The sequence below is a fragment of the Aulonocara stuartgranti genome (assembly GCF_965226115.1).
Source record: "Aulonocara stuartgranti genome assembly, chromosome: 7".
Taxonomy (NCBI): Eukaryota; Metazoa; Chordata; class Actinopteri; order Cichliformes; family Cichlidae; genus Aulonocara; species Aulonocara stuartgranti.
The window spans coordinates 25324545-25395134 of NC_138945.1; the positions used below are offsets into that span (position 1 = coordinate 25324545).

General features: G+C 40.1%; 5 protein-coding genes across 6 annotated transcripts; 4 read left to right on the forward strand and 1 right to left on the reverse strand.

Annotated features, from left to right (window-relative positions):
- The first annotated feature begins 1463 nt into the window (after positions 1–1463).
- cabp1b (calcium binding protein 1b) lies at positions 1464–18273 on the forward strand. Of its 2 annotated transcripts, XM_082542258.1 has the most exons (8): positions 1464–2487; positions 11607–11774; positions 12655–12685; positions 12791–12934; positions 13572–13681; positions 13777–13851; positions 13965–14037; positions 16124–18273. In XM_082542258.1, exons 1-8 carry the CDS (start codon positions 1780–1782, stop codon positions 16147–16149), a joined length of 1335 nt encoding a protein of 444 aa, XP_082398384.1. In that variant the 5' UTR covers positions 1464–1779; the 3' UTR covers positions 16150–18273. The 2 variants fall into 2 exon arrangements, with proteins under 2 accessions (XP_082398384.1, XP_082398385.1); XM_082542259.1 differs by lacking the exon at positions 11607–11774.
- Positions 18274–20551: 2278 nt separating this feature from the next.
- On the forward strand, positions 20552–30169 carry gpat4 (glycerol-3-phosphate acyltransferase 4). The gene is made up of 13 exons (XM_082542256.1): positions 20552–20663; positions 22636–22878; positions 23920–23989; positions 24680–24968; positions 25045–25119; positions 25214–25303; positions 25496–25589; positions 25683–25798; positions 28029–28084; positions 28175–28260; positions 28343–28471; positions 28563–28642; positions 28878–30169. Exons 2-13 carry the CDS (start codon positions 22711–22713, stop codon positions 29026–29028), a joined length of 1404 nt encoding a protein of 467 aa, XP_082398382.1. The 5' UTR covers positions 20552–20663; positions 22636–22710; the 3' UTR covers positions 29029–30169.
- Positions 30170–30868: 699 nt separating this feature from the next.
- Positions 30869–47415, forward strand: LOC309711788 (uncharacterized protein). Its single transcript, XM_082542244.1, has 6 exons — positions 30869–31317; positions 40789–41216; positions 41293–43204; positions 45101–45973; positions 46289–46403; positions 46616–47415. Exons 1-6 carry the CDS (start codon positions 30977–30979, stop codon positions 46820–46822), a joined length of 3876 nt encoding a protein of 1291 aa, XP_082398370.1. The 5' UTR covers positions 30869–30976; the 3' UTR covers positions 46823–47415.
- Positions 47416–53062: 5647 nt separating this feature from the next.
- brf2 (BRF2 general transcription factor IIIB subunit) lies at positions 53063–57577 on the forward strand. Its single transcript, XM_082542257.1, has 5 exons — positions 53063–53344; positions 53428–53602; positions 54851–54910; positions 55013–55334; positions 56444–57577. The coding sequence occupies exons 2-5, from the start codon at positions 53455–53457 to the stop codon at positions 57276–57278; spliced, it is 1365 nt and encodes a 454-aa protein (XP_082398383.1). The 5' UTR covers positions 53063–53344; positions 53428–53454; the 3' UTR covers positions 57279–57577.
- Positions 57578–64872: 7295 nt separating this feature from the next.
- prlhr2b (prolactin releasing hormone receptor 2b) lies at positions 64873–68317 on the reverse strand (the record flags this gene model as incomplete). Its single annotated transcript, XM_082542261.1, has 2 exons — positions 64873–65506; positions 67869–68317. The coding sequence occupies 2 exons, from the start codon at positions 68315–68317 to the stop codon at positions 64873–64875; spliced, it is 1083 nt and encodes a 360-aa protein (XP_082398387.1).
- Positions 68318–70590: the final 2273 nt, after the last annotated feature.

Below are 70590 nucleotides of genomic sequence, written 5' to 3' on the forward strand. Positions count from 1 at the left end.
TTGTACAATAAATGGGCCATATTGCAGCCTGAGGCCTGAATGTCCCCTGCTGCAGCTCAGTGTCTACAGAAGGGGAGAGCAAAAAAGAGCAGGAGGGGGTAAGATGAAAGCAACATGATTCACACCTCTTCCAGAAATGCTCTGATAGAAATGTTTCTAAAAGCTAAGCTCATACTTCAGAGTGTCATCTCACTAGACTAAAGATGCTGCTGATTTTTACAGAACGATACAATAATGGCTCAGCACACGGTGACATCGACCCACGCTTGCTGAGATGCACAGTTGAAACGAAAAGGTATCAGAGGAGTTAAAGCGAGCCCATGTTGAAGTGTGTGTGTGTCGGGGGGATGGTTGCAGCAGAGTGAAGACACTTTGCTTCTCCCTAGAGCTGTGGAGACAGGGACACAGATGTTGTAGAACAAAAATTCCCCTGAGAGAGTAGGGCAAAATCTCAGCTTTGCTCTGTGAGCACAGTTCGTGAGAGCCCGAGTGTCTAATTGGCTGCGTATATTAACATCATTACTTTTGCCCTGCATCCCCAGACATCTGCTGTGAGAATTATGACCCTGGATGTGCAGATGGGGCAAGACTGACGCTCTTATGTGCTTTTAATTTTATTTATTTATTTAATTAATTATTTTTGTTTTCACCATTTTTTTCATTTGAACTTTGCTGTTACTATTTTGAGTAACCCACAGTCAGATTTTCCATTATGCTGTTGACACCATCACACCCAGATTATGCAAGCATATTGTTTGTTTGTTTGTTGTTAGCAAGCGATGAAAATTGATTCACTGCATATGCATATTTATCTCCCCTACACATGTGCAGCCTATAGATAATTCACATTATAAAACATACATAAAGTGTTAGTGAAAAAAAAGAGAAAATCCCAAGTTAACACCCTTTCGGTGTATTATTTTTTATAGCGAGATAGTAGAGATTTAACCAGTCTTTTCCTAAATCTGCAAATTGATTTGAAGGATTGGAGAAAAAATCATTTAAGAATCACTTAAAGTATTTCCCCCCCAAAGCTGTCATTTTATTTGACCTTTTGTGACATCATGTTTTACTGTTGCTTTGTGTTGTATATCTCAAGGGTGATCAGCGTTAATTCCAACTTAAAAGTCCTTCTAACTCGTGAAGTGTTTGATAAAAGTTCCAGATTTGCAGGACACAGGGGATCTACCTTGCCCGTCCTTGAAAACAATGACCACCGTCCACTCGCGTTAATGTCACTGAAGCCACTTGTTAGTCCTGACTGCTGTCTGGTCTAATACCATTTCTCTGTCGATGTTTGTGATTTTGATACATCATCCACTGTATGTAAAACATGAACGTGAGCAGAAACGTCCAAGCGACTGCTCGTTAAAAATAAAAATTAAAAAAAAAAAAGGGGGGGGGGCAAAATTAATCGAGCTGCTCATTACGTGTGAAATTATGTGTAGTTACGTGGAGCGGAGTGAACTTGCTGCCGCATGTGACACGCGGCAGCGCAACACAGTGCTGTCATCCAAACTTAGCGGAGCCCCCGTGACTGACCGGCTAGCTGATAGAGCTCAACTTCTACATTTTTCTGCTGCCACTCTCTCGCTCAGGTGCTCCAACTTCCTCTCTGCGCTCTGTCAAGTGTTGATCGAGCGCGTGGATGTGGATTAAAGAGCGGGGTCCCACCGTCTGAGGCTGAACACCTGCACGTGGCGGAGGACTGCCTTCTTTTCCTTTGCTTGACCTTCATCCTTCCTCAGCTTCACTTCGCCTGTCAAACGAGCGCAGACGATGAGCTCATCTCTTCCCAAAAGCGAGTCGACCACCTCTCTTCTTAGAACATCGGGGCCCCACCGCAGGTCTGCCCACGGGGATCGCGGTCCCCACGGTCACAGGAGCCAGCGCTCTCACCACAATCATCCCGCCGGAGCTGGAGGCAGCGAGGACGCGGTCTGGAGGGAAGACTGCGAGACCAGTGTGCGGAGACCTCTCTGCCAACCAAGACATGCCGACTCTCGACATTTAAGTGACCATCATCGGACGCCGAAAAGTCATACTCACCGGCAGCCGACCACCCTGGCTGATGATGAAGATGATGAAGAATACACTCAGGAGGATGTGGGGCACAGGATGAACAGGCATCAGAAACAGCACATCGGGTCCTCGAGATCCAAACAGTCTCATCATCATCATCATCATCACCACCACGACTCCACTCGAGGTGAGGTGCCTCCCGCTGTGCATCCGCAGGTCGGATCCAGACACGACAGGAGAACCTCACCAACCCCATCTTATCCAAAACACCAGGACGATGCAGCTTTCTTCTTCGAGTCCAGCGAGAGAGTCGTCACCGGGTCATCACCCAGCCTCAGCTCAGACCCACCTGCGACAAGCGCACCTGTCCGGCCAGCGGCCAGCCGCAAAACCAAAAGACTAAACGCAGCATCCTCTGAGTATGACTCCAGTCTTCATCCAATAGTGAAATCAGTTTTTGGGCAGGTAAGGAGGTTTGTGGGGAGGGGAGAACATTTAAACTTCGAAAGTGTTCGAAAGTTGATCAAAGTGGGAAAAATTGAATGTCATAATTAATTTATAGATTGACCTTCTTTAAGTTTTCTAAATCTTTTTAAGTTAAATTAAACAATGTCTTGTTTCGACATTAAGTCTGCAGAGTTTTGTTGTAGCATAATGCAAAGGGCAAAATATCAAGCTGTATTACTGCTCAGTAGCAGCATGAATAAAAAAAAAAAGCAGACTCATTAACCAGAAGAAACTGGAACACTCGTTTTTTTTTGTTTTTTTTTAAATTATTTGCACTAAAGAGAAAAACGTTGTTATTCCCCCACAAAGATCAAAATTGCGTCTATTTACAAAGTGATGCGGCTTGCTCACTTTGAGGTCCTTACTGGATTGCACTACTGGATCTTCATGTTCTGTGTGGACATCACATTCAGACCATCTCCATTCACAGATAAAAAAGAAAATGTTTTGAAAGTCCATCCATCCATCCATCCATCCATCCATCCATCCATTGTCTTTTTCTTATCCAATTCAGGGTCAAAGCAGATCTTTCAGTATAAAAGGACATAAATAAAACAATCCTAAATGAATAAAATAAATATTGCTCATTAGATATTCAGCTTTTTACTTGTGGGTTCCTGTTCGTTGCTGCAAAGGTTTGGTCCATTAACTGCAGCATACATGCTTTTCATAAGAGCTGCTGAAATTCAGCAGCAGGTTTCACAGGTGAGATGAAGGTGAGGCTGGACTGACAGGGTGTCACCCGTTCTGGGCAGATTAAAAATGAATGCATCTTTTCAGTCCGAATCTGGCTCCTGTTTGTTTTGGGTGTCCATTACTTTCACGCTCTCTGTAGTCTTTCATGCATCCCGATATGAATGCAGTCACTTTCATTGTTGCTGTCACCTGAGTGACAGCAGGGGGATCAGCTTACCCCCCTGTGTGGAAAATGTTTCAGTGATGAGAGCCCGTGTGTCTCACGCACACACACAACGGTAAGTGAAGCGTTTGTAGAGATATCATTCGTAACATTTGCCAATAACGTGGTGAGTGACAAATGCAGGCTGCATCACTTCACCACCTGTTCACTTCCAAATAAACTAGTTTTCTACAAAGGGTGCCAAATTCCTCCTGTTACTCAGACAGATCAGGAAGCTGCACATGAGATTTTTCAACCCCCTCCACCCCATCTTTTTTTTTCTCATTTCACTTAAAATCCTTCTTCATCATCTTTGGATGATAAAAAGCTAAAGAGGAGACAATTACCTCTCAGTGTGCTAATGTGTTCTAGAAATAACTCCTCAATCCAGGCCAGAGCTTCAATCAGTCTTAGGGGTTCCAGTGAGGCAAAATCCATCCAGCGGTGTGCTATATAAAGTCTCCAGAGCTGCTGATGTGCATAGAATAAGGAGATCTGATATTTTCTGCCTAGATCCCACATGGGAAAAATTCAGATTTTTGATTCAGGGGAACAGTGAGGAAGAATTACATTTGTGAAAGCTAGAAAAAGTATAAAAAGCTACAAATGTAATTTGAAAATGCAGGCTTACCAAACCAGCAAACCTACTGTAATTAATTCTGATTTTGGACGAAAATAATCAAATTCTCAAAGTGCTTTGTTTTGTGATATCGCCCGGAAGTTCAGTCATACCAAACACGGCCGTCAAAAGCTAAAATGAATTTGTGAGTGGACGCGAGCTAGTTGTGAGTCTGTGTGCATCAGTGTTTGTGTGAGGGAGCCAGCAAGCGAATGATGCATTTGTGAGGACAAAAAGTGAAGAAAGCTGAGAAGGCTTATGCAGGCATGCTTTCTTATTTATTTATTTCTTCTTTTGCACCTGCTCAGCGTCTTACCTAAGCTGTTTCATTTATTTGACAACACAATCGTCATAGTATGCCCTTTAGTACTTCTTAAATCGGGATGTGGCAGCTTGACACCGGGTCCAGCAATGAGGCATTAAACTCCCTGCAAACTCTTTCTTTTCATATTTTCTTATGTAACATCAAGATCTGCACACAATCCTAACAGAACACACTCGCTGCATGTAGAGAAGGCTAAAAATAGCCCAACAAGACCTGATTATGAGAGACTGGAGGAGGGCAGGGTGTTTTTTTTCCTCTTTTTATTACTTTTTGTTTTGTCTTGGCAAAAATATTCAGGCTTCTGCAAGTGCGCTTCCTGATTGAGAAAGACGGTGAATGTTTTTTCAAGCCGTCATCTTAAAATTCACATTTTAATACGTGAATCATGATGACTCACGATGACCACAGAGGCAAGTGTGGGGGTTAGAATAAGGACAAATGTGTTTTGCCGCTTGCATTTTGCCGATTGTTTGTTATAGGGAGATTGTGGCACTGTGATTCACTCAAATTTTCTATCCTTAGAGCATCCATGCACCGTAATTAGCTCCCATTATCCCAGCACATTCTGGCCTTTGAACCATTCGGGTTTAAAAGGACACCTTGATCGAGGACAGAGCACTTTTACGTCCCAGTAGAAAATTTGTTTCTATTTTAAAAGTCCAACTACAGCTCTCGGTTTTTGTGACCTTGTTCTGCACACTCTCGCAGGAAATGTGGAAATGTAGTAGAGAACTGTTATTGAAAGATGTGTGATGAGAAATTATTATGAAGAGAAATCTCTTATTTTTTTTCTAAAATAATAGTTGAAGGATGTGCATTGACCAGCAGAGGGAGCAAGTATCATTTGTACCAAGGTTTTTGAGCTGCCAGTGTGCGGGTGAGGGATAGAGGGGGTGGAGTGGGGGGAGAATGTCACATCAGGGAGCCAGGAGAAGCGAAAGGGCCAGAAAAGAAAGTGAAGGGAGCGGGGAGGAATCGCATAAATGAGGGGGACAAAGGATGTAAAATAGGAATAGTGAGCGCCTTTACTGGCAGACCTGATGATTGTTATACCAGCAAACGCTCATCACCTCTCACTTCCTCGCTCCCACCTGAAAAGACAATCTAAGGAAAAGGTCTTAAAACACAGATTAAGTCCACTTCCTGTTACTCGTCTTGTACTCGCACGCACTGATGTTTCCTTCTCTTCCTTTCCTTTTTCCTTTTTCCTTTTTTGACCTGGGTCATAGTGACGTTTGAGAGGGGATAAAAGGAGAGTGCCTACAGGGGGGGGGGGGGGGGAGCACAAATGAGTAATATGAGGAGAAAGATCAGGGTGAAAATAAGAAGAACATATCTAGAACATACAAAACTATTTTTAGACATATGGTAGGTATATTTATATCTCCAAGAAGGAGGTAAACCCCTTTTTTGAGATGAGGATTAGAGGCCCGTGCACACACATGCACATGCTACATTATGAAGTGTGTGTGTGTGTGAGTGCATGTGTGCCCATGTGATGATGCTAAATATTGATGCAGACCTGAGGCTGAAAGGGAAAATCAGTGTGAGAGACTGCGAGACAGACTAGAAGGGATAAATGATTCAGAGGGAGAGAAAAAAAAATCAGCAATAACTGACATGCAATAAAAAGACACATGAATATTTTTCCCCTGCTGACACACTGGATGTTTAACTCCTCTCACATAAAAGCAGATGTTTGAAAGAAAAATACTTAAATACTGACTATAATCTGACTCCAATGAATGAATCAGCTGCAGGATAAAAACTGTGACGTCTCAACCCAAACACAAGAAGATGACGCAAGTGCGCACTGCGTGTCTTTTCACCGCTCGGATGTCCTTTGATGACGAACTCACAAACAAACCACATGAATTCTGTGGTCACAGTCTCCTTGTTTGTGTAATATTAACTCGGTGGCTTTAGAGGACAACGGCTGGTGAACTCATGTGAGCTTATTATTGCATCAGTCCCCTCCCTCACCCTCCTACTTCTCTCAGCTCATTTAACACAGCTGATGGCCGAGGATGGATGAAACAGGATTATGTTTGACCTCAAATCTCAAATAAATCGCAAAGGAAACGATTAATATTCCTGTTTGATTTAGATTCCTGCCTTGTGTGCGTATGTAGACTCTTGAGAAATGGTCACCCCATAACCATCTGATACTAATATCAACGAAAGTAAATGACATGCTTCTTAGTGGGTAAAGTATCCGAGAGTGAGTATGATGGAAAAGGGAAAGGATACAGCAAAAAGAGAGAGAGAGGGATGGATCTCATGCCCGTGCACACTACGGTGTGACATTATAAGAGCTGACGGCTCCTGTGTCTGACGTCTGATGTGTTCTGAAGTTCACAATGAGCCTGTGGTGAGAGGCTGGATGAATCACCCAAGGAACAACGCAGAGGAGCCGCTCAGATATTGAATGGGAGATAGATGTGAAGCAACTTGGGCGTGAATGTGTTTATTAGAACATCAGTGAATAGACAAGGTCGGACAGGAGGGGGAAATATTGATGCACGTCAGTGCCGCAGCAACCGACTGTTAAGTTACCACTAGGTGGATGTTTATGACAGAAAGAAGAACTTTTCCTGCATAAAATGACGACTACCAAAATCCTAAAAGCTTCTCCTCAGTTTTCTTTTTAAACATTACCAACATAATTAGATTTTCTATCAAACAACAGCTTGGTTGTAAGAAATAATCATTCATTTTATCATATGCAAAAAACCCAAACTGGTCATAAATAATAAATGTTTAAGGCAGAACTTGTTTACATACCTTAAAATATGCCTCAGAGGGAAGGGCTTTTACTTAAGAGGGACATGTCAATAAGAACATGTCTGAATTCTCACTTAAAACTCCTGCAATAAACACGCTGTGCATTTTAAAGTCATGCAATATATGTACAGTATGTATCACCAAATCACAACAATAGTCCCTTTAAGGCACTTTATATTTTAAGGTAAAGATGCTACAAAAAATAGAGGACACACTAACAATTAGATGGCCCCCCTAAGCACTTGGTGACAGTGGGAAGGAATAACTCCCTTTTAAGAGGTAGACACCTCCGGCAGAACCAGGCTCAGGGAGGGGCGGCCATCTCCCGTGAGCTGTTAGGGGTGAGGGGAGGAAGACGGGACAAAAGAAACACTGTGGAAGAGAACCAGAGGTCAATAATAACTAACGAGTAAATGCAAAATGGTATGGAAACACATATAGTGAGACAAAATGAAATGAGTGAATTAACTTTAAGCTCATATTTTTGTTTGTTAAGTTTTTATTGCACCCTGGAATAAAAGGTACAGCATTTACTTTAAATGTGAAGCCTAGTAGGACAAAGTGTTGATCAGTCAATTAGCCCACATTTGCATTTGCATGCATTATCCTTTTCACTACTGTTTTTACAGAGGCTTCATTTTTAGAAAGCCACATTTTTGGTCATTGTGCCTGACAACAAATGTATGCTTGTGTGTGTGTGTGTGTGTGTGTGTGTGTGTGTGTGTGTGTGTGTGTGTGTGTGTGTGTGAGGCTGAGAGAGAGCATTTATTTTCCGTCTGTGTGTGTTTGCATTTGCACACACTGATTTGAATCCTCCAGCGCGGTGGTTCAGAATCCATGTGTCATTTCTTGCACATTTTAGCTTTGATCTGAATCCGAGCCCTTCAAGCTTAACGTGACTTTGTGATGCTTCTACGTCTTTGTGTGTATGTGTGTGGTCGACACATACGGGGAGAGGGAGAGAGAGCAGGGATGGATGCTGGGGGTAGAGTGGTGGGAATAGGGGGGAAGAGAGAGCGTGTGTTATATTTTTAGCTCCACAGCCCCACATCCAAGAGTGTCTAATCGAGCGTGTGTACGAGTGAGAGAGAGAGAGAGGGAGAGAGAGAGATGTCTGTGTGTGCATGTGCGTGTGTGCATGTTTGGATTAGTGTCTCCAGCATCTTGCTCAGGGGAAGGTAATATGCTTGTCCGAACGAGCTTCTTCTGTCACATTCGTATAGATGGTTTAGAACTGTGGGGTGAGCAGGACTTGGGGGAGCAATTGAGGGGGAAAAGAGCATGAGACAGACTGACGGACAGAGAGAGAAGAGAGAGAGAGGGAGAGAGATAACAGAGACAGAGAGAGAAGAGAGAAAGGGTAGAGGGAGGGAAGACACAGTAGGAGAGAGGATAGAATGAATAAGCAGTCTTTCTTTTCTACTTCTGGCATTTGCATCTCGAGCTGATTACATGCATGCTTCCTCTCTTTCGCGCATCTTTGTGTTTTTTCTGACCTGTCCGTCATTCTTGTTTACATATTTCCCTCCCTTTGTCTCAGTGTCCCTCCCCCTCGTTCCAGTGTCCTTGCCTCCAGGTCCTCCCTGCACACTCCTCTCCGTCCTATTCCCCTCGTACCTCCTATTATATCCCTGCTCTTCTCCCTGCCTTCTCCCAAATGTCTTCCTTTATTAGTCAATGACCCACTGAACCCTCTTTCGCTTTCTAATCACTCTTATTCCCATGCATGCCTGGAAACACTTGCAAACACACATGCATACACGTGCACTTACATGCAGGCTCACTAACACAGCCACAGTTAGAGAGAAAACATAAGACAGGAAGATTTTTTTTTTTTTTTGGTTTGTTTGTTTTTGCAATGGGCAACTCTGTAAAGTCGCTTAAAATTTTCACCAAGAAGGTAAGGTCCGCTTTGAGGTTTTTCATTCTCCTTGAATCTCCTCCTTCCTGGTGCATGTTTTTCTAATGGTTTGTCCCCAACCTGACCGATGGCTATTTGACTGGATCTGCACTGACTGAGCTGGCGTACTGTTAGATATTTTACATTCAGGCTGTGTGGAGAATAACAGCAGAATAATTTAAGATTAAAGCTCGTCTCTTATGTACTTTTAGCCAAGTCAGGAGCTTTTAGTTTTGATCTTTAAAACTCAGTCTGCATTTACACGTTGACATTTTTAAGGACTTCAGAAAGATTTCTCTTTCCTTATCAGTGCATGTATTCACATAGAGGTTCAAGGGGCTGGTCAGTCCTCTCGGTTGACCTGTCGACTGCATCTGTGAATTAGGATCACATCACTTAAGGTCAGTCAGGCTGCACACCACCTTATCAGCCAGGTGAAGATGCTACCTTGTTGAACAGCACCTGCAGGATGCGATCAGGCAGTGGAAATGTTGCAAACAGGTGTGCTGTTTTCACTGGCTCAGAGTCTTTGGGCTTATTAATACATCTAATTTTGGATTACATCTTTCACGTATCAGCGTATGCTTGAATAGACCGTCAGTGTAGCAGGGAGACAGACCCACGAATAGAATTTCCTTTATTGCGCCAGCTGCACATCCTTGAGGAAGAACAATATGACAAGCAACTGTTGATGCCATCTGTGCAAAAATTGGTTGGAGTGCTGAAGAAGTTCTTGCTTGACTTCAGCGTTTCTTTGACAACCTCTCAGATTTTTCTTTGGTCTTGTATGTGCGTGTGTGTGCGTGTGTACGTGTATTTTCTTTTTTAGTTATATAAAAGCTAGCGCATGTGTTCATAGTACTTTTCTGGCACGATATAGCCACAGACAGCCCCGCTCCATGCATCACTTGGTCAGATTACCCAGTGGGCATCCGCTCCTGTGGTGAAAACTGTAGGAATGCACGAACTGGCAGGACGACTGGCATGGTAACAGATGGAGTGTGAAGGTCATTTGTAGAGCGCATAATAGTGTGTGTTTGTGCATATTGCACAAGCATGCATATTAATTTTTCATTGCATATGCATGCAGATGTCTTGTGCTGACAGTATAAAGCATCTGAACGTTGTACAAATTCATGTCAGAAAGATTTAAAACAACAGCAAAATGGTCCGCTGGTAACTCGTTGTGATATAACGTCTACTTCTCTACCTTTTAGCTTTAAATTCCTGCATTGAGTTGGATGTTAAAGTGCAGTAATTCAAAACTAGATCAATGTGACATGTTTTATAAGAGAAATTAGTGCATTAAAATTAGTTAATCTCATCTTGACCAAAATGCACATTAGACTCTGTTTTTTAAATAGCAATCTGAGCTGTGTTGGTCTGCAGCTGGACCTTCTGGACCTTATTTGGCTTAGAAAAACTGTTTTAATTAACTTGTAGCCCTCTCGGTAATCACAATGACTGATGTGAGAGAACAACATTCGCCCCCTGGTTGATTGGCTAATTGGTGATTATAATTAAATGGCTGGCTGAACGTCAGCATCACCTTCAGGAAAACTGTTTTATAATGTGCACAACCCCCCCAAAAACAAAACAAAAAAACAGAAAACTAGCCACTTCTGGGTAATTTTAAGTAACAATCCCAGCAATAGTGCTGTAGCTGACTTGCATGGACTCACTATAACACTCTAAATGCCCTTATTTGACCTTGTGCTGAACTAAAAGAAAACCGTACTACTGCTTACAGATTTGCAATCTAAAAATAAATTGTGTCAGTCCAAAGCACAAGCACTCTTGTAGAAAAAAAATATTAAGAAATTCTTTGATTTTAGTAGAGCTTGGGTCTTATTTTGTTAGTTCTGGCCATTGCTTAGATAATATTGCACCCTCCATTTTCTGTGATAAGATCTGGGGAGCAATCATGCAACTGCTTTCTACTACTATTATTATTATTATTACAATTCATCCCTGTAGAGCAAAAAAACTGATATCAGAGTTAAGTGTGACCAGTGTGTGGAGTTGGACTTGTTGTTTCCCCACATCTCAGCAATTGTGGTGAGTGCAGTGTTATCGTAATCACTGGAAACAATGGCCAAAGCTACTCAAGTCAAACCACATTGTGTAATGAATCAAAATGATCACAATAACCTGTGAGGACCATTAAAAAATGATAGGCACTATTTACATTAGGCTATTGCTTTGTGACATGAAAAGAGGCCTGCATCCTGCTCTGCAGTGTTCTGCTGTGCAGGATGGTTTTTGCCGGATGGATTTATACGTAGATGGCATCAGTTGCTCTGTCACTATATTTTACACCCACTTATCTGTCACTGAGATCCTTTCCTCTGTCATGACTCACCTGACTCCACACTTTCCAATGACTGACAGACATATGTCTGTCATCTATGATCCTCCTCTGAACCCTCCCTCCTTCCCATCTCCATGTTGGCTCCTTGTTGAAACAATACCTCAACAAACTGAGTCACACTCTCTACCCCTGTCTTTGCCTCTTCATCCATATCCGGCTACCCACCGGATGCTTCTTCAGGACCAGAAGAAGAACTACAAAGCAGTGCAATCCTGTGAGGAGGGGGGATCTGGGGGGGCCTATCTTGAGCCACTAGTAGCCCTGGCCCAGAATGGAGCCAACATGCACAACATACTGGGGCCTGCATGCATCTTTCTACGCAAGGGCTTCGCTGAGAGCCGGCAGGCTGTACGTAAGTCCAGAAAATATCATGTGCATGCATGCCAAGAGAGATTATAGCACACAATGCAGTACATGCACAACAACCAAATCCCATGTGTGTAGCAATCACCTTCTACTGTAATGTCAGCACTTCCTGCATGTATTGAAGAGTGGTCGGGCTTAGAAGATGGGTTTTTTTTGTTGGATAATTTAAGTTGAATGCTGAAAGGGCATGTGAGCATCTGTTATGCATGAGGATGGATGCATTTTGTAGCTGGATGGAGGATTATTAGGACAGGTTATGGCAGCGGCAGAAATGCTACTCACATGGTGATTATTTCTCTTCATCTATTCCCAGCAGCTGACAACACGACTCAAGGTCTTGTTATTAAAGCCAGGAGCAATGCTGAAATCCTCAGTGCGGACGACTCTTCTGATGATGAGCTCTCATATGGGACTTCTTAAAGGATACAGTGGTCGAGACTAGTTATTCTAATTCAATGGACTGACACATATTATTTTGTATTAACATCTTCCTTTAGTCTCTGTATTTACCCTAAATACTAACAATTTTCACTCATTGCGCACACATTCGTTCTAAAGACACAGTAAATGGTTCTGATTCTTTTCTGCTGCAACAAAGGCCATACATTTTGTTTCTGGTATTTCACTTTGATCCCACTGCCTAATTATAAATAGAAGACTCAATGTTTTATTAACTGTGTGATCCCACTAATAATTTCTTTCTCTCTATAGCTGGAGTGAAAACTGAAAGCTCGTGGCACTCTGTGGCACTGTGGTTGCCAATTTACTTTTTTACAGTGTCATTTTGTATGCTGGGAATTGGCCTGATTTTTTAAGATATCAGCAGTGTTTGGGTACTAACTTGCAATATGATCCTCCACAGGATCGAGAGCTGAGGCCAGAAGAAATGGATGGTATGCTATGTTGTTAGTAAAAAATAAAGAGTGAATTTTACAGTATTCTGAAGTAGTTTTCAACACATCTTTGTCACATTTACACTTAATTTCATTTGGTCTCAGAGCTGCGCGAGGCCTTCAAGGAGTTTGACAAAGACAAAGATGGGTTCATTGGCTGTAAAGACCTGGGGAACTGCATGAGAACTATGGGATACATGCCAACAGAGATGGAGCTAATAGAACTGAGCCAGCAGATCAACATGAACTGTAAGTTAGAAGTGTGCCTGTGTGCTTGATTCATTGCCAAATATGCATAAAAATTGAAAGAGAGATTTCTCCCTAATATGCATTCACTTCTTTTATCCTGTAGCGCTGCTTATCCATCTAGATTGTTCTGATAAGAGCCGCCCAGTTTTGGAGAGATTGACTGTAGAGATATCAGTCTTCTCTTTTATGTAAAGGAACCAAATGCACTTACCTTATGGTGGATGCAAACTGAACGTGACACTCAGCTTGTGTGTTCTGGCTACAAGATTTGCACAGCCACAACCGGATTACCCAAACCTTTATTTGGAAGTTTAAAAGGTTGCCATTTGACATCCTAGTGTTCTTCACAAAAAGAATCAGGACATTTTAACTCATGAAATTCCCACTTCCTTGGTCTCTGGTCATCACTACATATTGCCATCTAATACCGCTATATTAAAGGTAAAATAAGCAGCTTTACGGCCAATCAGAACATTGAAGATTGATAAATAGTGCTAGCTGCCAGGATTTTGGGGTAAACTGACCCTTTAAAATTAGAGTTTACTCTTCACCATTACTATTCATATGATAATGTTGAAATGAAGAAAACAAAACTCTGCCAGTTTTTGCTCATAAAAGCTGACATTTTATCCGTCAGTGGGAGGACATGTTGACTTTGAAGACTTTGTTGAACTCATGGGGCCCAAACTTCTGGCTGAAACAGCAGACATGATAGGGGTGAAGGAGCTGAGGGATGCCTTCAAAGAGGTAAGGAAAGGCGGGATTTTTTTCAATGCTATATTTTCATTTAATACCAATAAATATTTTTTGTTTTTAGTAATGTGTTTATTTCCCATTTTCAGTTCGATACTAATGGTGACGGCGAGATTAGCACTGCAGAACTCAGAGAGGCCATGAAAAAACTTCTGGGACAGCAGGTACAGAGCTGCTCTCGTGCCTGTAGCTTTCCATCCATCACTGTCCAGCCTGTCTGCTTTTAAACCTTTGTGCCACAGAAGCTCACACTATCACACCAACCTGACTTTTCTAGGTTGGACACAGAGAACTGGAGGAAATACTGCGAGACATTGACATCAACGGAGATGGACGTGTAGACTTTGAAGGTAGAAAATACTGTGAAGTATGTCTGGGAACACAGTATAACCTTTTTTTCTGCTTTTGTCCTTCTCTCTCAACCTTCAGTCTATCTCTGAAACACACACGCACACAGCTATTTCACATATAAGCAAAATCCCACTATGTGTCTGCCTTATATACCAATACCATGCTGAGAGTGAGGTGAGGGGATGAAGCAGTAGGTCTGTCTCAGATAATCTCCTTGCCAAAGGTTTATGTCACCTCATAGATTACCCACAGAGAGAAAGATGTATACAGCAGGATGCCGGGGATGAAAATTTAAGGCTGTTTTGCTGTTCTCAGCAGTGTTACTAAACTTAGAGATACATAATTTCAGGTTTTTGGGTGAAGATCAGAAAATAACGTACAAGAAGATGTGAGGCAGGAGAGAACCATCAGGTTGCTAATGAGGCTGACGAGAGAATAAATATGAATACTCAGCACTTGGTTATGCGCTCGAGTGCCTCGGTAATTGTTTTAAAGCTAAAAATAGATATGGAAGCAAATATAATTGGGTAGAAAAAGAAATGAGGTTTAGAAATTGCTCTCATAGACAGTATGAATTGGGGTCTACTCAGATCTACTTGAAACCTCAAGTTCAGCTCTGTTTTAGGATCCTGTAGTATTAGTATGTATCCAGTACTTATTTAATATCGTGTGCATGCAAGTGGATCAGCGATTATGACTTTTATAAGCCCTGGTAACACCTGCAGACTGATTCAACCTGATGTGTAGTTTTGCTTTTTGATATCTTTATTAAACTTTAATTGATTTTTTTGTCTTTTACTGGGAACTTTATAGCTTTTTTTTAAGCTTTTAATATAGCACAGCAAACTGATATCAAGGGTAAATGTGACGTGTACTGGACACAAACACAAAGCTCAGAGAGGCAGAACTCTAATAAACAAGGACTTATTTTGGCTGTTGCAAAGTGCCAAACAAGTCGAAACGCAAGAAAAAATAAATACCATGTGATAACACACAACTCGGCAAAGGAAAGGGGACACAGGACTATTTATATACACAAGGCTAATCACGGAGCTGGGCAACAGCCACAGTAAAACACGGACACACAGAACGTGCATACCTGACTAATAACTCCACAAATAACAAAAAGCTGGAGGCTTATCACACTTTAAAATAAATGAAAAATCAAAACCTAAACCATAACTACACGTAAGAACCAAACGGAGATCAGGGAATAAATCTGGAGACATAACAAATACTGTCTGTTTAGTTGCTTAACGCTCCATCATCTCAGTGTTGTGGCTAGCATTTGGCGCTTTACCACTGAAAACAGCTGCCTGCTGCATCTGGAAACAATGCTACTGGAGATGTGAGAGTGGCTCACAGCAGTTTGTTATTCCATAAAGTTTAAAGGTATCACCTGTATACACCAGTTTTGACACCTCAGTATATATCAATAAAGACATATCTTGTAAAGAAGGTCATGAAATATACAAGAAACCACTCAGTTAAAAAAAAAGACCTTCAAGGGTTCCTCTCATTCAGCTTTTAGAGGAAGAAAAATCAAAGTGCTAGTCTGTGTAGCCAAAACAATGAGCTAAAAAGCACAGAAATGCTAAACATAGCTGTGTGAAATCCAGTGATCATTATCTTGTTTGAGCCCAAAATTTACCCAACTATCTTCAGACTAACATATTATTAGCCCCATGACATCATCAGTACAAAATAAAGGGCAAAAACCGAGTTTCTCTTACGTAAACTCATGAGCCGATGTGTCATTGACTATTTAACTTGCATATTTTCTTTGTTGACAGAGATAGATTGGCAGTAATAATACCCAAGTTAATGCATGGCCTAGAGATCAAGTCATGCTCATTTAGCAGCACACGATCTCTGGCGATATCATTAAGACATTTTTTTTGGAAGCAATATAAATATATTCAGCACTTTGAAGCAAATACAGGCTTTCTCATATTCTGCTGCTACTGAGCAAGGTCAGCTTGTGCTCCAGTATCTCCAACAACCATACCGTAGTTCTGCTCCGTTTTGGCCACCACAGGAGGTCCCTGCACTGTGTGAATAATCTCTCCTTTGTTTAATTTTCAGAATTTGTGCGGATGATGTCTCGGTGAGTTCCTGGCTGAGAGCTAAAACGACAGCCTGGATTCTCTGTTGGGTTTTGGAGGAAAAGAAGTGCAAGTAGCACAGAATACTGATGAAGCTTGAACTTCTGAATCTGTCAATGAAGAAGACAGCAAAAAAAACAAAACAAGAAAACATATCAAACCCTGCCCTGAAACTGCCACGCTGAAGCACAAATGCTGACGACTACAGTCGGGAGCAACACTGTTAAGAATAATATGCTGCTGCTGTTTCCAAGAGCATAAACAAAACCAATAGCTGCATTTCTGACTTTTGCAAAGTAGTTTTTACAAACGTATTTTCCTTTAACGACAACATTTCTAATGTTGATGTGCTTTTTTCTCCTGACTCAATGGGTGAAGCTGTTTTGCTCACCTACAAACTACATGCTATTACACTTTAATAATTGTAGCAATTAAGAAGAAGCAGCAGTATGCCAGCAAACACCCGAACTCATACAGCACATTCCTTTTTTTAATGCCGAGCGTATCTGAAGCACAAATACAAATGGCAACATAGAAACATGTTACGTGACCCCTGTCAAGCAGCGTGTTTGTGTTTTGTGCATACTGTTGTTTCTTTCCACCTTGTGCTGTACATGTGTTATGTCACTGGAGACTATCGTGACCCAGTATTTGTTCGGTATATGTTATGTAGCACCGATACAGTTCTCATGACTTTAATAACATTATACCTATTTTACTGTGATATATAGACTATACATATATATTTATGTGTGTGTCATTGCCACTGTGCATAAGACTGACGGACTCTTTCAACTGCAACTTGCTAATCTTGAAGATAGGCCTTACTTTTTATATATATGCTGTGTTTTGCTATTTCTGAATTACTTCCGCGAGTATATTCAGAATACACAAAACATGTTTTGACACTGAGAAATCATCCACGCCTGACTGTGCAAGCGTGGGATCAACAAAGAGGTAAATTATAGGTGGTAAAGAGATGGGGTTAGTGCTTTTATTATCATCAGCGAGCTTTGATAATTTTGAGTTTCTTTGTGAGTTTTGCTGAGTGAACAAAATATTTGTGAAGTTAAAAAAAATCTCACTTGGTGCAACATTTACACTTTTACCTTTAATACCTCAAAATCAGTCAAACGACCAACCTCACTCTCGAACTCCCTCCTGGCACACGCTTATTTTTAATACACTGCACGGACAAAGCTATTGGGCCACCTATACACTACACCTAAATCCCATTTCTTAATTCCCACTCTAACTCTGTTTGAAATGCTGACTATAAGTGATAGGTAAGTTCTCTGTCTAATTTTGCTACAGTGTTACAAAGTCAAATGATAAATTTAACTGAATCTAATTGAATTAAATGCACTTGATTGGCATATATTTAGATTATACAAAATATATTTTCTTTAATAATGACTTATTTGAATAAATTGACCTTTGATTTTATATAGTTCAGTTGCACTTTGCTCAAAATTATTGTTTCGTGTTTATGAGGGTGAAGAATCATTTTTTGTGTGTGATTGGTCGCGATCTCTATTCCACTTCAACCCAAAGGTGTTTGTCGGGGTTGAGGTCAGAGCTCTGCAAGTTCTCCCACACCAGCTATGTCTTTATGGACCTTGCTTCGAGTACATTGATGCTGGAACAAAAAAAGGGGGCCTTACCCAAACGGTCCCCACTACGTTGGAGAATTGTCTAATATGTCTAGTTAAGATGAAGCTATGGGCGGTCCAATATTTTTGTCCATGTAGTGTACCAGCTTCCTTACCGTCATTATTATTTCCAAGGAAGCAGTGGAAGCTTCTTTATGGTAAAATAAAAAGCCAAAGAAAGTTTACAAACATTATTTGTGAGTCTAATCCAGTTTGGTAAGTAGATGCAATATTTTTCAGAAATTTGATGCACTGAATTACCTTTTCAAAACGACTGCGTGAAATGCGCTTTAGTTGTTGGGACAGCTAAATTATTTGTAGACTGTTCATGAATGGATGTGAGGGTATATGCATGCTGTTTAAAAAAAGAAGAAGAAAGAGTTGTGATTTTACTTGTTTTAACTGTGTGAAACTATGCATGCTAATAAACTACTGCAATTTGTAGCAGAATCTAAAAGAAATAAAGATTTTTATTCCAAATTGAGATTAGGCCATGTGTGAATGTGTGTTTCTTCTTAACCTCAAACACTGTGATGGGGATGTTTCCTTTCTTTCTTTTGACTGGAGTCGTGTCACAGAATTCACATTTTTATTGGACAATAAGATTCTTGTTTAAAGAAACTTTGAAAATATTGAGACTTGACTCTCATCAGACCTACTGTAGTATTTGCACTCCATACTAGCATCTGCTCACATCTTCACATAACAAAAAAGAAACCCTTGTTGGATGCCTCATTATCTTTCACTTCCACCCACTGCTTCCGGACTCTAGAGAAACCAAAAAGGGACATTTCTCCTCTTATGTGGAGTTTATTCAGAAGCAGAGACTGGAGGATATGTGCAAAATAGCTCCTTTATACAAATAGTCAGAGTCAACAGATAAATGCTGAGGTGGAGATAGAGTGATACAATCTGTGAGGAGTGAGAGTGCACTACTTGGAAATCTGAAGTTGCATGTTCAGTCTAAAAATGGTGAGACAGAAATACTTAATACTATAAAAAAAACTTAGAAATGATTTGGAAATATGCTCAATGGACATTTTATTGGGTACACCTTGCTAGTACTAGCCTTGATCCCCAAATGCCTTCAGAACTTCTTTTTGACCCATTGAATGGTGCTGGAAACTTTCCTCAGAGATTTTGGTCCGTACTGACATGATAGCATCACACAATTGCTGCTCATCCATGATGAGAATCTCCTGTTCTACCATATCCCACAAATGTGCTCTGTGTGAACAGTGAACTCACCGTTATATTGAAGATACCAGAATGATATGATTTGAGCTTTGTGTCATGGTGCATTACCTTGCTGAGAAAAGAATCAGAAAATGGATACACTGTGATCGAAAGGGGATGGACATGTCCAGCAACAATACTCAGCTAGGCTATAGTGTGTAAACAATACACAGTTGGTACTAAGTGTGCCATGAAAATACCCCCAACACTATCATATAACATTTCCAGCTCGAACTGTTACTTCTTGCTTCAAGATTTGACATGCCGTGTGTTCAGATGCTCACATGCATACCTGGGTTTAAACAAGCGGTAATTTGATAGCGTTGCTTTTATATCAGCTCCCACCAGTTCTTCTTTTTCATTCTCTGTAAAACCTAGAGATGGTTTTATGGGAAAATCCCATCTGATCAACATTTTCTGAAATACTCAGACCAGCCTGCTTGGCACCAACAACCATACCATGTTCAAAGTCAGTAAAATCTGTTACCAAAACTCAGGTTCAAAAGTTAAAAAAGCATCACCAAACATTTCAGGAAAGTTTATAAATGAGCCGTGGAAGTATGGAATAAGGTAAGAAATGAAGATAAGATGGAAAACAAGGTGCTAGTAGTTTAAAATCTGCTCAAAACTGACTTCATATAGTAGAAACAAACACACTGTAAGCTGTGTTTCTCTTTCCTATGTTTTGTTTTATACACACTTTCATACAAAATAAAATGGAAACACACAAAATGGTGTTTTGACATTTCAAGTGGCCTGTAGCTGAACTTGTGTTTTGCTTTCCTTACACCTTCAGTAATTTTGGAAAATTAAACTTATGCTCAGTACATGAGCCCAAAGTTTCTCCATGCCTCCAGTGCTCCAATGCAGTTTGCACATCTGTCCAGCTTCATCCTTGTCTTTGCAGTTGGCTATATAATACAGGGCATTTTAAAATTAATGAGTTGCAAATACTTGGCAAATCTACACTATTTGCTTTTTTAACTTCAGAAATATCACAATAAAAACACCCAGGACACAACACCAAATGATCAGATAGCTTTGATATTTCTAATATAGATGGAAAATAATAAACTGCAAATATCAGTGATAACTGATGCAGGTGTAACAATGCAGCCAGTCGTATACATGTTATTTTAAATGGGTGGTTTAGAAGCGCAAGGGTGCTCTATATTACATTTTGCTCATTGGTGCAGATTAACTTCATTTGTTTCATTTATTTATTTAAAAGGGACAATGTAATTTAACATAGTCAGAATATAAAGCATAAAACTGATGTAAATAACAGTAGCTCCTCATAACATTGTCATCTGTTTTGGTTTTCCAGGTGGGAATACAAAGCTGTAAGAACCTGACTTCATGTCATCTACAGTGTTTTCTGGCATACTTACTGTAATCAGATTAATACCACGTTCAATCCACAGTGCAGTGACAGCAGCCCTCATTGGCCACCTGTTGCCTTGTTAACTCTATACAGCTCTGTCTGCCTGTGATCTGCAGCCACAGCATGCTGCTGAGAGGCTGCACAGGCAGCACAGTGTCAGAAATCCCTGTTCTTCAGTCCGGACTGTCCAGATGGAACACCACCTGCCATCTCAATCCTTGTTGACGCGGCGGTAAATCCAATGGCCGGTAAGAACTACCTTTAGTAGTTTTAGACTTCAATGGCTAAAAAGTTCATTATTTAAATTAAGGGGCGATGATTATAAAACATAAAGTAAACTTGTTAAAACTCATAACAGATAGGTTTGAAAAAATTGAAAGAAAGAAGTAACACTGCTAAGTCTGCTAAAGTAACATTAAATGACTGTTCCTGTTTGTATCTTCGCGAATGACCACCTAAAATATCCCTGGCTATTATTCATCAAGCACATTTGTGTGTTTTGATACAACATTTATCATTTATATTATGTATAAGAACATCATATCCTTTTTTTCCTGTGAAAGATCAGACTCTTCTCCCCTGCTACCTTTTCAACACAACTTTTGTTAATAAAATATAAAAGCATTTAAGGTAAAACGTTAAAATAGTTTATGTTTATTTCGTAACGAATTTCCTGTTCTTGACATTGCCTTCCCTTCCCAGTTATACAATAGGGTGCACCAGGCTCAAAATCTTAGCTCATTATCTATCAGTCAATCACACAGCAACTCAATGCATTTAGGTATGTTCACATGGTGAAAGGCGATTTAACTGTTCTACTGGGGAGTTTCTGCACAATCGTCTCTAGGATTTATACAGAATGGTCCAAAAGGAGCAGAAGAGGACCACATAAGGAGACACTCCTGGCAGCTAAGAGTAGAAAATTGAGCTGTTTCACAGGGTTCTCCAAAGTGGACGACAGAAAAATTAGAAACATGTTGACTGATATGATGAGTCTTGGTGTAAACAGCATGGAAGCAGAGATCCATCCTGAATGACAATGTCTCAAATGACCTCCACAGTCACCAGATCTCGATCCAATAGAGCACCTTTGGATGGGATTAAACAGGAGTCACATTGTACATGTGCAGCTCACAAATCTGCAACGGCTATGTGATGCTGACATGGACCACAGTTACGACTTTCCACATCTTCTAGTTCTTCTCAGCCCTTGATATTTCTCCAGCTTCGTGTTCCTCTTCCTGATGTAGCATTATGGTACAGCTACATCTATCACTACGACCACCTTCCTCTGCTGTCACAACTACTATGTCTGCTGGAAGTCCCACAGGAATCTTAGTGTCATTTATAGAGCTTGTAGCACCCCTCTGTCTGTCATGTTGAACATCATGCCAAGTATTGTGTTATGTTTAGTTAATAAAGTTCAGCTTTAGCTCATGAAGTACAACATATTTAGTGAACAGATCTTTCACCACAAGTTTTGAATCTTGTACACCACATTAAATAATAACTGCTGTTAGTTAAATAAAGCATTTGAGCAACTTTGAACTCTGCACGCCTGTCTTTCCTATTAGTTGTACAGGCCCTCGGGCCCCCTTGACAGTATTGCTCACGTAGCTTTTTCAACCAGTTTCCAGATTCAGGTTAGCTACTCTTGCACTCAGTGCTCTGCCACACTTGGGGCTTGGTACCCAATCTCAGATGAGGGTGATAATATCTCCCCTATCTAAAACCTGGGGTTGAATATTTAGTCTTAGTTATCCTAAGATGCATTTGCTGTCATCACAGTAAACAGATAAACCTTTCCATTATTTTTCATATTTGTGCAGCTGTACAAGCTTCTAGCCAGTCACCTGCTCTAGTGATACTATAGTGAGGGAACCTCAAATGATTCTGTTATTAAAATTATTCTGTGCATCTACACATTGATTCTGACAGCAATCAAACATGTTCCAGTGTTTGAAGACAATCAGCCTACAGCTGTGAGCAGCAGCCACTAAGCCAGTTTTCAAAGGATGGAAGAAACTTTTGGCTTACAAAGGCTCTCAGAGAAAAGTCATTGTTTATTTGAAAAATCAGATGTTTTTTCTTAATTAATTTAATGATAAGTCACCTGAAAGGGAGCCCCAAGTGTGCTATTGCATCTCTTATCATGGTATTTTGTGCTGTGTTTGCCAAATGGTGCCAATGACTTAATGACTTACTCCATTCTGATTTCAGACAGCATGGCTTTAAACAGCACAGACGACTTTCCCTGAAGCTGAGTGTTTCAGTTGTTCTCCGTGCGATAACAGCATGCCTCCATTTACATGGGCTGTTCACAACCTGCTGTGCAGGTGTCTCAGCATCCCCATCTCTGCGTGGTTCACTCTTCTGTGTCTCTTTATCATTGTGCCAGCTGTACTCGGAGGCTGTTTTAGTATCCGCAGCTTGTATTTGAGGACACTTCTCAAGATATTTGAGGTGAGCTTGATTTGGGTGCCTAATATCACTAAAAAGGTACAAAATCAAAATCCTTTAAGTTCATATGTGTTTCATTCAAAGACTTTCTAAATGATAAAATCTGGATTACTTAATGATCATTTATTGTAACCCCTGAGTTTTTAGCAAAGTACATTTAATCATGTTGATTTGAAAAATGCATTGCAACAACAAAAGGCGCAAAGAGGATGGAGGCCTTTGTTCTTAAGGCTCAGAGGGACTGTTAGAAGCACAGGGGATGTTGCTGCTGCTTCTTCGGGGAGTAAGGCTTAGTGACTCCACCCTAAGAAGAAGCAAGCATTTACCCATGTGATAAATTCTACTACTCAGGAGAAATGTAATCGTAATTAAAGCTTAAGGAACATGCACGAGGATTGCAACTGTTTTTTGTTTTGTTTTGGTTTACGGGCTGGAGGACCAGGTTACAACATGGTCACCCTGCTTGGATGTACAGTGATGTTTTATTTGCAGTACATGCCATTATGATACTGTGACGATGATATAGTGTTTTTTTTAAATGTCTTCTCTGGTGCAAACATCATGTTCCTCAAAACTGTTTGGTTTCTTTAATACAGTTTTTTTTTTAATTTTTGGAAAAAGGTTGGATTGGAGGTAAATTGGATCACAATATCAGAACTGTTTCTCGAGTTTCTATGCTTTGTTTTCTTAGCTGCAGGCTTCTGAGCCAAACTTGGTTTCCCATCCTTTTCCTCAGCAGAGCTTTAGTCTCCAGGGAGCATCTTGCCCAGTTTCATTACTTTGATCATATTTTTGTCTGTGCTTTCCATTTTCTCTTTGAATCTGTGAACTTGAAGGTATTTTGGAGACCTATAAGGGTTGTTACTAATGCTTATCTAATGCCACAAGAACAACCTTTGAGAGCTCAAATAGAATAGAAAAGCCCTATATAAGAATCAGTCCATTCACAGCTGCTTGTCAACAGAAGAATGAATGCAGCGGTAAATTGTTCAGCCTCTTTTTTATATACTTGTTTGTTTTTTTGTTTTTTTTGTCCTAAATTAGTGGGCAACCTTACGAATGGAAATGAGAGCAAAAGAAAAAAATCAGCAACTCTACAAAACACATACAAATGGTAAACCTTTTTTTCATATATTGATCAGTGTTATGATTCTGGGACGTGTATCTTAGTAATTTTGAAGTGGTTTTTTTTTACTATTTAGTTTTCCTTATGTAATCTGGTTTTCTTGGTTTTCTTTGGGTTTTTATATTCATGTATCTTTTCCCTGCAGTACATTAGTTCTGTCCTTGGTCATAGTTTTGTATATTATACTTTCCTTACTGTTCTGCCCTTTTGTGTCAAATCTCCATCGGTCATGTTTACCCTTGTTTGGTTATTTCCTGTTTTATTTGGGTAACCAGTGTCTTCTGTGTTTTGGTAATTAATTTACTTGTCTAGTTTCCCATAATTAGTGCTCCCCTCCTGTCACTGTCTGCCTCAAGTACCTTGTGTATTTATTGGTGTATTTATTGTAATTGCGTCTCCCCTCGTCCTTTGTGGGGTAGTCCCACTAGCTGTGCGGTCCTTAGTCCCAGTCCTTTTTCCTTGTGGATTTTGTCACCTATTTCTGGACTGCCTGTTACTTGTTCTTTTATTGGTTCAAATGCTCAGGTTTAAACTGAACCTTTATCTACTGCATCCTGTATTTGGATACTCCACAACACCTCACACAACTGAACCTGACAGTCAGTCATAAATGTTTATTTGACTTGTATGAGTTTTAAACAATGAAATCATTCATTTTTCTCTGCACGCTCTCTGCAGGTATCATAGCCAAAGAATCACCAGCATCTTTGCAGCAGGAGATCCGGGGTTCTGCCAGCTGTCTGTGCTCAGATCATGAGTTTGATATGGCTGATATCTTCTACTTTTGCCGAAGGGGCGTGGAGAGCATAGTGGATGATGAAGTGACCAAGCGATTTTCAGCCCAGGAACTTGAGAGCTGGAATCTGCTGACTCGGAGCAACTACAACTTCCATCACATAAATATGAGACTTACACTCCTGTGGGGGCTGGGACTTCTCACCCGCTATGGCATCCTGCTGCCTCTCAGGTATGACTTGTGTCATTAAAAGAACTGTGATTGGCTGGGTGACTGCTGAGGAAACTATTTGTTCTTTTTTCTGCAGGGTTACTCTTGCAGTCACTGGCATTAGTCTCTTCCTATTCCTGACCACCTTAGTGGGGTTTTTACCAAACGCAGCGTAAGTTTGCACAACACCTAAAGTCTCCAGTGTTGTGAGCACCAGCCTGAAGAGATATAAAGTGACTCTGTGGCTACATGCTGTATGTCTTCAGGTTAAGATCCTACCTCAGTGAGAAGGTTCACATGATGGGCTATCGCATGTGTGTAAGCTCTCTCACGGCAATCATCACCTATCATAACAGGTACAGTAAAAAAAAACCAAACAAACATCAGCCTTATTCAAACCCATGGCAGCATCACGTTGTTTGACAGGAAAACAGCTTTAACGTAATGTCTCGATTTAAGATATCCTAGAGACTAATCGGGTGACTTTTTAACAACAAACATGGCAGATTTTCACTATTTTGTACTGTGTCTATGTGTCTTATCTGCAGAGAAAACAAACCAAAGAATGGTGGTATATGTGTGGCCAATCACACGACACCCATTGACGTGATCATCTTGGCCAGTGATCGCTGCTACTCTTTGGTACAACATTTTGTTTCTCTGAGTTTGTGTACATCAGCATTTATCAGAGTATTTGAGATGAGCAGAGTTTTTGTTTTTGAACTTGGCTCTCAGGTTGGACAGATGCATCGTGGGTTGCTGGGGATGATCCAAAGAGGAATGGTCAAATCCTCCCCGCACATCTGGTTTGACAGATCAGAAGTCAAAGACAGACACCTAGTGGCCAAGAGGTAAAATTGCATCGTCTTTATATATAAATCCCCTTTCCTCATGAGAGACAAAAAGTAAATCAGTGTGGGTGACCCGGGATAGGAAGGATCAAAACTGCCAACAGAACATATAAAGAAAGAAAGCAATCACTCATTTATTCAATGAGTGATTGCTAATAATATTAAGTTAATATTAAAATTTACTTTGAAGACAAATAGGAGAATTCATTAATTCACTAAATATATCATATATTGCTATTTATGTTCAGATTTGTTTTCATATTTCATTTATTTGGTATTTTTTGATGTTCTTTTTTGATGTTTACATTTATATCTTTACTATTTCCCATCATTTTAGACCCCGTTTATTGACTGACTTTATGTAAAGTGTATTTTTCTTTGCAGATTCATTCATGCATTTTTCTGTTTTAATTTCTGCTTTGCAGATTCATTCATGCATTTTTCTGTTTTAATTTCTGCTTCAGTATGCAAATAAGTGTGCTGTCTTTGGCTGCTCCCTGTTCTTCAAGAGGTCACCACAACAGATTGGTCCTCATATTTCACTGAGCTTAGATTTCACACCCAGTGCCCTCGCCGACTAAATGTGCTTGGGAACTGCACTGGAGTTGTGTTCTTGTGTTTCATCAGGAGGATTCCTTTTTTGGGGGATGTAACCACTTAGGATGTTAATGTGGTTAGCAACGGATAGGAGGCATGGCTGGATAAATACAATACTGTGCAAAAGTCTTGATCCACTGTCATTTTTAAAAATATTTTTCAAGGAAAATGGGAAATAGGTGCAGCGATTTATTGAAAACATACATGACAATACAGCACATAAGAAAAAACTGTCAGCTTTGTTTTCATTTATTTAAGCAGTCGTCACAAACAGTTTTCTAGGCGTCTTAAAGCACATTCAAAGCTCTTCTTTGGATGATGTTGTTGCTTCACATGGGTTCAATAATGTTGGGGTCTGGGAAGGCCAGTGCATCACTGATAGTATTGCATTGTGTTTTTGTTTTTAATCAGGTGCTATTCTGGATTGGCAGTGTGTTTGGGATCATTGTCATGCAAAACAATGAAGTTAGTCAGATACTTTCCAGATTGCATTGCATGGTTTATTTAAATCTGAAGCTACTTTCCCACTTTCATAATTTTGTTGATTTTGACAAGATCATCAACAGCACTGGCTTAAATGCAGCCACAAAGCATGAAAGAGCCTCCACCTTGCTTACAGATGGCTGTCGATGCTCACTGTTGTCCCTCCCTTCTGAACTTATTTGTACACAGTGGCAAAGATTTTAACCACAAGCTTCAAACTTGAATTCATCACTCCATAAAAGACATGTATCCACTGATTTTCATTTCAGTTCTTGTGTATTTTGGCATCCCTCAGCCTTTTCTCCCTGTTTCCCTTTCTGAAGATTGGCTTCTTGACAGCCGTCCTTCCACTGAGACCATTTCTGATGAGGCTTCAGTGAACAGTAGCTGGATCAGCTGAAGGCCCAGATGCATCTCACGTGTTCTGTGTCAGATCTTTGCTGATTTTTTTCCTATATCTTAAGGACATTGATTTCAGATACTGTTCATGTGCTTTGGATAGCTTTTTAGGTCTGCCATTTCTTCTCTTTTCCTCAAACTTTTTAACAACATGCTTCACATCTACATTACGTGTAGACACAACATTGGTTCGTCTATTGTGTTATAGGTGTGTTTTTTATGCTTAAATGATCCACAGGGCATTATTAAGTGGCTTAAAAAAACATTATTGTGAAAATAGTCAGGGACAAGAACCGGACTCAGAATGAGTGAAAAGGCAGCCAATGTGCAAAAGACAAATTTCGGAAGATCTTCAGAAAGCCTGGAAAACTATTGCTTAAGAGCACTTGAAGAAACTATAAGAAAGTCTAGAAGCTTGGAAGCAAAGCATAAAGCATAAATGAGGGGTGACTCAAGACCTTTGTACAGTAGATGCAATAAGGGGGTGTATATAGTTATGTGTGTGTATTTGCATATGCATGTATGCATCATATCACAGCCAAAATACTGTGTGTCAGGCATTTACCACTGCATGATTCCCACTGTGAGTTTCACTAAATTTGGTTCACGTGATTAAAAGTGAAGTATTCAGCAGTCAGTGTAATACATTGGTTTCGGCTATTTGTATAATTGCAGTAGGTAAGACTAGATTTAAAGTGGTTAGATTTCAATACAAATATTTTAATCTGTTTGTTCTGGTTTTTCATTTCAGGCTTAGTGATCATGTGGCTGATAAAACCAAACAGCCCATCCTCATCTTCCCTGAGGGTGCGTATCATAATGGGTGTAATCTAAGCAGAAAGCAGCCGAAACAGCCTCGTTAGTATTGTTAAGATCCTCACACTGTGTAATTTTCAGGTACTTGTATTAACAACACATCAGTGATGATGTTCAAAAAGGGCAGCTTTGAAATTGGCTGTACTATTTATCCCGTTGCCATTAAGGTAGGAGCTTCAGTCCATTTCCTCCTATCTCCTCATACTGCTCTTACTCACTGCTGACGGGCCGTTTATGGTCATCTTGCAGTATGACCCTCGCTTCGGTGATGCTTTCTGGAACAGCAGTAAGTGTGGCCTGGTGTGGTATCTTCTCAGTATGATGAGCAGCTGGGCCATCGTATGCAGCGTTTGGTACCTGCCACCTATGAACAGAGAGGTAAAGCCCTGCCTTAATTTAAACAATTTAAATCATATAATGTTTAATTCATCTTTTTAAGAGCCCGATTTTTCTTATTGTTCATATGCAGGAAGGAGAGGATGCAGTACAGTTTGCCAATAGAGTGAAAGCCGCCATAGCTGCCCGAGGCGGATTAGTAGATCTCATCTGGTGAGACACGTTTATATTTATATATAATTTATATTTCCAAACAATGACGTGTTCATTGTTGGAAAAGGGAAATGTGAACAGTGGTGCAACTGGGACTTAGAAACTGTGCAGTGTTATAGTTGCCCAATTTTACTTGTTTCCTTCAAGCTTTACGGAAGAATTAACAAATGCCGACTTTGCACTTGTAACCGCTGACAATTCAATGAGTAATACCCCTCAATGTATGTTCTCTCAGGGATGGTGGACTGAAACGAGCCAAAGTGAACAATGCTTTTAAAGAAGGGCTGCAGAAACTTTACAGCAAAGTTCTTGTAGGTGACCATGAAGACCAAAGTGAAAGGATGGAAACCCAGAAAAAAAAAAAAGATTCAACCACAAGACAATGAGGACACAGTGAATGTATGTTATCACTGCAGAGTTTTACTTCTTAAAGAACATTTTACATAAGGTGAATGTAAAATACCACAGGCAGCAATTTGTACAATAGCTGCTTTGTTGGGTACAACTTTCTAGTACTGGGCTGGACCCTCTTTCATTTTGGTCCAAAATGTGCCAAGAAAATATTCCCCACACTGTTACACCATCACCATCAGCCTGAACTGCTGGTAAAACGCAATATGGATCCATGCTTTGATATTGTTTACACCAAATTATGACTGTGCCATCAGCAGAAACCGAGACTCAAACAGGCAATGTTTTCCAATCTTCTGTTTTACAATTTTGCTGTGCACTCAGGGACACTCTTCTCCATGCCACAATCAGAGTCACTTATATCGTCTTCCTTCCTCATTCTGATACTCATTTCAAACTTCAGCAGATCTTGTACATAGACCATGTACATATTACTAAATGCATAGGATTGTTGCCCTGTGACTAGATGATTAGATATTTGCTGTAACAATGAGTTACACTGTTATTTCTACCAGGCTGTAGACCAAAGAAAATGATTTTATGCATCTAACTATCTATATTGCTTTGTATCCAAGGTCAGTCTAAATGTATTTAAAGTTGTACTTTATTAACTTCTCTTTTTTAACTGTTTGCATTAAGGCCAAAAGCTGAACATCTCTGCAACCGTTTTGTGGGCATGTGAGCTTGTTGTTGTAGTATCTGATTAAAACATTTTCCTCTGACTGCAACAAGTGTTTACTACTAAAGCTGTTACATCACAGCCAGACACTTTGGCAGTGCTAGCTAATGTACTAATCGGCTCAAGTGTCTATATGTGACTTTGATCTTTGCTGAATTTTGTCCATGAAAAGGAAAGCGAGATCACACTTTTTCAGGGCTGCTCCACCGTTTAAGCCTTAATAATGAAGAGCTTCAGTTTACTTGTCCTTGACTCTTACAGCAGACTTTCCTCTACAAAGCAAATTAGCCACATTTTTCTTTAAAGTTTGTTCCCTTCCTCAAACAGCAGGAGTCAGTATTTGAGCAGCAATTTGTGACATGGCAATCCATTTACCTTCATCAACAAACATCTAAATTGCTCTATGGACTCGTTTAGATAGCAGTGACAAAAATAAATAAATAAATTTACCGTGCCTATGCAAGTGTATTCAAGGTCATATGTATAGAGGAAAAAGCCTGCAAGGAACCAGCTCTGAAACTGGGGGAAAACAGACCTGAGAAATATCATCTCACATTCGTGGTTTTTCGGAGACTTACAACCTTGATCTGCAGGTTTGATGTAATCCATGAAGACACTGGCACTTCAATTTAATTACAATTCAGCAGAGCTGAAGGTGACACTGAATCCAGCCAAATGTGGCTTGTCGGGTATCCCATCCCCTCTCCAAGTGACAGAATCATTAGAGCAGAGGTATCAGATTTTAGACATCAGTGGCATAGCTGCTATGGAAGGAGGATTTTTTAGTTTTAAATTATGACACAATTTGGAGCTAGTCTAAAAATACAAACATATAGAGCCAGATTATTATTTAAATGCATGCACCGTAAATACATCGAGGAATAATAAAATCTTTTACATTCAGTCCTGGTGTTATTTGGGCTCATTCAGTATGCGATGACGCTGATGCAGTCTGACAGGTACAAACAAGCATCAGGTGTTCTCTGTCATCTAATTGATTGCTGTGTCGCGAGTTTCGTTGGAGAAAACGTGTAACCTGTTAATCTGAGGGCGTGCTTTATACAACCAAGGCCCCTTTCTCCGTGTAACCACGCCCAATCAGCTGGTTCCTGAAGTTCAGCGAGCCTGAGGAGGAAAAAAAAACTTTCCCTCGCTTCTGTGCGGTCTCTTGGTGAGCCGATGGTAGCCACCACTGTGTTTTGTTTTGGAGGATTACATTTTTAACGACTCTGAGCCGTGTCAGCATGTCCTTGACGGATCAGCAGTGGTGTCCCACAAGCGTCCAGGTAACGGTACTCCAAGCCAGGAGCCTTAGGATAAAGGGGAAAAGTGGCACCAACGATGCGTACGCGGTCATACAAGTGGGCAAAGAGAAGTACCAGACTTCAGTGGTGGAGAAATGCGTGGCTCCGGTGTGGAAGGAGGAGGCCTCTTTCGACCTCCCGCAGCTGAACCAGGGAGGAGGAGGCAGCACGCTGCACGTCCACGTCCTTCACCGGGCTCTGGTGGGCCCGGACAAACTGCTGGGACAGGCGGTCATTAATCTGTCACAGCTCAGTGAGGACAAAACACGCAACAAAACCGAGTAAGTTTTCGAGTACAGCCCCGAAGTCGGTGTTATCTGACGTAAAAAGTATTCAAAATGTAGTCACAGTACTAAAAATAAAACAAAACTACACAGAGTGACTCATTTCACAGTAGCAAGGGGAAACAGAACTATAATTATCGATGATTTCATATAACTCTGTCATGCAGTTGCCGATGATAACAGCATTTATTAAAATGGGTGGGGGCTTTTCACAAGCTGCAAATTTTTTCCCCTCCTTTAAAATGATTTCACCTAATTATTTGGCTATAACTGTCTTTAAACGGTTATCGATGTTGTGTCAAAGAGTGACCGTCTGCCAAAACTGATTTCCACTGTTTCCATGTTTTGTTTTGTTTTGTTTTTTTTTTTTTTCTTTTTTTTTTTTCTATGTAATGTCTTTACTTATATTGGTAAATTATATTGGTAAATAGACTTTAGTGAACAGTATTTACCAAGGGGTTATTTTAAAAGTATCTTTATGACTCTGTGTTATTGTACATCATAACCATTGCAGTTCTTTCTGGCCATCTAAAATATCTTTAGAGACCTATTGTTATATTTGTTGCAATTTCTGCTATCCTCTTGGCCTGATTACTCTTAAAAATACTTTTTAAATGGATAAATAAAAGCGATATAGAAGTCACTTTGCCAAAAACAGATTGGGGCTTCTACCTTGTGATAGGAATGTTGTTTGTGACTCAAGATGACTTGATATAATTCATGAGGGATTCATATGACATGTGACATATTATAGGCCAAAAAATTATTTATAGCATTTTAAATATGGGCAATCCCTTTTTGACAAATACCAGATCACATTAAAGTTACTTCAAAGGAAGCATCGCTTTGCCTGCAAAACCGTCCCCTTGGAGTTTCTCTGATCAATCACTCTTGCTATGCAGCCAGCCTCCTTGACCTCTCTAAAGACGGACACGTCAAAAGAAATCAAATGAGGATTTGTTGGTTTCTACTTGCATGTAAATGGGGACATTACGGGAGGCCAAGTGAATAATAAGCACCTCTGATTTTCATCTGTGACACAAGGGGAGGGAACCCTCGGTAGCTCCTTCTGTCAGTCATGCTGTAGTTTCTCGATCTTCATAACACCCCATTAAATAACCAGTATGGTCAGAATCAATAAACGTGGTATAATTTGTGAAAACTGGCTAATGGTTGCCCTATGAGTGTTTTTATGTGTTTGCAAGCCTCACTGGGCATGACTCCAATATTTATCTGTTATATTTGGACTTTTTTTTTTTTTTTTCCCTTAAAGTTGTTGTGATGTGAGCTATTGGAGGATGCACGCTGTGCACTGTTTATGCATCAGTGCCCAGACCTGCTCTGGTGGGTTCGACTTAAGAGTGCCGCCTACTTGCTCCAGTAGAGCTTAAGGGATTTGTTCCCACTAAAGCAGCCTTTAAGAATGCCAAGCAGCATTATTTACCCAGGCAAATGAAGTGAGCTAGATGATTTACTTTCATTGACTGAAGGTGTCAACAAGAGGGAAATTGCATCAAGAAAACCCAAGCTTCTGTTCAATTTTTTCTTTGTTTCAGAAAATTAAAAACTTAAATGTTTAATTTAACAAAACTGCTAAATATAATTAACTATGTGAAAACATCCACACCCATCTATTAGTGTGCAGTAATAATGTAAGTGAACATGTTTTACTGGCCTTGCTGGTACTTTTATATCTGCTCCTTTAAGCAGAAAATGCTCTTTACTCTGTTAAGTGTATTAGTGCTGAAGTTAAATTTTATTTATTATCCAAGACAAATCTGTCCAGGTCCACAGTGAGACATCTGTATCTCTGTAAGAATGGAAAACATTTTCTTTGTAAGCTGTTCCTGAGTGATTTATTCCCCCCGATGTGTAGCTGGTATTATACAAAAGCACACAACAATCTAGCCTGTTAATCTTAACTCAAACACACACACTTGTTCTCCTACCTGTTGAAAGGTTTTCTTGTTGTTTTGTTTTATTTGGGGTTTTTTTTTTTTTTTTTTTTTTTGGTTCCGCTTTGTTAAAGGTCTTTGGATAACTGCATCAACAAGAAGGCTGGATTTGATGTTGTGATTCATTAATTTTCATATTTCCTCCGCCATGAGGAAGCAATTATACCGCTCTGCCTGTTTGGCTAGTGCCCAGCTCTATTATGCTCTGGAAAGAGGATGCTCGAGTATGCAAATGTGAACTCCACCTGCCTGCAGGTTGGACTATCTGATCATGGCTGATTTAATATTTAAGTTTTCCTCAAGCAAAACTGCAGAAATCTGCATTTCTGCAGTATTTTTATTATGTGTGAAGTCAGAAGCTGGTGCTGTGTAAACACTAAGTTCGATCTCTGTTGATTTTTATGTGAGCTCTGCGAATGCACGTTGCCTCCGAGGTTTCATTCTGGCTGCTGCCTTACATTCCTGAACACCTTATCAAGGAAAAACAAACAGTGATGGCAACAGCAATGGTCATGCAAGGTCAGTTTGTCTGAGTAAGACCACTGTGGTAGTACCAAGCTTTATCACACAAGCAGGGTTACATGTGTCATGCTGCTAGCACAACAGTGCTACTGTTAAATGTGCACGATGTGTTTGTGAACTCTGGAAATCAAGAATTCGACCATGTTTAGCACTTTTTGCTTGTTGCTTGCAATAGACATTGGTATTTTATTATGAGGAACTATAGTTTGTGCAGCTGTGTGTGTTTGTTTGTTAATAATTAACAAGGAAATCTTCCATTTTTAGCAAACAAAACTGATTATTTAAAAAAAAAAACAATCCCACTATGAGGTGCAGTGGTAGCTGCTCTGGTGCGCTTGTGGTCTTCCCGTAGTATGGTTTTCCCAGCTGTCATGGACATTTTCTTTTTAATTTCACTTATTAAAAAATGTCTGTCACACCAATAAAAAGACACTTTTAATTACATGCACATTAAAATAAAAACCCACTCATTGTATAAACAGACTCGTGAGTTTTGTTATATAAAATTTATGGGCTGCAACCCTGTCTCCAGAAAAGTTGGGGAAAATCTGCAAAGTTAAATTATTTTAATTATTTTCAAATCACTGAAATCATTTAGTTTACTGAAAGCTGTACAAAGAGCACACAGCAAATGTTGAAACTTAGACATGTCTTCAATATTTTTAATTTGAAGCTAGCAGAAAGTTCCAAGTCAGGTAGGGGCATGTTTACTTCTGTGTTACCCAATACTGCCAAAAGAAGAGATGATGTATTTGAAGACTGAGGACACTAATATATAGTTATTTATGCAGAAAAGCCTTTCAGGCTTGATGTAGGACTTCTGTTCAGCATTTTTCGAGCTCCTCTGTCACATTTTTGTTCCATAATGTCCCACATATTTTCAGTTGGCAACAAGTCTGGACCGCAGGTGGGCCAGTTTGCATCCAGGCTTGTTTGCTATGAACCGTAATGTTTAATACCTGGATGATTTGAATTGGCAGTTTCTTGCTGAAATGTAGTAATGTGCAAAAGTTTTGAACCACCCCTCATTTCTTTATGTTTTGCTTCCAAGGAGCCAAACTTTCTTCTAATATCTGAGTGTGGTCCTGTGCGATCGTTTTCCATTTCAAAGGTTTTCTGTGGACAGTGGCTGCTTTTTCAATCACTTTCACTTCAGTCCAGATCTGAGCAATTTCTCTTTCTTTGCTAAACGTTAGCCTAACTAGCATAACTATCTGCAGCAGATGAACAGTATCTGAAAGTCATGTTTTTAAGAAACTGGGAAGGGAGATGGGGAGGAGGGTGTGGGGATCATCTTGACAGAGAACAGAGCAAAAGGCAGCCAACATCCAAAGATGCTTTAAATGTCCTTCAAGAAGCCTGGAGAACTATTCCGGAAGACTACTTAAAGAAATTACAAGAAAGCTTGTCACAGAGTTTATAAAGGTGGTCATGCCAAATACTGACTTTCAAGCTCATTTCAATGGTTTTACCTCATATCCTGTTTTCCATGCATGTTTGCCCATGTTTCAGTAAATAACTTCACCCTTTCCAGTTTTCCAAGAAAAAATATAAAGAGATGAGGGGTTGCACAGTCCTGTATGCCAGGCTTTCCCTTTAAAAAGCATGACCTGGGTGGACCAGCATGTTGCTCCGAAACATACACAGTATGGTCCAATATCCTAAATATATACTGTGTGGACACACATATTACACCATCTATACATTATACCTACAGGAGCTACTTATCCATGGAAACCCACGCCATGAAGCTCTTGCACACCGTGTTTATGCTGATGTTAATACCAGAGGAGGTTCTAACTTATTCAATCATCAGTGTTTTGGACTTTGATGCACTATTTGTACTTGGCGACCTGCTCTGTAACATTTTATGTGGTGTGCCTTTTTGTGGCCAAGTGCTGTGGTTCCTAAACACTTCCATTTTGCAATATTACAGCCTACAGTTGATTGTGGAATATCTAAGAGGAAATGCATTTCCTCTTAGATGTATGTATTCTCACTTTTCAACTAATAACAAGTGTCAATAACCAGCCAGATATTCCCTCATAGTCTTTTTTTTTTTTTTTTCAGAGTGTAGGAAGAACCAATTTTTAAAAGAATTTTGAATGTTTTGCTTGCCAGTCCACAGGACTGTTTTACACTTTGCCTCAATCAGTCTTAAAAAGACTTTGAGCAACAGTGCTTTTCTTCCCTCTTGTGGCTTTTTTTTTTTCTTCCCTCTCCTGTCCTTTTGTAGGGTTATGACTTGAATTTGAGGACCAACAGTGGTCTTCATTGGCTTTCATTGATTTCCACTACAGAGCATAGTCTGTTTTTAATGCTGTGCCACCTGAGGGCCGGGAGATCAGGACAGTTCAATATCGATTTAGCTTCCCACCCCCCTCTTTTTTTTTTTTTTTTCTTTGCTAGATTCCAAATGTCTTTTCCATTGTAAATTTCAAAATGTTATTCATACTTTTATTTATTTATTTTACTTCTGGAAGAGGCTCTCTGGGATGTGCTTTTTATGCACAATCATGCTAAGTCATCTAGGTGTGTGTTGTTGTTGTTGTTGTTGTTGTTGTTGTTTTTTTTTTTTTTGTTTTTTTGTCTACCATTAACTATTTTTAAACATTGGGTTTGGGAGATTGTCTTTTGTTGCCAACATTTTTTTTTTTTTTTTTTTTTTTTTTTTTTTAAACCTATTAAAAAGGAGTTTCAATTTGTGCAATGTCTCATTTGTGCTACAGTTACACAAATATATGGGGTATTTGCATGACATACACATGGAGTTGTACAAGGGCATTACAGCAGCCGTCTTAGCGAGAAGCGTTAAATTAAAGGTGCTATCAAGCAGCCAACTTAATTCAGTTTTATTAATATAGCACTAGGTCGGGGAGGGACAAACATCTGATGCGACTGGTTGGAGGGCGATGGGAAGTGGTGGAAATACAAACTGTGTGAACTGCTCAGTGTATAAAGGGGAAGTCCCTGAGCCATTTGAGCCTATAGCACTATAAATAAATGATGGTTCAGGGTCAGCTGACTGTCAACTATATCAAAAAAAGGTCTTAAGCCTAATCTTAAAAGTGGAGACTGTGTGTCTCCAAAAGCCTAACTGGGATCTAGTTCCATAGTAGAGGCCTGATAGCTGAAGGCAATGATTCCCATTAAACTTGTAGAAACTCCAGGAACCACAAGTAAGCCAGCAGTCTGAGAGCAAAATATTATGAAGACTTTAAGATGTGAAACATGATTAAAGGAATAATTATACACTTGTCATGAAACGGTGTAACGAGCTAATCTAGTAAGGACAGATCTCAAGTATAACTTCTGTTCATCATTTCTGACTTCTTACATAGCTTCATTGCCTTTTTCAAGTCACTGTGTGATCTAGCATATGTTATACAGTTTTTCCAGTTTTAAAAGGCACCAATTTCATTCTCTGTTTTGGCAAAACAATGGGAAAGTGAGTTTCTTTTCTTTGCACTGACCTTCATTTTCTTTCTCTGACTCGTGGATACCAATAAGCCTTGAACATTATCACTGTTGAGCTGTTTAACTCACTCAGCTCTTCTCCCACTCACAGCTGGGTTCTGTGATAAGAAGACAGGGCATTGTCTTATCAGTAGTTCACAAGGAAGTGCGTGTGTGCACACGAAGTAAAATAGCTTTACAAAATGTTGAGTCATGCATTATCCTCCCCTGGCTCTGCCTGTCCAGCAGAGCTGCAATCTTTCTGCTACTTACAGAGGTGTGAGATTAGTCAAATGGCCTCATCATCACCCAGGATGTCTTGTATGAAAGCCATCAAAGCAGCTGTAACTCCTGCACAGCACTTACTACATTCAGCCAGCTAACGCCCAAACATTTTTGCAACTTCCCTTCTCATTTAACTGAAGTGACTTACTACTTCTGCTCTTTTTATTTTATTTTTTTTCTTGTTCATGTGGGATGCAACTGTGTTGCAATGCAGTACTATTTTGTACTGTCAAAGTACTCATCTGCATGTGTTTTTGTCTATTTGTTTTTATATAAGTATGTTATGCATATATACGGCTGTTATTGTGTACATTTAATATAATTATAAAGATTTTACATTTGGTATAAAGAGGTTTGACAAATTGTCAACTTACAGTGAGGGGTTCTGGTGAGTTTAATGCTGCATATTCTGAATATTTAACCACTCAGTGGAGTGGTTTCTCAAAGGGCGAGACTGTAGCTATCCAGAAGGCCTAAGTGACTGCTGATCCACATGCTAGACAGCAGACTTTAACACCAGAAATGCCAAATGGATATCTTTTGGAAGAAATCTCTTCATCTGTTTAGTAGGCCCCGAGAGGTTTGAAGTACAAATGATGAGCTCCTTAGACTACAAATGGGCCATTGTCATTAGTCTGTGCTGTCACTGGACACCTCAGTGTCACCTTGCTAGTACTGGGTGAGAGCCCTCTTTTGCCATCAGAATGGACTTAATTCTTTGTAGCATAGATTCAACAAACATTTCTCAGAGATTTTGCTGGATGTGTACGAAGAATGATGGATCCATGCTCTCATGTTGGTTGTGCACAACTCTGATCATCTAAATATGAGACTGTTGAAGGAGAATAATGACTATTGTTTAATTTTGGTCAGACATTAGAAAATGTACCTTCAGTTTTCTGTTCTTGGCTGACAGAAGTGGAGCCTGGTGTGGTTTTCTTCTGCTGTAGCCCATCTGCTTCAAGGTTTGACACAGTCAGATGCTCTTCTGCATGCCTCCATGGTTTTAACAGTCATTTGTGTTACTTTGTCTGCATTCTGCCCCCTCCTCTGACTTAAAAAGGTGTTTTTGCATTTAGAGAACTGCTAACCACTGGATATTTTCTTTTTCTTCTGTAAACTCTAGAGATGGTTGTTTAGGCAATTACTAGCAATTTCTGAAATATAATGGCAACAGAAACTACAGTATGCAACATTCAAATTCACTTATCATATTTCGTCTTTGTACTTCAGCAGTTCAGTCTGACCATGTTTACATTAAATTGCTGATTGACTGCTGTATGTGCATTTTAAATTCATAAAATTAAGAATAAATAGTTAATCAGTTTTAATCCAACAATTAACCTTCTTGTACTAGATTGCATGTAGATGATGAACTATCCTAATTTATCTCAGTACACACAAAGAACGGGACAGACAGTCAAGTTATTCTGGCAATGATATGACTGAAAAAGTGGAATTTTTTTGTTTTGTTTTTTACTTGTATTGAATGAAATATTATTTTTCATAACTTTATATCACTTGTAGATGTGTCCCCATCCCATCTAGACGCGTTCTGTTGAATGGCATTTATCAGGCAAGCATGAAGAAGCCACACATGACACAGTTATGTCAAGGCCTGAAATCTGCAAATCACAAGCAATTACTCATCAGCAAGTAGGAGGCTGTGGATCGTTGACAGCAGTAAGCCATTTCAAAACTTCCAGGAAAAGGCGTTTTCCCCAGCTTCTTAATTTGTTTGCATGACATCTGAAGCATTCCTAGGATGATTAAAATCTCACCATATCTAACTCTGGATCATCCAAAGGAAGCACTGTATTCAGTTCTTTTAGCGCATATATATACATACATACATATGTGTGGAATTTCAGTGGGCTGTGTTTTGTCAGGGCTGAAGTTGGAGGGAAAAGTCTATTTATGGCACACAAACGCGTGCATGCACAAAGCATCTTTGGACAATAATGTGTAACGCAGAGAAAGAGACAGAAGCCTGCAGCACAACAACAAATGCATGGCCTCGTCCTCATTTCCTCATTTCCCTAGGAATCCAGACTTCAGTGGGACTTGTTTGCTCAGTGGTGAGCTGACCTCAGATTTTTGCCTGATGGGCACTTTTTATGCTGACTGACTTTTTTTTTTTTTTTTTTCCTTTTTCCTATTGTGTTAGATTTCTTCTGCCTGTTCTGAGACCCTTCTGTCAGTACTGGATGGCGAAGGTGCAGAAACACTGGAAAGCTGGCCCTGTCTGGTCTTGCTTGGCATTTTTAGGATGTCTGTTTAGGATTTTTCAGCATTTTAAACATGAGACTTTAATTTTATGAATGAATTTTTAGGGCGTAACCAGCATTTATAATTGGTTACTTTATTGTCATCTTGGTGTGTTGTTATTATCCAGCTGTATCAAAATTCTCTTTGGTGTGCATGTGTTGTATATTTAAAGGATGAAGGGGGGGGGGTAATAACAGAATAAATTCCCTTGAACCTGGCAGGCTAAGTTTCGCAAGGATCCGACTAAATCTCGGATGAAAGCTTTCTCTTTCAAAGGGGCAGTTGGCTTGTTAACTCCCTGCAGGGTTGGTTGCATTATTTAGGAAAACTGGCATAAAACATTTTGACAGTGAACATCAGCACCGTACACCTACCATGCTCTGAAGATTTGATCATGTGAGACAAGCAACAAGGGAACAGGATTTAATAAAGGTTGTCAACTGCTGAGGGTACACACAGTACAAGCTTTCATAAATTCTGCAGGGCTGCTGTAGACTTGACAGAATTTATATTTTTAAGACTTTCCTTTATGGTCAGTTCGCTGGTTGAGCTTAGATCATCACAGACTTTCCAAAAACATTCACGCTGCCACTTTCCATTTGCAGTGAGATGGGTCATGATTTCTGCAAAGAGGAAAAATGAGCAGGACTAGACATTCACATTACTATAAATGAGTCCAAGTCTTGGTGACTCTCATTTGTTTAAATCATTTAGATCGTGATCAGTATTAATTTCTTTTGTTACAAGGGGTTTGTGGTGCATTTGATCTTTATAATCATTACAGAGACATTCAGTTTGGACCTTCAGACAGGCCTCACTTGACTTATAGATTGAGTGATAGATTTTGGTCACAAGTAGCTTGATTTTGTGATTGCACCCCACCTCTAAAACGACCACACATTTCTAGATATTTGATTTGCACTTTTATACAGTGGATGTGTAAATAAGTACAAAACGCTAATAATTTGTGTCTCTTCAACAGATGGTTTAAACTTCTTGATAAGACTGGTAAGCCAGACAAAGACAGAGGAGAGGTGCTTCTGGATATCCAGTTCATGAGAAACAACATGACTGCCAGCATGTTCGACCTTTCTGCTGCTGGCAAATCTCGGTCTCGTCTGGGCAAGTTCAAGGACAAAGTTCGTGGCAAGAAAAAGGAGTCAGATTCTGTGACCAGCGTGGCGCCGTCTTTCAGTCAGGTCCTGACGGACAGCGAGGAGGAGGGCACCGGGGATGGTGAAGCGGCGACGGGCAAGGATGGAAAACAGAAGAAACACAAGATTAAGTCTTTGTTTTCTCCAAAGTCCAACTTGCAGAAGAGCATGTCTCAGTCTATGTCTGTTCTGCCTGGGAAGAACTCCACGCTCACCGGCAGCCAATCATCTGGTCTGAATGTCGATTCCTCAGAGGGTCAGGAATGTACTTTTTCACCATTAATGCTTTCCTCTTTCATTATGTTGTGTTAACGCTCTCATCTTCTTTTCAGGTAAAAAGAAGTTCAAGTTCATGATACATAAACGCTCGGGCAGCTCAGGCAGCAAGGATTCATCATCTGGTCGTGAAAAACAGGTTTCTGTAGAACAGAGTAATTTATGCATCAATGGCAGTCACGTATACTGTGAGGAGCCGCCATCTCGGACTTCTCGCATCAGCTCAAACTTCAGTCTGGCCAGTTCAGGTCATGGATCAATGGAGGATGTCCCTGAAAACTCTCCACCACCTGAGCAACAAAAGGCAGCGAGGCAGTGTTCACCTTGGGAAGAGGATGAGAAGGAGGAGGAAGACACTCCTGAAGTTGAAAACGTTAAAGCGAATGTGAGTGATTTAGAAAGGACTATAATAGAGGAGGAGACGAAAGAAGAGAAGGTTAAAAGGCAACAAGAGAGGCTTGAAAGTTTAGCTGAGGACAGAGAAAAACAAGAGGAAGAGGAGACAAGGAGTAAAGAAGAGGAAAATATTAGAAGTGAGGAAGAAAAGAGAAGACAAGAGCAAGAGGAAAGGGTTAGGATGGAAGAAGAGCGTGAAAGATTGGCAGAGGAAAAGAGATTACAAGTCCTAGAGAGAAGGAAAATAGAGGAGGAAGAAAAGAAGAAAAGAGACGAAGAGGAAAGGATTAGAATTGAGGCAGAGAAGAAGAGGTTAGAAGAAGAGGAGAGGGTTAAGATGGAAGAGAGAAGGCAAGAAGAGCAAAAACTGGCAGAGGAAAAGAGACTTGAGGAAGAGATGAGGGCACAGGAAGAGAGGAGACGGCAAGAAGAGGCAAAAATAGCTGAGGAAAAGAGACTGAAAGAAGTAGAGAGAAGGAAACTTGAGGAGGAAAGAAGAAAGCAAAGAGATGAAGAGGAAAGGATTAGAATTGAGGAAGAGAAGAAGAGACTAGAAGAGGAGGAGAGGGTTAAGATGGAGGAAAAGAGAAGGCAAGAAGAGCAAAAAGTGGCAGAGGAAAAGAGACTTGAGGAAGAGAAGAGGGCACAAGAAGAGAGGAGAAGGCTAGAAGAGGCAAAAATAGCTGAGGAAGAAGAGAGGATTAGAAAGGAAAATGAGGAGGAAGAGAGGAGACAAAAAGAGGAGGAGGAGCTGCTGAAAAAACTAGAAGAAGAGCAAAAGAAAAAAAGGATACAGTTGGAGCAGGAAAGGAAGCAAAGGGAGGAAGAAGAGAGGGTTAAGAAAGAGGAAGAGAAGAAAAGGCAAGAAGAGGAGGAACGGGCTAAGAAAGAAAGGGAAGAACATGAGAGATTAGAGGAGGAGAGGAAACGGATTGAGGCAGAGGAGAAAATTAGACGGCAAGAAAGGATCAGGATGGAAAAAGAGGAAAAAAGGAGACTAGAAGAACAAGAAAATCAAAGAGCTGAAGAGGAAAGACTTAGGAAAGAGGAGGAGAAGAGACGGGAGGATGAGGAGAGGGCTAGGAAGCAAAGAGAAGAATATGAAAGACTGTTAGAGGAAAAAATGCAACAAGAAGAACAAAGAAGACTTGAGGAAGAGGAAAGAATTAGAAGGGAAGAAGAGGAAAGGGTTAGGATGGAGGAAGAGATGAAGAGGAGAAAAGAGGAAGAAGAGAGGACTAGAAAGGAAAAGGAAGAAATGGAGAGGCTGGAGGAAGAGAGAAGACTGCAGGAACAAGAAAAGTGGAGGATTGAGGAAGAGGAGAGGATTAGGAGTGAGAAGAAGGAAGAGGAGGCAAGGAAGCTGGAGAAGTTGAGGAATGCAGAAGAGCAAGAGAAGAGGGGAAACAAAACAACAGATGAAGTTAGGGCTGCAGGGAAGAAACCCAAAGTGAGCAGTCCTGCAGTCACTTCCACTAATCCTTTTGATGAAACCTTCTCTTCCAACCCCTTTGAGGAGATTCCCAAGTCCCTCGACAGCAGCACAGCTGACGAGCCAACGGTTCAGCAACGGTTAGTTAAAGCTATACGCTACGTCAATCACAAGCACTGCAGTAAAAGTGTGATTTAATAGTCTTACCTTGAAATACTTGAATTCATTCATACATGTATACATACAACCTCCTTAGCTCTCGAGAACCTCTGACTTTACAGAGGGAGTTTATTTACAGTGCATTTAAACAATTTTGTTAATGTAATTTTAAAACGACCAGACAACAGCTCAAGGTGGATGGAATTTTAAGGTTCTCAGTCTTTGTTTAGCATTTTCTCCATAGCACTCAGTACCAAGTACAATTGTGGATAAAGACAATGGAATTTTTTGTTTGTTTGTTTTTTTTCTGGTCACGAATGTAAAAAGTTGGCAAATCAAACCTGATTTTAGCGATTCAGGTCACTCTTTCCAATTCATTTATTTATTTATTTTTTTCCTTTTCAAAGTGGTGCATTAAAGTCCTTCCAAAGCTGTTGTAAAACAAATTAGAACCACAGGTTTCAGGCAAGGCTGGAGGAAATGTCAAAGGAAAATTGAAATCTTTGTAGTGTCCTCCGGGAATATTAACACTTCGACAAAAAAAGTTTGTGCAAATTAATTCAGACGTTAAAATGCTTTTCCTTTTAAGAGAAACTGCCCTGTGCTGGTAACGCTTAAAAGGCTTGGTGATCACCCCAAGGTAGTTACATTGAACCTCTGTAGACCTTTCCTCAACTAAAGTGTTAGACCGCCTGACATTGTTAAGCATTACATAATGTGCACGGTTGACCAGGCTTAAAAGCAGAACAGGACAGCATCAGGAGCAGAAGAGAAAAGGAGGTAGTGGAGCTGAATTATAATGGTTGATTTAAAAACAACACAACGATGATGTACATGCAGGGAATGTGTTATCTGAAGTTACCTTTTGTGCTTTTGCTCCGTCACAGGTCAGCAGCAGTTCTTCTCAGTACTTCTCTATTTAATAGAATAGAATAGAATTCAACTTTATTGTCATTGCACATGTCACAGGTACAGGGCAACGAAATGCAGTTTGCATCCATCCAGAAGTGCTTTAGCCATGATATAGCTATATTACAATATATATTAGCAATAATATAGATATGTAAGTATATTACAGAATGGGTCTATTACGGTATGTAATATGTTATGAATATGCTATAACTATAAGTATGTACAGGCTATGAACAGGATATAAATATGAAAAAAAAAAACTACACAGAATATGAAATAAAGAACTATACAGAAATATGAGATATACAGCTATACAGAAATGGGAACTATGCAAGTTGTAAACAGTTGTAGAATTAAAAGTTATCGTATGATTATTTACACAGAACTATACAGTAGTGCAGTTAAGAGGCTATATAAAGTGCTAGTGGTTGTGAGTGGTGGTTCAGTGTGTGTGTGTGTGTGTGTGTGTGTGTTAACATGGGTCAGATGTCAGGAGGCAGAGTAATGGGAACATAAGTGACACATGTGACTGTTGCACAGCTATGTGTGCGTTACAGTTTATATAATTTTGCAGACTGGGCTGAAAGATTGAGCTCACTGCATAGTTTTACCTCATTATGTGAAGTGAAAAATACTAGAAACTTTGTGAAGAAGTCAGTTTGACAGAAGAAGTAGATGGAAAGAAACTTCAGATGTGCTCAGCACATTAAAATACATTTCCTTTTATAATAGTATCTCAATATCTTATGTTACCTTTTCACTTTCTTTTGGTTGTCCTATAACATTGCAAGAGAATTTGGGACAAGGTATCTTTAATATTGTGAAAAATAAAGTCCTATTATATCAATCTATATTACTTGCATCATTAGTGTGTTTAGCCCCCCACGCCTACCAACCCTCAGTTGAATTCCTGTAATTAAATGCTGACGTATGCCCAAATGTTATATAGTCTGTCTCATTTCCAGGTGTCACTCTGCCATGTCATCGGTGAGAAGTAAGACTGGTTCTGTGGATGAAAAGGACCTGATTAGTACTCAACGGGAGAAGCGAGCAGCTCCTCAGCCGACAGTAAGGAGTCAAGCTGGCAAGCAGCCTCACAGGGAGCAGGATGTGCCGGCACGACATCTGGCACAAATTAACAAGCAAAGCAAAGACAAAGATGTCAAAACTGTCAGTGTTCCCCCACAGCGCTCGGTGCAAATGATCGCTCCGCTGTGTAGGTCTCCCACAGATTCAAAGAACTCCCAGAGCCTGATGCAAAGCAATAACGCTAATGGAACAACAAACGAAGCCAAACACAGCAAACGTCCTGCGCCGTCCGTACCTCCTCCTGTGGGAGAAAAGCAGTCATCAGAACCAAAAACGAGCTCTAATCTAGGCGGCGCAGAGACCAAACAAGTTAAAGTTGTTTGTGGCTTAAATCCTTTTGAGGATGATGAAGATGAAAGTGAGCTCACAGCTCAAGATGACACAGCAGTCTCTAGTAATACTGGTTCAATACACTGGCCTGCAGCTGTGTCACAAAGTGCAGATAAAGATGCTGCCTCTCAACCAAAAATCAAATCCTCAAAGACGGCCCACGCTCCCCCACCTCCTGCAAAGAATGACATCAGCTCGAACACTTTAACGAACCCGGGCACGGAAAGAAGCCATGCTACAGGTGATCGAAGTGCAGCTGTGCCCGATAACGATGCACTCCAAGCATGCGACCCGTATTATGAGTCCACAAGTCCTGGGCATGTCCCAGTGAGTCCACTCCAAGAGTCCCAGTCCCTTAAAGTCCAGAATATAGTGGAGACAGATGTGAAGAAAGACTGGGCCCCTACACCTTCACGCAGGTGAGATGGTTTGGTTGCTAAAGAATAACTTTTATAGGTCAAATGTTACTATATTTATATTTTTATCTGTACGCACGTTTCATTTGTGTAATTTGCAACATTCAATCTTATTAGCTTTCACTTACACAAATGTTCAATGTATTCTGTACAGTATAGTAAGCTTGATATGGGTGAACTGAGTTTTATTATTGGGTATTATGTTCAGTTTAATTGTTGAATGGATTACTGCGCAGTGTACTTGGTTATACGGTTTCCTTTACTCCCATTCAACAGGTGCTTACGTCTGTCTTTTATGCTTTGTTTTCATCATTTCAGGCTTCAGCCGGTAAGACCTCTTAATCCTCTTGAGCAGCAGGGTGCCTCAGTTGTTCAAGAGGAAAATGAAAACAAATCCACAGGAATCCCCAGTGGACTTCAGGACAAAACAACGGTATTTGTTTCTAACTCTCTCTCTCTCTCTCTCTCTCTCTCTCTCTCTCTCTCTCTCTCTCTCTCTCTCTCTCTCTCTCTCTCTCTCTCTCTCTCTCTCTCTCTCTCTCTCTCTCTCTCTCTCCTTTTTAAGATTTTCAACAAGAAATAGGCCGATGGAATTTAAGTTTCTTATATCCTGGCACTTTTAAAGCATGCTTTGTCGCTCCACAGGTGGATGACAGTGGGATGAAAGGGCCTTACTCCCAGCTGACCCGGGAGGAACTGATCTCTCTGATCTTGAAACAGGAGAACCAGCTCTCGGAGAGAGATTATAAGATATCGGAGCTGGAGCAGTACATTGATAATTTACTTGTGCGAGTCATAGAAGAGAAGCCAAGTATCCTCATGTCCTTGACCGCTATGAAGAAAGCTGCTTAGGTAGCTTTGCAGGCATCACTGTATTCTTGCTGCACTTAATCAGACCTGTTTATTCACAGCTCGTCCACATTAGAAATATCACTTTATAGATGTATTGGTTACGTTAATGCAACTGGAATACTTTTGCTGTAAAGTGTGGAGGAACACTTTAGATTTCAAATATTTCATCACCCAATAAAATTAATGATTTGAGGGAAAGAAAATCTTTGAAATCTTTGAAATATTTAGCTCTCTCAGCTAAAGGATTCAGTTTGGAAAGACTTTGTAGTTTTTAGATGATCGATAAATTTAGACATTTGTTTCATGTGAGTTTAAAGGATATCTTGTATATATCTGGTCATGCCTGTCATCTTTCTTCTGGAAATAACTTTGATAAATGTGTAATCCTGCCAGCATACCAGACTTGTTGCATTTCATGGTGAAACTCGAGTTGATTTCTCTCTGCAGAGCTTACTGTCAAAGTTTACTGCTAATTCCCATGTGCACTTTAAGTAGCTCACACTATTAACTGTTAAGACACTGAACACTGTACTGAGTATTTTTACTGCTTAAATAAATTTGAAAAATAAAATAAAACCATGAATTAATACAAACACTGTCTGCTACCTTATTTAGTTTCTGATCAGATTATAGCGCGTTTTAAAGATTAGTTTTCCTTTCCTGAAGAAACAGTTGTTCTTGTTTTTTAAATCTTAATTTATATCCTGGAATATTTTTCTGTAGGCTTAATTTCATCTAATGTCTGTACGCAGTACTGAAATTTAAGTGTACATGGTCTTCTTCATCATCTTAAAATTAATCTTGACATTAATTTACTAAAGCTTGTTTAAAACATTTGCTTTTGGTGATGTCAAAGGAGAATGGCCAGACTGCTTTAAGCTGATAGGAAGCCAACAGGAAGTCAGATAACCACTCATTATAACCAAGGTGTGCAGAAGAGCATCTCTGAATGAACAGCATATTAAAGCTTAAAGCAGATGGGCTACTGCAGCAGAAGTCCACACCGGGGGCCATTCCTGTCAGATGTAAACAGGAATCTGACCTCAGTCCAACAGAGCACCTTTGTGATGTGGTGGAATGTGAGACCTGCATCGTTAATGTGTAGCCAACAAATCTGCATCAACTGTGTGATGCTGTCAGGTCAATATGGACCAGAATCTGTGAGGAACGTTTCCAGCATGTTGCTGAATGTGTGTCATTATGAATTAAAGCATTTCTCAAGACAAAAGGGGCCCAGCCCGGTACCAACACGGTGTACCTGTACGTGAATCACATGGTTAGGTCACCTAGCAGTATTTATAAAACTGAGGATTACTCTGATTTAACATTTGATCTCCTTTTGGAAAAATAAAAACAATAATCATATGAAAATTTCTAGTAATGCAGAGGCTAAGGTTGAAAATCGTGTTTAATCATATCGTCAACATGACCCTAAGATTGCTTAGTCTAAAGTTTGTCTGAAGACAGTCTGCTTGGATATCCTTTTATGCTGTACAAAACATGATGTTCTTGGATATTTCTTCAAGAACTGGTCATGAACAGATGGAGTAATTTGAGATAAACAATCCGGTAATATGAGTACTAATGGGAAACTTGCCTTGGCTGTGATGAGTTCTCAAGGTCTCAAACTGTGAAGTTCTGTGTACCACAGGGTGGAAATCAGCCTCTATTCAGCCTCTATTCAGCAAGTCTTCCAGCAGCCACAACATATTCAGTTGATCTGCATGTGCAAAGGGCATTGCTCAACAAGATTAAGATTATGAACAATAAAACTGTAATCACTGAGGCATTTGAGAAAATCACTCTATTTTAAGCTGTTAAATACTCTGACTGCACCCCCACCCCCCTCAGTGTTTCTTAATTCTTCCTTTCAAATATTTTTGTTGCACTGGGAAGTGCTTAGTAGTTTCAGACTGTAAGAAGACTTCATTTTAATTAGCATTAATCATGAATGAATGTTCGGGTTTTGTAAGTGCAAAATTTGTTACTGACAGTGTTTGCCCAGCCTTCATGATGCAGAGAGACAAACGTTGTCCTAAAAAAGGTCCCTGACCTCCGTTGCGTCTACCTTCTCAGAATTTATAGTTTAATAATTCAACAGTAACTTCTCAAAGATGGGTTAAAATGTTAGAGCTACTAATCCATGTCAAAGGGGGGTGGTTCGAGCATCTTACAAAGGTGCCTCCTGGGTGTTCCAGGCATGCGTGACTGAGAAGAGACCCCAGGGTAGACTCGGGACGTGCTGGAGAGATTATATCTCTTGGCTGGCCTGGGAACGCCTCAGTGTTCCACCAGATAATTTGGAGAATATAGCTGGGGAGGGAGAGGTCTGGGTCTCTCTGTTTAGGCTGCTGCTCCTACGATGGATGGATAGATGGGTGAATGAATGGGTGGGTGGGTTAGTAAATGAGTGAGTGGGTCCACAGTTTCAATCTACACAGAAAATGGCGTCCCTCCCACGGCTTACATGGACCATCAGTCATATATCTTACCAAATTCCCTCAGAATGGGAAAAATGACTCCTAATAGCAAAAGGTTATCAAAACTCCTGATCAGTAGTCTGTGCGCAAGTGTCTATATTATTCTCTCCCAACTATCCCTGTAACTCTCTCAAAACCTTCCATAATTACATAAATGTGAAAGGAGTCCAGCCAACATTTGTGTCAGTATTTCTTCTTTCTTCAGTATCTACCTTTTTCTGTCTCTTTCATGTTGGGAATCTTAGATTGTTTTTCTTCTATACTGCCTTGAGTTAAACCAGGACATTGTTGGTGTTGGGTTTCCATATTAACACAGTGTCCGAGTGAGTAGACAATTTTAGGTGAAGGAGTCACTGAGTTTTGCAACCTGTAAGATTATTTCTGGGAATTATTTGCTTACCTCATTGCCCTGCAGCCTTGCTGGCTCTGGTTCCAGTCTTAGAGTACCAAGCCTGTTTTAGTCCATTTCCCTGCTCTGGACACCTGCATGACTCCATTATACCTGCCCCCAGTCTTTACAGCCCCTACAGTGTGCTTGATTGTTTAGGACTCCTGCATGCTTCTGATACTGCTTCACTTGTTCTCTCATTCAGGAAATTCAGCAATCGGCAGTGTCTTTGAGTTTTTGTGTGCGTGTAACGCATTGTGATATCCTTTTCTACCTTCCCTTTCTAAGTAGCTGACAGTGATTTCTCTTATTTGCATTATATAGTGGTGACCAGCTGTTATCCTAGTGTAGATTTGTGTAGTGTGGCACTTTGCATTTGTTAGCATTTTACAGACTGGGAAGACCGCACATTTTAAACAGATGCATTTGTCAAATGAGCTTTTACACTCTCAGAGGAAACATTATGTGCATTATCTGCTGTAGATATGTTTTTGGGGTTTTTTTGGTCTTCTTTCTCATGTGTTGCACAACTATGCTTATTGTTTTCCCAGTATGGGTCAACAAGCTTAGTTGCATCACTTTTTTATTCAGATTAGAGTTGGACTGATTCCTGAAATAATTTCAAGGAGGGCTGGTCTCTTTAGGTTTACTATAGAAAGGTTACCTCCCTACTTTATGTAGAGTTCTAGTCTGGTCTTAATTTTTTCTTTATTGTAGCACAAATGTATTGACCTCACTGTCTTTCGCTGGCCCTATTTGCCTTTCAAATGCACATATTTTGCACTGCATGGATGGATCTAACTGAGATATTATGATATGTTGGCTCTTGAAGAAAAGAGTGAAACAGGGATTTTTCTTTTGAACTACTTTTATAACCACTGGTAATTTTTGGTATTGTTTTTTTGTTCCTGTCTTTTTGTGTTCATTCCAGCCTGTAATGGCATCCTCTGTTGTTCATCTTGTGTGAGTCTTCATTTTGATTGTGATGACGTCTGTGATGACGCATTTGGCCTCCTGATTCTTTTGTGAGTCTTCTTCGTGAATACTCACACTACTTGAAGTCCACTTTTTCATGGCTTTTTGGGGTTGCTTTTCTTCTCCATCATTCTTTTTGTTCTTTGATGCCTGTTCTTTCACTGGAACTTCTCTCTGCACTGACATTTTCTGTTATTTATTACTGCTCCATTCTCCATGTTGCCCTCAAGTCATTCCGATTTCATGCTGTGAGTCGTTCTTGGGTAAGTAGTTTATCCTGCTGTGATGAGTAGCCTAAATGCCCTCTCTAACATTTCTTTCTTCCTCAGTCTTTTTAGTCTTGCAACATCATCAGAATCCCTTACTCATTTCATGACTTTCCTTTTCATTTATTACTCAACTCTCTCACACCATTTTGAATTTCTGGTCCATGCTGAGGAATGAGGTTTACAGAGCTACCAGGCCTACAGAGGACACCATAACCACAACACTCCTTACTGTTGTCCTGAGCTACACGAGGCTGCTCTTTGTAGATTTCAACCTCCCTCACAAACTGGTGACAAAACTGACAGAGTGTCCAGTCACTTCTGGTCTGACTTTCTGTCTCTTTGACTCCCAAAAGGTGAGAGTAGGCTGCTACAAGTTCTCAGCCCTCAGTCTCAGCACCGGCTCTTCACAGGGATGTGTGCTGAGTCCCTACTCTTCATCCTCTATACTCACAACTGCACCCCCACCCATTCCAGCAACAACCTCATTAAATTTCCAGATGACACCACTTTAATGGGGCTCATCTAAGGGAGTGATGAGTCTGCTTATTAGGTGGAGGTGGAGTATTTATCTGGTTGTCGTAGTGATAACAACCTGATCATTAACACCACCAAGACCAAGGTGTTGATTATTGACTACAAGAGGTAGAAAATGGATATTCAGACCATTTTCATTTCATGTGTGGATAAATTATTGGACTGATTCCTGGGCATCCAAGCAGAAGAGGAGCTGACCTGGAAGAAGGCAAAGCAGAGACTTTGCCTCACTCAAAAATCTGCTTATGTCCTTCTATCACTGCTCAGAGAAGTAGAGAGTGGTTTCCCAGCTGCACAGTAGAAGAGAGAAAAGCGCTTTCAGAGGGTGATCACAGAAGATCACCTCTCTCCTCCCTGGAAGAGCTTTACAGTTCCCGGTACCTCATAGAAGGAAAGAGCATCCTGAAACATCCATCCCACCTCGGACACTTTCTGTTTGAACTGCTGCCCTCGAGCAGATGTTTCAGGACATTAAAAACAAGGACAAAAAGATTTAAAAATAGCTTTTATGCAAAAGCTTTAACAGCAAAAAATGCTGCTGGAACTTTGCAATTTTGTGAAGACAGAGCTATGCAAGCTGAATGCCTGGAGAATGCAAAATGTCTTGTGTGATGTGTGAAGTATGATGCGTGTTTTATCTTCCTTTTAAGTTGAGTAGAGAGTTAGCAAGTATAGAGGTTGCTCATTTATAAACTTTTTATACATATATTTATGGACACATTCTAAGCCTTTTTTGCCTTTGCACTGATAGAATTGCATCTGATGATACTATCAGATGTACATGTAAAAGTACATGTGTACTTAAATTAAATCTATTACTGTTATTATTATTATTATTATTATTATTATTATTATTATCATGACCTTGATTAAAAAGGGTTATTTTCAAAATTCAGATTCCTGATGATAATCTCTGTTTGTACTCTTAACACTCTTTGTTATTCTGATCAAAGCTTTCATTCAGCTGGCCACCCTTTGGACATGTGCCTTGTTCTTTGTCTCTACCAAATGTCTACATCTTACATCAGACCTTAAAGAAGATGGCAGGGGAAGCTAGGCTCTTATCAAGATAAAAAAAAAAATTCTGGTAAACAAATTTTGCAATACAAAAGATGAGCAAATGTATGAAGCTACAGTTTGAAATTCAACACAAACAATCCTGAAACATATATGAATGCATACCGAAAAACAGGTAGTCACAATTCCCGTTCCACAGAAATTCGTGCCCCTCATGACGCCATTTAATTATTTTAAATGTCTTGGGAGCTGACATTCAGTCAAATTTAATTTCAAATATCGACAAAAAAGATTAAATCATACAAAGAAAACGTTACCTACATATAAGAATGTTATCAAGCTGATTCGGGGATACTGAAATAGCTGAAGAAATCCCTGCAGTTAAGCTTAACTGAAAGTTTATGTCTGTTTGGCTACAGTGACTTACACCCACTGCTTGAGTGGTTTATAGACAGAGGCCACGATGCACCCGTAGGATGGTCTGTTAGTAACAGCATTTAATTTAATTTAATTTTTTTCTTTTTAAAGACTGTATATAGGTAAGTTGTAAACGTGATGTTATATTTTCGTACTAGGCTGTGTGGCGATGCGTTTTAATGAGCACTTATCCAAAATTTCCGGGGTCGTAAAACCCGTTGTTTGTGTTTCAACCATCATTGGTTTCAACAGTGTTTCTGTTATGAATAACTCACCCCGGAGGGTCGGCCTTGTGATTTTTTTAATCGCTTACAAAAATGACGAATTGGCCGAGCGGAACCTTGTAGAATCCGAACCTTGTTTCTATCCGGACACATATTATTGGGCTCCTTTCTCGCGACCGGTCGCTTAAGCGACGTTCATTGGTTGTTGACAGTTCCAGGTTAGTAACAGGATGTTGTGTGTGTGTGTTGCAGGTGTTCCTATCAGTTTAGTACCCGTTTCATACCTTTAGCTGTCCCTCAGGCGGCGGCAGCAGCTTCACTAAGGATAATGTCTGCTGCTGGTATGCGCTGTCCGGCCTGCGGTTCCACAAACATTGTAGACGATGACCTGTACTCTCAGGCTCAGCTGGTGTGTGTGGACTGCGGCTCTGTGGTGTCCGAGGGAGTCCTGGCTAATGATCCAGTGGGAGGTTCAGGTACGAAAATGAGACTGAAGTCAAGTCTGTCCCGTTAAAAGACCGTGTTAAATATGAGTAGTTTTTTTTTTTTTGTTTGTTTCTTTTCATAATTTTGTTTGCTGAGCTCACCGAGACAAAGTACTGATAGTAAGCGGGACCTGTATGTGCTCCCTAGTGGAGAAATTATGTAATGACGAGGCTTAATTTCCTCACAGTTAGAGATTTCTTAGATATAGATTCAATAAGGTTCTGGAAACATTCATCATAGATTTTTGGTCTATATTGATGTGAAAGGATCATACAGTTGCTGCAGATTTATCATCTGTACTTCATAATGATCATCTCAAATGTTCAAAGGTGCTCTACCGGACTGAGATCTGTGAGTACAGTGAACTCATTTTCAAACCAGTGTTACACTGTGGTTATAAAGGGACGGGACATGGTCAGCAACAATACTCAGGTAGACTGTGGTGTTTAAATGATGCTAAGCTTGTACTAGTGTGCAAAGAAAACATGCCCCCACACCACCATCACAGTGAATTTTAGCCTCACTTACCTGTTCCAGAGTTTCCAAAGATGCTCATCTGCATATCTTGAAGTTGAGGTTCTGTTTCCTTCCTATCAGTTTGAAGCAGCCTGGTCTTTCTCCTGTGACCACTGGGGTCAAACGGGGCATTTTCGACCGCTGCTGCTCTGTTGTTCACTGGTATTTTCTGTCTTTCAGAAAATTTTCTGTAAAACCCTAGACATGGTTGTGTGGGAAAATCCCAGGAGATCAGACATTTCTGAAATCCTTTAAATCACATTTCTTACTCATTCTCATGACTTCAGCAGGTCATTTGACCATGTCTGCATGCCTAAATGCATTGAGGGGCTACCATGTGATTGGTTGAATTGATAATGATGTTTATGAGCAGTTGGACATGTATGGCTAAAAAAAGTGTCAGGTAAGTGTAGATACATAATTTGAAATTTCTTAGCATTAGTCAGGCCGGTTTAATAAATTTGTTCTACTGGGGAGGTTATGTAAAAGGTTATGTAATGTCAATAAATGTAGATTTTTTTTTTTTTTTTTTTTGCTGCTGACATTGACTACTAACTTCAGTACAGGGCAATGACTAGAAGGGCACTTGAAGATTGTAAAGCATGTAAAGTAAGTCCATATGAATGAAATTTATGACCCTCTACTGCTGAAGGAATGGTAGATCTCTCTCTTTACATTTAATCACTTTTGGACTTTGCCTTGAATATTTTCCCCTCTTGCAGATGTCAGCTTCAGTCGAACCACTGCTGTTGCCAAAAGGCCGTGCACAAACCTGATAAAAGGTGAGCTCTTGCCCTCCAAAAGAAGCTTTTCCTTGTTACTTCAGTGTAATTCAGTCCTGTTGCTTGTGCATTTCCTCAAATGGATTTGTTTTACACCTACAGGTCAGCAGCGTGTGAAAGCCATATGTCGGATTCTCATGGTCAACAGGGAGATTGAGGATCTCTCACAGACGTATTACAAGATGGCCTATGAGCATAAAGCTTTCCTCAAAGTGAGCCTTCAGAAGAAAGAGATTCTTACTGGTTGCTGTGTGCTTCTAAGCTGCAGGCAGCTCAATTGGCCCATTACTGTGGGAACCATCAGCTGCCTGCTGGATGCCGACTCGATGGCGGTGGGAGCGATTTATCAAGAAATGGTCAAGAACCTCAGCATCGAGGCCCCGATCATCAACGTCACTGATGTAATAGAAGCTCACTGTCATGAGTAAGTGAAGAACTTACTGCAGCTTTCAGTCCTAAAATGCTAAGTAGGTATTTCAAAACAACTAATTTATTGCAGTTGTAGGTCTTCTAACTGAGACCTACAGTGGTGATGTAATTATTTGATTCCCTGATGAATTTGTTAGTTTGCTCACTTCCAAAGAAATTAACCATCTTTACTTTTTTAAAGGAGACAGAATATGAACCAAAAATCCTGAAAAACACATTACATAAAAGGTAGAAAATGATTTGCAGGTCATTGAGTGAAATAAGCATTTGATCCCAGAGCAAAACAGGACTTCATAGCTTTGTTGACAAGAACAGCAGGAAGACATTTCTTGTAGTTAGTATTTTAGTTCACTCCTCTTTACAGAAACTTTTAAGTTTCTTGGCTGCTGCCTGTTAGCTCGAAGCCTCAGCTCCCTCCACAGATTTATCTGTAGGACTGAGGTCTGGAGACTGGCAAGGCCACTCCATGACTTTAGTGTGCTTTACCTTTAGCCACTTCTTCGTTGCCTTGGCAATAAGTTGCCATATTTAAAGTTTTGGCCAAGGGAAGGAGATTCTGAAATTTCGTGGTGCATGGCCCTGTCCATTGGCCCCTCGTTGTGTCGTCCTGTAACCCTTAGCAGGAAAAACTGACCCAAAGCTTAATGTTTCCACCTCCGTGCTTGACTGTGGGGATGGTGTTCTTTGGGTCATACTCAGCATTTCTGTTCCAAATACGGCATGTTGAGTCGTTTTTTGTTCAGTCATACCGATAATTTAGTGGTAAGTTATCCTTAGTTATAGAATATGTAGTTATTTGCTTTTATTTTAAAAACATTTTTGGCTTACATAGTTTTTTACTACTTTAGTTAACTTAAAAAGCTGATTTTGTTTTTCCACTTGTTTAACATTCATTTCTCTCTTGGCCTGCCCTGGTTTTAAAGGAGTTTCTTGTTTCAGCGTTAAACCTCGATTAAATTTTAAAACCCATTTCATTGGAGTTACTTGAGGTTAACTGTGTTTATCTGAAAAGCTGATTGTTAAAATATAAAACTGTCAGTGCTCTAGATGATTTACCAGCTCAGTCTTTATCTCAGATTTACTGGGAGCATTTCTCTTTGACAGATACAAAATTAGCTCACTTGATGTTCCTGAAGAATTGGCTGAGAATTCGAGGGACCTAACCAAACGAGCTGTGGCCCTGGTAGAGCTGGCAGCAGATTCCTGGATTGTGACTGGCCGTAAGCCCATCCCCATAATGATGGCAGCGACGTATTTGGCCTGGCAATCCTTAAAACCCAACAAGCATCGCCTGAAATTCTCCCTGGACAAGTTCTGTCAGGTTGCCAAAGTGAAAAAGCTCAAGTCTGCTATGAAGAGAGTAGCTGAAATCAAAGAGGTGTTGTGTAAGCTAGGCAAGGAAATACCCTGGGTCAGGGAAACAGTGACACCGGATAATGTTATTCAGCTGGTTGAATGCATTCTGCAGAACAGGTACGCCCTGCTAAGAAGGGCTATGAGAACCCACGAGGACGCTCTGCTGGAGGAGAGTCAAGCCAGCTGTGCTGAGGCTCCGCCTAAGGGGACTGCTTCCTCCCAAATCTCTGAGTGTGCAGATCAGACTCCAATTACGTCTTTTGTGAAACAAAATGGGTCGAATTCTGACGGGAAAGAGAAGCCAGGAGATGTAGACTATAATCCACGTGTACTGCCAGAGCACAGCGACACTCAGGAGAGTCAAAATCCACCTCCAAACTGGGGTAAAAGAGTTCTGTTTGCTCCCCCATGTGTCATTAATGCTAAGAAAAGGAGAGCGGTGCAGCCTGAACACACGGATGTGACTGGTGATGAGGAAATCTCTGACAGTGAAATTGACTCATACATTCGCACACCTCAGGAGGCTCGAGACTTCGCTTTAATGCAGCACATGCTGTCTTTGTCTGACAGTGCTAAATCATAACCGAGCCCAGTGACTGGTTCTTCAGAGATGGCTGGCATATTTAAGTTTATGTGCACTTTCTTTTTTTTTTTTTTAATGACTGTTGAACTCAGGATGCAGACATTTTCGTTGGCTTGATTATATAACCTATTCATCTAATTTTGTACAGTCTACATAAGGGGCTATGTCTTTTGTGTTTGTACTTTAAAAAGCTTCACTCAGCACTTGAAAGTGTAGCATGAGGAAGTTAATGTGTGTAAATATTTTGTTTTAATGGAAATGTGATTAAAGCAAAGGCCTGATTAAAAGGATGCACCAACTTCACCGTGTACATTTTATGATTTTTGGATGGCTTTTCTGTTTGTTCTTTTATATTAGAGCTCTTATCAGTGAAATAACACATGGCTATAAATAGAGCAATTACTGCTGAGTCCACAGCAAACAAACATAAAGAAAGTAATAAACAAATGTAAGTGAAATCTAAGGATGTGTTTGAGTAGAGCTCTGGTAATTAGTCAAATATACACTCACCAGCTATTTCTTTACTTACACCTTGCTAGTACTGGATTGATCCACTCAAATGTCAGATTTATTAAAGCAGAGCTCAACGGTTTTGTGTAAGAGGAAAATGTTTGAAATACTTTTTATTGGAACTTGTTTGTACATTCTTCTATCTTTGATAGCAGTTTCCATTTCAAAGGTCCTATTTGGGTTAATCCACGAGGGGATTACCTGCAGTTGAACTTCCCAAAACAATCGGCTTTGTTGCTATATTGAGAGAAAGTTCAAAAGTATAGAAGTAGCAGACATGCATTTGCATTCTCAACCTCTGTTGGATTTCATTAAGTATTTACTTCCTCTTCAACATTTGTAATGATGAAGATAGACCTCTAATGGTGCTTTTGCACAGGACACTGCATCCTCTTTACTTGCTGCTTTATTTGGTGCATTGTTTAAGGACGCTGTAAATAACAAAGAAAAATAGTCAGGTTTTAAAACTAATACTGGTAATTTTTGTTCTGTATGAAAACTGTCTATTCCTCATTGCCCTAATTAGAAGCTTTAGAACAGCAACTGGCCACTTCATTAGTTACACGTTGCTGGCACCCAGGTGAACCTTTTGCCTTCAGAACCTCCCTAATGCTTTGTGGCATAGATTCAACAAGATGCTGGAAACATTTCTCAAATTTTGGAGGCTATTTAAAAGCTTATCGTCATGTTCAAGAAGACTGTGGTCCTAAAGGGCTAGACATGGTCAGCAACAACACTGAGGTGGGTTGTGGAGTTTAAATGATGCTCAATTGATATTAAGGGATCCCCACACCATTACAGCACCACCAAAAGGTTGAAGCACTGGTACAAGGCATGGTAGAGGCATGTTTATTATGATGAGAGATCAGATGAGGTAGCACATTTTTCCAGTCTTGTCATGTCCTGTTTGAATTGTAGCCTCGGTTTTCTGACCTTAGCTGTCAGGAGTGGCACCGTGTGGTCTTCTGCTGTTGTAGTACATCTGTTTCAAGATGCTCTTCTGCATATGTTGGTTGTAACAAGTTCTTCCTATAAACTTTCCATTCATGTTTATTAAGTTGAATTGGTTTAACTGTCCACCTCTGACTTCTGGTGTCAACCGAGAGAACTGCCACTCACTGGGTATTTTCTCTTTTTCCGACCAATAGTCTCTAAACCCCAGAGATGGCAGTGTGTGAAAATCCCAGTAGGTCAGTAGTTTCTGATATACTCTGAAATAGCAGCACTAGTATTAATGCTACATTTAAAGTCACTTAAGTCACCTCACTTCTTCATTCCAATGCCCAGTTTAAAGTTTAAAGAGCAGCTGAACAGGCATTGGGTTTAAGGTTTGAGTATGACTCTGGTAGTTCCTAACATGTGATCCAGTTTAATAAGATCAAATTTCTCACACTAATGGACACCATTTGAAAGAGCTTTCTTCTGCATATTATGTATGAAATGCCTCATATATCAGATGGACATGGAAAGAAAATCGCCCGAACATCAAAACCATAAATTTCAATTAATTTTTTTCCCCTGACAGACCATTTTTGTGACAACATCACAAATTCTACCTGAGATATGAGACCTGTGAAGTATAATAAGCCCTTTTTGCTGAAGTCATGTTGACATATTGAAGTACATTCAGGTTGTGTGTGTCCTGTCTCTTTGTTGTATGAACTACAAGGATTTCCTTAATACAATAAAGGGACGCTTTAAGGTTACCACTAATATGAGCATTTCCAACTATGAGGAATCTGCTGTGGAAAAAGCCTGTTGTCCTGAGGCTACATTGTGTTGAGTAAACATCCAATTTTCGTTTCACTTCAGTGAAAAAGTTTGTTGAAACAGGAAATATCTGTTTGAAAATTATTGTTATTGAACACAATGCGTCTTAAAACTCAAAATTCCCACAATACATAATAAAAGATTCACATAAGTGGCAAACCTGAGAACTTAAAAATCAAACCCACAAAATAAGTGCCCAAAACTGGGGTTCCTCTTGTAGTGTGACTTCAAAACTCAGTCAGTCCTCATAGATGTATAAAGAAATAATCCAGCTTTACAGCTTAAAAAACTGGTGTTGAAGTGGGACAGAGTGATCTGGAATGACGTTCTGGCATTTTCTGCTAATTATGACTTAAATCTGATTGTGTGGTTAAATACATAATAATACAAAGCACCATTATTTTTCCTGTGCTGCAGCCTGGCAGTCTTTTCAGCTGATCGCACTGAGGTACTTGCTCAAATTAAAAAGTGGCATCCCACGGTCCTGCTTGCACCCTCTGCGCATCCTGTTTTCCTTCTTATCCCCTTCATGCTTTCATGCACACAGATGTCACAGCTGATGTTGTGGAAATTCTGTATTATAGCCATCTAACAAGTCCTGAAAAATGGGAGCGCGATAAAAGAAATGTGTATTTTCCATTGAGAGAAAGCCTAATGTGTGATAATATAAAGAACTGATGTTAGAGGACAGGAGAGGAAGATGAGAGTTAATTTATGTTGTGAAAACACTTGGAAAAACAAATTGAATTATAATCAACTTGTGTTATTCCAAGTATGAAAATTTTAAGCTGTTTAGTGAATGCTAAACAGCTTACTTGGCAGTGAGCACTGAGATGGATTGGTAGAGCTAGTGGTAGGGTGCAGACAACCAAGTAAAAAAGGTAAAAGAGCATGTATAGATTTTCTTTTACTTATGTATTAATCACATTATTTTATTGTATGATGCCTTGGTGCCACTGGATTTTAACATGTCTGACACCCATACTGTAAGACAAATGGTGGGGGTGTAGTAAGGAAGTTGGGGGGAAGAAGACCACTCCACAGGAAGAGTCTTTTGTCTCTTTGAGGACTCTGGGAGGTAGCAAGGGAGTGTGAACCTTAAGGTGTGAAATAGCTGCGTACTGCCTTTTGTTCCTGGAGAAGGTATTTAACTGAGAGCCATGCTAGGCTCAGGGAGACTCTGCTGACCGTCTGCCCCGCGGTCATGCTCTCCACAAGCTTGGTTTTCTGTTCTTTGTGTGTTTGGATTAAAGAATGTTAGCTACCGCTCACTGCTCGTCTGCAGGCTTTATTTAAATGGAAAACTCCCACAACAACAAGCATAAATGTGGCTTTTCTTTAAAGGAAAACAATCAAAGAAGAGTTTGCTGTTGTCTGTTGATGACAGGCACCTTTAAGTGAAATTCATTATAGATTATTTTTTATTATTAATGATTGATCAATTTCAGCAACCGTAGCGGTTATCAATTTAAATTTATGCTGGTCATGCTTTTTATTTTCACTCGTAAAATGCTATCTTTTGTATTAATTTTGTACTTGGTGAGAATGCTGCCATGATAGCTCGTGTAATATTCTTAAATGTTGTTGAATAAATTGTCTAAATCCAAAAACCCCCCCCCAAAAAAACAGGTCAGCTGATCACAGCGTGCACACAAAGAAAACTCTACTGGGGCTCACAATCCAAATCATCATGCTACACTGGATCTTAGCCTAACCCCACCTATCACATCCCGTTTAAACCCTTGATCAAAAAGCATGTTTACTGGTGCAAGTTTTTGGTCTCTGTGGATAATTTTCCTCTTAACTGGAGTCATTGAACTCAACCTCTCTGGTGTGTTTGCACCTTTGTTGCCTTTTGCAGCATTTTAATTATCTGACAAATTACATGTCCTGCTGTTGCACTTCAAAGCCTTTGTTTTAAAGTTTTGGTAAATGAAGTTAAAGTGTATACTTTAGTGTTTATTTGTTAGAGCACTTTGCAAAATTCTGGAGCTACCTCTCATTTCCTTATGTTTTGTTAGGAAAATGGATATATGTGCAGTGATTTATTGAAACATAAACATACATGGAAATACAGCATATTAGGTACCACCTTTGTTCTTCAACACCGCCTGAAGATTTCTTGTAATTTCTTTAAGTAGTCTTTAGGAGTAGTTCTTCATGGATATTTAAAGCTCTTCTTCGGATGTTGGCTGTCTTTTGTTCTGTTTACTGTCAAATATGATCCCACACTGCTTCAGTTATGTTTAGGTTTGAACTTTGGGGAGGCCAATCCATGACTGATAATTAGTACCATTGCGTATGTTTCTATCCAGGTATGGTTTTACCGCATTGGCAGTGTATTTAGGATCACTGTCATGCTGAAAAATGAAGCTGTTGCCAATCAGATACTTTTCAGATAGATGCTTTCCACCACTGGATGAAATGCAGTCGAAACCATGACACAGCTTCTAGTGTGTTTTACAGATGGCTGTAGACACTCACTGTTGTCTTCTCTCCTGACCTTTGTACTTACTAATGCTTATTTTGAACTAAAAATGTCAAATTCGTATTCATCAGTTCATAAAACCTGTTGTCACTGATTTTCAATCCAGCTCTTGTGTAATTTGGCATATCTCAGCCTTTTCACCCTGTTTGCTGTCCTTAAGAATGGCTTTGTGGCAGCCAAATAAAGGGCCAGATGCATCTCTCGGGTCTTGTATCCGGTCTTTGCTGGATTTTCCCTTGTCTTTTTTCTTAAGGACATGACTTTCAGATACTGTTCACCTGAGGGGGGTTTCTTGGCCTAACTATTTTCTTTTATCTTCCACTAGTCTAATTACTTCATATTTTAAGGACACATTGCACACCATGTGGAGATTTAGCAGGTTTTCAGGTGTTAGCTCTTTGGGAATCACAATGTTGGTGTAAAAATATTATTTTATGCCCGTAAAACTGTGCTATCTTTGGCATTTTTCAAAGACTGAAGGGAAGAAATTTAAAGAAATAACTATGAGCTTTGCAACATGCTGCTAGTGACAAAGAACTACAACATACACTTATTAAGTGAATTCTTCGTTAAGTTATCTGCTATGTACAGACACATTACTGATTCATCCCTCGAGTTAGGTGCCTTTTAAGTGTATTAGCAAATGCGACATTCCTATAAAGGTAAGGACTGGACTGAAAATGAGCAAAATAGCAACAAATGTCCAAACAAAAAAGTCTTAGTGCTCAAGACCACCTCACAAAATGAAAAGAAAGTCTGGCTGGAAAATAAAAAAAATGAAGACTTTTGCAGCTTAATGTTTTTAACATCAGACATGTGCTGTGTGTTGATCCTGTGTGGTTTATAAATCCATTTTGATAATCACACTTGCCAACATTTTCGAATAATCCACTTAAAAAGACAGCCCAAAATGATGATTTCCCTTCTCTGTTAAAAACAAAACAAACAAGAAAAAACACAGATAATATTGAAAAAAAAATTCATCAGCTTGCAGGTTAAAAGTAAAACACAAAAATTAAATAAACAAAATCATACATGACTGAATGAGTTGATGATAAAATTTCCACCTACTTAACTGGGTGTTGTCGTACTGAAAAACAACCACTGCAGGAAGCGAACATCTTTGTTGGCAAGTAGCAAGTTCTCTGACGTGATTGGGGAGATCAATAAATTATCACATTTTTCAGTGTCCTAACAGGCCTAATTGATATGCAGACAACACTTTTCATCCTCCTCTTCCATTTAATTAGTAAATTCAGCTGTGCAGCTGCACTCTGACCAAGTTGGATATAATTTGCTTCCCGTTACTGCCATCACACAGGCCGGTCAGAAACAGCAAGGTCATTTCATCTCTGGATTTAATCTCAGATTTTCCATGCTACATATTACAGTATACTGTTGTTACATGCCACACCACATTATTTATATCATTTTAAACATTGTGTGGTCATTATAACACTTTTTTTTGCAAAGTATTTATACTGTGTCCTTTAATATAAGAATATGATAGGGAAAAAAGCAACAACAAAAAGAGAGAGCACGCTGTAACATTTGAAATGTGTTGACTCTGCTGCAGAGGCACAGATGTGCACACAGAGAACACAAAGCAAGAAGCATAACATCTGCTGTGCAAACTAAATAAAACTGGATTAAAGACGGTGTAAACAACAGGCAGCTCATCTGTTATCAGTTCAGTGTAACATGTTGGTAAATGCAGTAGACAATTTTATTAGAAAGCTGCATTAACATGACTTCTTTCTTTCTTTCTTTCTTTCTTTCTTTCTTTCTTTCTTTCTTTCTTTCTTTCTTTCTTTCTTTTCACATTTTCTGCCTGGATAACCAGTCTTTCCCATTATGTGCAAATTTCCAAAAGCCAGTGGAAGCAAGAGAAACCACAGCACAGAAAAAGCAACATCGAGCCAACTGCCACAGTATGATTATTTTTCTGCAGCAATTATATTATGCTATCAAAAATAATTTGATGACTTAAGCCGCATATTTATCAAATACAGGAAATGTGGGCCTTAGGGACCAAGCTGATGAATTTAATTTTGCACTACACAAAGATTAGCTCTGACACCAGCCCCCCTGGTGCAAACAACCACCTTTGTGGTTTCCAAATGCAATTTGAACTCATGGTTTAATGTGCTATTCATATCCAGTAAAGCTGCACCCGTCTGACATGTTCTCTGTCATTTTTGATTAAAAGCTGAAACCCTTCTGATCTTATCTCCTGTAATTCACTGGAAATATTACTATTAAACAAATAATTACAAACATTTTTTTTAAATATTAACATTTCTTTTCAAACAGCACTGTGGTCCATGACAGAGTAGTCTAACCGTCTGATATTTATGAAATCTGCTGCTGATATGCCCCCTCCCCCCGTGTTAGCAGAGATTCTTATCTTTCAGCTCGTGGCACATGGCAACCCATAGAAAGGAAATGTGCGGATCTAAGTAGCCACAAAAGTAGCTGCATGCACTCATGCTTGCCTTAGCCTGGTTTGGGTCCTCTGAGTTTTCGCCGCTCTTAGCTTAAATGATCAGCCTTTTACACAAATAAACAGGTGCTACTCCCACCTAAACACGACTGATCGTGCCATTTAACAGATATGATTCCTAAGAAAATGAATGCACATTTTCATGCTACCCAGGAAATAAATCACCTGAGATTCACCCCCATCCCGTTTTATAACCAATGACTGCATTACCACGAATGTTTAGGTGGAATGGTTTGCTGGTGAGACCTGTGTTTCCACTTGCGCTCAGGATGAGTCAGTAAGTGACACTAAATTAACGACAGAGGATGCTCTTCACTAGTCAATTACAATACCACGCTGGCAGCACAGTGATTGGCAGGCACTCCAATGCGATGATGGCACTTGAACATCTTCCGCAGCTCGGTGCGGAAGCGGTCGTGAAGCCAGGCGTACAGGAAGGGGTTACAGCAGGAGGAGCTCATGGCGCACAGGTGGCACAGCAATTGGATGAGCAAAAAGTAACGCTTGTTAATGAGGTGAATGTCAATGTCTCTCAGCACGTTGAACACGTGAATAGGAAGCCAGCACACCGCAAAGGCAGACACCAGGAGAGCGACCAGGCGAAAGATCTTTCTTTTGCGAGCCTGCTGAGCGCCTGCCTGGTCCTGCGTCCTGTGGCCTGGAGCAACGCAGTTCCTCAGTTTGACAGTGATGCAGAGATAAGAGACAAAAACAGCCGAAAGCGGGAGGACGTAAGTAACCAGCAGGGTGCTGTACGCATAAGCACGTCTTTCTTTTTCCTGACCCAACCAGAACTCCTCACAGATAGTGAAGCCTTCCTCTTTGAATTCAACATGATAGGTGTGGGTCACTGCTGGAGCTACCAGGCCACAAGACAGAAGCCAGATCCCAGTAAGGACAGAGGCACAGGTCGCCACAGAGGTCCGCTTCATCAGGGGGTGAACTGTTGCATAATATCTGCAATGAATAAGGAATAGTACTTTATAAAAAAGAAAGGGAAGGTGCTCATGCTTAATTAATGAATGGCTATTAATGCAGTCGTGAACTCCTACAATTATAATACTCAAGCTCATTGGCAGTGGCGTTACTTAATATTGGCTATAAATGTTAAGTTGAATCATTTTCTCATAACCAGTTACTTTGCATTCGACGTGCTTCACTGAAGGACAATCAAATTTGTTAGAAAAGACAGAGTGGACTCCGTGACCTGCACAGTCCACGAGGAAAAAGAGTGAATTATTTATATTTTACACTTTAAAACTGAACCCAGTTGTGCATCACAAAATGACAGCAGCATTATATTCTCTGTAAAAGTAAAGGGACTTTTCATTTCATGTTAATGTCTTCCCCTTAGAAGGAGGAGACATTGCAGAATGCAAAGTACAATTGAAAACTTAACTAAAGATCAATGAATTTTTCATGGGTCCAGTGAGCAGACCTGTTCAAATCTGAGGTCTGTTGCATGTCTCAGGGGTTTAATGATGAACACTCTATACAGCTGAATAATTATGTTATGTCTGGGTCTGGAGCTCATGTAAATGAATTAATGCATTCAGTGGAAAATCTTTATTGTTTAAGTGTCACCTCAATGAAAAGGAAACACTCAGTAATCAGTCTCCCTTCATATCTGCCTAATTTCTAAACTAATGTCTCATTTCCAAGTAATCATAATGAGTTATAATTGCAATTTATAATCAAATTTACAGTTCTCTCATATATACTGTGAAGTATTTGTTCCTTTCCTGATGTCTTTCTATTCTTTTTTTACTTTTTTTTTACATATTTGTCACACTTTGTCCATGTTTCAGATCATGAAACAACAACAAAAAAAATGCAGTTCTTCATGAGTTTCAGCGCTTTTGCTGTTAATGAAATTAACAATTGTCACACTAGAAGAGCAAAAGTGAGACAATCCCCAAAACAGGACTGGTTTTACATCTTTTCTCACATTTAGGATCAGTTTCACTGCTGGTAGCCCAAGGCGATACCTGGACCCAACAGAGGTAGCACAGGTAGTCCAGCTCCTCCAGGATGACTCATCAATTTGTGCCATGCCAGAAGCTTTACTGTGTCTTCCAGCAGTCTGAAAATCATGGAGGAGACTTCAGGAGTCAGGCACATACTCTAGTAGAGCTGGATGGGGCTGTAGAAAGCGCTTAAACCATCAGCAGGACCAATATCTGGTCCTTTGTGCAAGGAGGAACAGGATGAGCACTGCCAGAGCCAAAGCCCTACAAAATGAACTCCAGCAGAACACCAGTGTGAATGTTCCAACAATCAGAAACAGACTTCACAGAGATGCCCTTAGGATCCGACATCCTCCACAGTATTCACTGCCTGGCACCGTGGAGCCCAATTTACATTTGCCATAGAATATCTGAACTGGCAGATCCACCACTCGCATCCCGTGCTTACAACAGATGAGAGCGGGTTCACCCTGAGTACATGTGACAGACGTGAAAGGTGTCTGGAGAAGCTGTGGAGAAGGTTATGTGGCCTATAACCTCGTTTAACATGGCCTGTTTGATGGTGAGTCAGTGATGGTCTGGGGAGGGATGCTCTGTAGGCTGGCCAAGAGCAACTTGTGTGCTATTAGGTATCAGGATGAAATCCTTGGACCCATTGTCAGACCCTACATTGGTGCAGTGGGTCCTGGGTTCCTCGTGGTGCATGACAATGACAATCCACGTCATGTGATGACAGTATGTAGGCAGCTTCTGAAGGATGAAGCAATTGATACCACTGACTGTCCCCCAGGCTTGACTAACTTAAATTCAATAGAACACCTCTGGGACATTATGTTTCAGTCCATCTGATTCTGCCAGGCTACACCTCAAACTGTCCAGGATCTAGGAGGAAATCAGGACTTCAGCCATCTTCTCATTCGGAGGATCCCTCGACATTTTCAGACATGCATACAAGCGTGGGATCTGTACAAACTGCTGAACACTATTTTAAGTTGCTGCAATGAAATTTCGACAAAATGATCTGACCTGCTGCATCAATTTCTCATTTTGATATTTGGGGTGTTTTCAGGGTCTGATCATTTTTATTTCCATCAAATGATGCGGCAGCCTTTTGTACCAAACACATTACCCAGTCCATATCAGTGTAGATATCTAAGAGGGTTTTTTTTGCCATTGAGATGTGATGCGTTTTCAAGCCTTTCTAATTGTCTGTGAGATATATACATATATATGTACAGAGCAAGAGAGAGAAAGAGGGAAAGACAAAGGGAAAAACATTTAAAACAATTCAAATAATTCAAATCTTCAATTTTGATCTAAAGAAGATCTCATATGCCACAAGGAGCACTCACCTGTCCACAGCAATAGCAGTGAGTGTGAAGACTGAAACATACACTGTGACAGGTTGGACGAGAAACACCAGATAGCACATGGTGCGCCCGAAAACCCAACCATGAGGGTTGAAGGCGTAGGCGAGAGTAAAGGGGACGCAGGTGACACACATGAGCATGTCAGAGAAGGCCAGATTTCCAATGAAAAAGTTGGTGACGTTGTGCATCTTTCGGGTTCGGCAGATGACATAAAGAAGCAGGTAATTCCCAAAGACACCCACCACCACGACTAGAACGTAAAAGGGGATGATGAGAGGTTTGAAAGTTTGCAGCAAGGCCACGTCTGCAAACTGGGAGCTGCGGTTGGTGGAGTTGGTTTGTACTGCAACTTCATAAATGTGCCCATCAGTCTGTCTTTCTAGCAAAGATGGTTGTGTGCTTCCAGTCAAACCACTGTGATTACCCTCCATGGGAGCAGAATCAGTCTGCCAGTAACTGCACTATAAAAACAAAAAACAAAAAGCAGTGAAACGACACGACATTCTAACTTTTCCAAAGGTAAAATCTCAATTTTATCCAGTCAATCCAAGCTCCATTTTTATGCATTATATTAATTGATTAAAATGTTGCTTCCCTTTCCGGTTATTGTCACATGCCATCTAGCAGAGAAGGAATTGCAAGTTAATTAATTAACGGGAGGAAACATTTAAGCGTAAAATTAAATTAACGACTTCCTTGTTTTTGTGTGCCTGAAAAGTGGAACCAGGAACAGCTTCACATGTGTAAGGTGGGACCGAACACCTCTTTGCTCCGTGGTTCGAAGACTTGTGGAAGACTTAAAAGAACTACAGATATTTAACTAGTAAAAAACTGTTTTAAATCAGCGAGCCAAAACTCGCTGATTTATCATCATCGATGTTAAACCTGTCCTTGAAGCTGACAACTGGAACACCACCAGATGGAATGAAAAAGAAACGAAGGAAAACAAATGTACACTAATTTATCAATCAAACTAGCTCTTCTAGGCATCATGTTGAGTTTACAAGGCTGGTAACCTCCTCAAAATTGCAATGGGCTGCCATTATATGGATGAAAATTTCTGAATTTCTACATATTAAATCTCCTGTGCAAAATAACTTCACAGCCTGATTTTGAAGCCAGCTTGCTGATGCAATGTGTCGTGTAATTATCTAAATGTAGTAATTTGCAAATAGATGATGAAACAGAAGCCCCTCTGCAAAGCAGTAGTGTTTTGAAATGAAGTCTAAAAGGAGCGCAGTCAGAATCGATGAGGTTTATTATTGTGGTTGTTTTGTTTTTGCACATAATTTCATGAAAATATTTCTGTCCTTTTTACCTCACCAGATTGCATCATTTGCAGCTGCAGCACAGACTGTGACTTTCTGTACTCATTCTGTTCTTTTTACACTTGACACTTATACTGCTCTTTAGTGTAGCAGTACACCGAATAACTAAGGACTGAACTGTACCTTGTCAAGGCCTTTTTTTTTCATTCAATTCTGCCATTGATGCAAAGGACTGATTCTGACAGCTTATCCTAATGTTCACCAAGAGTGTGAACAAATGAAAAGATTGTAAAATTTGATCAGATTTCCTCCATAGTTTGCTGGTACTTGTTCAGGATTTTGTTCTTTTCAGGTACAATTGAATACAAGTCTCTCCTTTGAACCTCTTACAGATTTCGGCAGTGAAGAAATTATGCACTCCATAATTTGTATGTATCACAGGGCTTTTTCATGCTTGTAGAGTGCATTTTCTTTCAGTGACGATTTGCCAAATGGATGTTGACAGGTCTAAAAGACTGACCCTGGTGCTTTAAATGTGGTTAAAAAGATCAGGGCCCGTATCCCTAAAGATTCTGAGAATCCTCTCAGAGAGCTCCTAACTTAACCTAAAAATTCCTTGCCAGGAGTTTTAGCTTAGAAGTGATTCCAGAACATTTTCAGTGAACTCTGAGCAAGGAATGGATGGAAAATCCTATCTTAGTGAGGAGGTGTGGTTGACCCCGTTGCTAGGTATGAGTCATCATTTCAAAAGCCGTGATTGGTTGATCCTACAAGTTTGATGGAAATGAGCTTTTGGTGATAATGAGCAAAGGATGTACCCTCAAATCAATAAACATATTATACACTCTAATCTTATGCTGACTGTAATTGTAAATAATATTTCACATTCAAGAAAATATCTGGAAAATGAATAGTAAGCTGTAGGGGTTATAGCCATTAGAACCTAAAATATGTGAAAACTTAAACTCATTACACCCTGTTCAAATAATGATTCGTGTCTTATTTGCTCATATAAATATCCTAGCTGGCATATTTTGTACTTTCACTCCCATATGGACCCCGTTGAAAACGAGATGGCCTATCTCAAGAGGCTGTCCTTAATGAAGTAGAAATCACAACGTTACAAGTCCAGTGTGGTCTTAACGAGGGTAACATGGCTCAGCTTTTAGCAATGTCTGTGATTGCAGACCCAAGTCATCACTGCTGCATTGTTGCATTTTCCCGGTTGCCAAATACCTCAGGGTTGTGATTACTTTCGTCTCCGGTGTAATAGCGTTGTGGCGTCGAGTTGGTGAAGTAATTGCATCTCTAAGGAGATCCACCACAAACATGATTCCTGCACGATCCAATCTGTAGCATCTCAATAATTCCCTGTCATCCAGTGTTTGCAGGACATCTCTCCTGCCTCTTCTGTTGGCCATTTTGTGCAGCTGCTT

Excerpts from the sequence above, each read along its gene's own strand:
- gpat4 (XM_082542256.1), top strand. The coding sequence starts at position 22,711 with ATGCCTCCATTTACATGGGCTGTTCACAACCTGCTGTGCAGGTGTCTC. Across the intron at positions 22,879-23,919 it reads CACTTCTCAAGATATTTGAG|TGGGCAACCTTACGAATGGA; the intron begins GTGAGCTTGATT and ends GTCCTAAATTAG. Across the intron at positions 25,590-25,682 it reads GTGATCGCTGCTACTCTTTG|GTTGGACAGATGCATCGTGG; the intron begins GTACAACATTTT and ends CTTGGCTCTCAG.
- cabp1b (XM_082542258.1), top strand. The coding sequence starts at position 1,780 with ATGAGCTCATCTCTTCCCAAAAGCGAGTCGACCACCTCTCTTCTTAGA. Across the intron at positions 11,775-12,654 it reads TCGCTGAGAGCCGGCAGGCT|GATCGAGAGCTGAGGCCAGA; the intron begins GTACGTAAGTCC and ends GATCCTCCACAG. Across the intron at positions 12,686-12,790 it reads GAGGCCAGAAGAAATGGATG|AGCTGCGCGAGGCCTTCAAG; the intron begins GTATGCTATGTT and ends ATTTGGTCTCAG.
- LOC309711788 (XM_082542244.1), top strand. The coding sequence starts at position 30,977 with ATGTCCTTGACGGATCAGCAGTGGTGTCCCACAAGCGTCCAGGTAACG. Across the intron at positions 31,318-40,788 it reads AAAACACGCAACAAAACCGA|ATGGTTTAAACTTCTTGATA; the intron begins GTAAGTTTTCGA and ends TCTCTTCAACAG. Across the intron at positions 41,217-41,292 it reads GAATGTCGATTCCTCAGAGG|GTAAAAAGAAGTTCAAGTTC; the intron begins GTCAGGAATGTA and ends TCTTCTTTTCAG.
- brf2 (XM_082542257.1), top strand. The coding sequence starts at position 53,455 with ATGTCTGCTGCTGGTATGCGCTGTCCGGCCTGCGGTTCCACAAACATT. Across the intron at positions 54,911-55,012 it reads GTGCACAAACCTGATAAAAG|GTCAGCAGCGTGTGAAAGCC; the intron begins GTGAGCTCTTGC and ends TTACACCTACAG. Across the intron at positions 55,335-56,443 it reads ATAGAAGCTCACTGTCATGA|ATACAAAATTAGCTCACTTG; the intron begins GTAAGTGAAGAA and ends TCTCTTTGACAG.